This window comes from Phyllopteryx taeniolatus, chromosome 12 (assembly GCF_024500385.1).
Source record: "Phyllopteryx taeniolatus isolate TA_2022b chromosome 12, UOR_Ptae_1.2, whole genome shotgun sequence".
NCBI lineage: Eukaryota > Metazoa > Chordata > Actinopteri > Syngnathiformes > Syngnathidae > Phyllopteryx > Phyllopteryx taeniolatus.
Genome location: NC_084513.1, coordinates 4474763 through 4535710, shown reverse-complemented (window position 1 = coordinate 4535710; position 60948 = coordinate 4474763). Strand labels below are relative to the sequence as shown.

Below are 60948 nucleotides of genomic sequence, written 5' to 3'. Positions count from 1 at the left end.
CGTAACGGTCGCCGATGCCAAGTAGAGCACAACAGCTGATGAGACAGATGAGAGGACAAAAACAAAAACAGATGACGGTTCATGTTATTTTTTTTTAAATGTTTTGCAGGTGATGTCAGTAGCGCAGGATGAAGCAGATTAGAAGGGGCGACGACAGGAGGGAAGGGTCAGTGCTGTTTGGGCTACAATTGGTTACATTTCCATAGCAACGCGCTCATCCTCCTGGAGGAGAGGCTGACGTCTTGCCTGGGGTGGTAAACTAATTGTGACGGACTTGGGCAGCCTGTGGGAGCTGGCACCTGTAAAGTGACCTTTACGCTGACTCATGGACCAAAAAGAACAGTCTCGTCAGGAGCGGCGTTGTTGCAGCTATACATCTGCCTGTAGGGGCAGCATTTGGTTCTCTGCCTCTGACCTTGTAGAGACAACAAGGTTTAAGCCAAGTCTTCAAACTTTGCTGCCATGCTCGCGACTTCTTTAATCGTCCTGGTGTTGAGGTTGTTATCCCTGCACCAGGCAGGCTGTCAATGCTGCTGATCAGCCCTACAATGGTTGTATCATCCGCAAATTTGATGAGGGTGTTGGAACTGAGTTTCAATGTGGCTGAGATCGGTGTGGAGGGCGATGGAGATGGCATCATCTGTGGATCTGTTGATATGGTCTGAATGTCTAAAATTGAGTTATGGGTGGGCTTTGTAGGCTCCATAGATTTTAGCATAGACCTGGTCTAATGTTTTGCCCTTCCCAATTATTTTGATGTCCACTTTCTTGTAAAAATCACCAAAAAATGTTGTATTTGTTCTGATGCTGTCATGCAGCCTACTCATAGCTACATTAGCATTAGCTCGCAGGTGGACATACACAGCAACTACAAACACTTGAGTGATCTCCCTCGGCAGATAGAAAGGTGATGGCACCAATGTCTCTCAGTAATGGCAGTATCTATGCACCAGTTATTAACAGACACACACATCCCCTCTCCTCCTCTTACCAGGGTCTGACGTTCAATCCGCCCGGAAGATTGTGCGTCCTTTTAGCGCCACAACTAGGTTCTGGATATTTTTATGTAGCCAGGTCTCTGTTATTAATTTTTGTCCTGTTCACCTGTTAGGTCAAAGGATCTGTATCCCTTTTATGCCAGAACAATTTGACTGTGTCACAGTGGACTTTTTAAGTTGCCCCTGTGGTTTCTTAGTATTTTAGTGGATATTTATTGAGAATCAGAGTCGATCAGTCAAACAGAATAAGGTTTCTAAAGGGGAGTCACAAAAGAAGACAACAAAAGACAAAGCACTGTGAACAAGATGAGGAAAGTCAATCACTATATACCTAGAACAATGACACATTAGATATGAGTGTTGTATGTGGCAGTAGTGCTACATCCTGTGAGGGAAAGACAGGACAAGAGAGGACAGGACAAGGACAGGAGGGGAAGCATGCAGGACGAGGGTCGTGAGGCCGGTTGTACAACTGCCAGGCACTACTGCCTAACCAAGAACCCCCCACGCATCCCCCCCAAGAGATGGGTGTATGTGGTGCATTAAAAGGGCAGGGATGAGTTATGTGTAATGCATTAAAATCCTGGGGTGTCTCTGTTATTAATGTCCCAGTGGAATTGCTGGTTTAGGTGGAGTCGCGGCTAGCTTAGCTCTGATGCCGGCACCTTTGCCCTCTCGATCCGTTCTCGCCAGCGTATTCTCTCCGGGAACGAGTCGAACCCTTACGGGGTCCAGTCGGTCCAGTGTTGTTCCGGGCTGGGTCCTTCTCAATATGTGGCTTTTAACTAAAGGGCCGGGTGGCTGCGTCTACACACGTCGCCATCTCAAATCAAATGGCAGACTTCCTGTCTTCTCAGGAATGGTCATGATGGGTAATTAGGCATGCTTACCAAATTTCATATTGAAAAGTCAAACTGGCCTCGAGGGTTACATTTTCAAAAGACACAAAGGACACCTGGAAATGACCAAATTTCCTTTTCAATTGGCCAATAATGGCCAATTGAAACGGAAATGGCCAACTTCCTGTATTTTCAGGCATAGCTACTTGAGACTTTTTGTGGGTCTACTTGTGATAGACATCCCTACCAAATTTCATGTTGCTAAGTGAAACCAACTTCAGGGGCTGGATTTTTAAAAGATTCAGAGGACACCTGGAAATGACCAAAACAAGCATAAAATGACCACTTCAATGTAAAAAGCCAGTTGTGTGTTGTCTGTTTCTTTTCGGGCATGGCTGATTTAGACCCGTTCTGGTCCGCTTCTGCAAGATTATGAAAAAAAACCTCATTAATCCCACATCCAGAGTCCAGGTTTTCCTTCTGTTTACGTACCGCTTGCCCGCCTGTCGGTACCCACCTCAAAGGCAGACATGAAAATACATCAAATGTGGATTATGATGACCTCATTGTTCAACAAAACCCTCAGTAGTCACACTTGAGATCGACAGATAAAAACATTTAATGACTGAATTTATCTCCAGGGGTTACGTCGTGTGATTAAACCCCCACCAGTCCCACCCCCATCCCCTCCTCGTCATCATCACACCGAGCGTCCATGTTGCTACAGGCACAGTGTTAAAACAATACTGGACCGGAGGCATCATCCCTGGTCCGGTAATACTGCTTCAAGGCCGTGGGGGCTGCACGAGAGGACCTTCATCTTGTTGAAAGAAAAAAAGCGTGCACTTTAAATAAAGTCTTCAGTCCAATAAATTATCACACAAGACATAAGAAGGTCCTCAAAAAAGCTTGATTGGGGAAAAATGCTCAAGCCAAGCCTCCTCCTCCTCCTCCTCATCTGAGTCCTGGAGCGAGGATACATGAAGGTTAAGAGGCCATCATCTGACACGCAACCGTGACATCATCCACTCGAGCCCCTGACACAAGCTGGAGGAGAAAATAAACAAAAGACGTGTCTTCATTATTTCCATTCTAACATTAAATAGCCTGGAAATTGACAATTTGAGTCTATAATGGACGCGTTGAATCAAAACTATAAAACTTTAGTTCTTGAGATTCTTTTGTGGGTCAACTCATGATACACTTATACCACATTTTATGATGCTAAGTAAGACTGGCTTCAGGGCCTGATTTTACAAAACATTTACAAAGAAAAAAAACGCTAGAAATGTCCGAACCCTAAAATGACAATTTCAAAGCAAAATGGCAGACTTCCTGTGTCTTTTTAGGCATGACTTCTTCAAACTTTTTGTGGGTCTACTCCTGATACACATTGTCAACCATTGCTATGTGAAACTAGCTTCAGGGGCAGAATTTTCAAGATTGGTAGGACCTCGGGAAATGGCCTAAATGAGCTGAAAATGGTCACGCCAAATTAAAATGTCATGAATCAGCATGGCTTCTTGAGACTTTTCTGTAGGGCTACTCATGATCGACATGTCCACCAAATGTCATGCTGCTCAGTGAAACTGGCTTTAGGGGTTGAATGTAAAAAAAAAAATACATTTAAAAAAAAATAAAATAATGTTTGCTGAAAATGGCCAAAATGAAGGTAAAATTTTTGCTTCAAATTAAAATGGCAGATTCCCTTCCTATGTCTTTTTGGGACTTGGGTTCTTGAGGTTTTTTTGTGGTTGTCTACTCATAATAATTGTGCCTATCAAATTTCATGTTGCTGTGCAACACACTTAACCCACATGAATGAATGTGGTTTGATGGTTGTTGGTGGCCGGAGGTGCAGAATGGCAGCCAAGTTTCTGCCGGACTGCCCTGGGGCAGCTGTGGCTATACAAGTAGCTTACTAGGGTGTGAGTGTGGAGTGAATGAATAATTTGTGCAATTGTAAACCATCTTTAGCGTGCCTTGAAATGTGCTATTTAAGTGGTATGCAATATTATTATTATTATTGTAAGAGCAAACATGCTCGACTTGAATCACACGTGGCTTGTTAGCATGCTGTTAGCATGTCCCTCACCCTTCTCCGGTGAGGGCACAGCAGGCTTGGATGTGCCACTGGTGGTCTTTGATGGCGGTGAGCTGCAGGCTGTGCGAGATGTCGGCCATCGACATGCAGCCCTTCACGTCCTGCTTATTGGCGAACACCAGGAGCCCCGCCTTCCTCAGGTCCTATACCAAATAATTCCTAATTATAACACATCATACATGATATTGCAAAATATGTCTGTCTGCATGTGTTGTCTCTTACTTCATGCGCCAGCATCCTATAGAGCTCCTCTTTGGTCACCGAGATTCTTTCCCGGTCGGTGCTGTCCACCACCACGATCACAAACTGCAACACAAACATGAACCCTTAAGGATATTCAAATATTCAGATTTGGGTTATTTTTAAAGTTTTTATACACACACCATTATCCAGCAAAAATAGTGACAAACACAAATAGATAGATCGAAATAGTTCAGAAATGAGGCACCGTTGCAGAAAATAGTAAAAAGGGTGAAACGCTGCTGCAGGTTTTGAATGGGGGAAATATCACCCTCTGGTGGACAAATTTTAAAATAAGTACAGTGGAATCTTTGTTGACGAATTGAAACTGTTCCAACACTGTTCACGAAACAAAACATTATGGTTTCCCTTTTATTATTTTTTTCAATGTAATTAATCTGTTACAGCCCCAGAACAAAATGATATCTACTTTATTTTAATGGGTGAATGGTTAAAAATAAATTATGTTCAATATAGAAATACGTCTTTGGGAACTGCATTGCAATTTGGGATGTGGTGGCCATTCTGGACTAGCAGTATCCATGGTGAAAGTAAACAAGGCTGTGTAATTATGCAGAGTGGAAGAAGATGGCATGTTAACAATGCAAGAAAGGCAAAGGGGATTTATAGGGAAACATTAGTCCAGGAGGCCTCGCTAACAATATTGCCAGCGAGCGCTCGCATTGGGGTGGAACACAGGCAGGCTACTTTCACATCTCTCCGTGTGGTTCCTGGGACCGCTGCTTCCTTGAACCTGCTAGCAACCGTCGCTACTCCCGCAGAGAGAAGACGACTTCTTTGCTGCCCACGCTGCATCCGCCGAGGCTAAAGGTTTTGGTTTTTTCTTTATTCGTCTCTTTACATGTATGTAAAGTGTCTTTGGGTGGTGAGAAATTATTTATTTCTTTATTTACTGACTCATTCATTTTTACATGAACAATGCACAAATAAAATTGGACCAGAGTTAGCGAGAAGCTAATTTGCATCTGTTGGAAAAAAAAAAAAAAAAACACCACAACAATTACAGAATATAAAATAATCGCAGTGTATAAAATTCAATCATTGTGACACACTGAATAAAATCAGTACACTAAATGTAAGTAATAGCATAGCAGCATGATAAATAATGGTTTGAGAATTGCAATAAATACAAGGCAATCATTGGTGATGACAATTTTTGCGGTTAGTTTTAAACACTACAAAGCTCCCAGAGTCTCTGATATTTGCAGGTATAGAGTTCCACTTTCCCACAACTTTAACCGAGAAAGCAGACTGACCAAAGTAAGTTTTCCTGGACTGTAGTGCCCAGTCAACTCTAGTGGATGCTCTGGTCCTCCTGACACTGGCAGCATAGACCAAGCATCCTTTGAGACGTGTGTGTGCGTAATATAGTGTGTGTTTTGCTTACATTAAAAGTAATCAGCTAACCAGTGTGACACCTTGCTCACTGCAGCTGTCACCTTGGTTACAGCCTGTTCTTTAGTTTTTGCATGGGTTTAAATAACAGCATCATCAGCATACATTTGCACGTTAACATCTAGACATACTTGAGGAAGGTTAATACAAGTGGTGTCGTTTGTAGATAAGGGGAATCACGCACGTGACGTTACCACCAACTACGTAGCTGGATGGACTGTAATTATAAATCAAATAATTAAAATGTATACATGCACAAAACAATTACATGTAAACATTATTAAGCTTCCTGCAATTTGATCTGTATTTTGCTTAGTGTAAACATTCTATTAGCATAAATACTCCGGTTTCCTCCCACAATCCAAAAACATGCATAGCAGGTTAACTGAAGACTAAATTGCCCGTAGGTGTGACTGTGAGTGCGAATGGTTTGTTTATAGAGTGGGTAAATAGTGGGGCTTCACTTACAATATCCTTTCCGTTTTAACCTAACTACATATGACAATTGATTTTCCATGCGTACCGAACCAAAAACCGTGACCACAAAACCGAGATACGAACAGAACTGTGCATTTTGTGAACCGTTCCAACCCTAATATATTAAGATACAAGATTTGTTCATTCATTCATTTTCATTTGCTTGAAGGAGTTGTTCGTGGAACACAAATCTACTCAAGCCCCATGTATACCGCTGTCCAAAATGCTTGGTACACAAGACCGCACTGACACACTTCAACCGGGTGCGTTTTTAATCTTTTCAGTGCTCCTGCACACACCTGCGCACCACTTATGTGCATCCCTGCATAGTAGTGTTGCACCAAGTACCGATTCCACTACCGTATTGAGGTATTTTTACGTCAAAAATGGCATGGTACCATTTTTTTTGTACCAGTAGTTTTATAAAATAAAAAAAACTAAAAAAAAAATAAAAAAAATAAAAACTTCCACGACAGCACTCAATTCATACGGTGTCTGAAAGGCCAGTATCCCAAAAGCCGACAGTCAGCCAATGACTGCCTGTCTTCCAGCAAGTTGCGTACGTGCCACTGTGTGGGAGCCGGGAGAATGAAATGCCTTCAAACTGCTGACTAGCTCCTGCCTCCTGCCGACATGTTAGCACGCGTTAGCCACCGGAACGTAACCTCAGAGCTGCAAGCTCACGAGGCTCCATTATGTGAGCAAAGTCAGTTATATGCAGTGAATTCTCCTGTGCTCTTCCGGGAACTCTGCATTCGATGCACACGAAAGTCAGTGTTACCAGCAGGTAGTATGAGTATGTTAAGTATGAGTAAAGTACTTATAGGAATAGAAATAATTGATAACTGTATAGTCATGGATACAATTTTAGACCCCTTGTTTCTTGAGCTTCTTGTTCATTTTTTATGCCACCTGCAACTAAAGGTACGTTTGTTTGGACAAATATAATGATGACTATGAAATTATATGAGCTGATATCTAGCTCTAGCCATTTTCCATGGTTTTCTTGGCAAGACGATAAATTATATATAATAATACAATTAAGTTTTTGCATTCTTCGGGTAAAATGCCTTTTGTGGTATCAGGTATATTAAACAAGAAATTGAAGAAACAAGGGTGGTCTAATATTTTATCATGACTGTATATATCATACATATACTGTATTTTATATACATACAAACACACACATATTTGTCATATAAAATATATGATGATGCACGCATTGATCTATCCATCCATCCCTTTGCCGTAACGCTTAACGTTAGTAGGGTCGCGGGCATACCCCAGCTGATTCTGGGTGAGAGGCAGGGCACACCCTGAAATGGTTGCCAGCTAATCGCAGGGCACACACAAACAAACAACCATTCGCACATATTTGTTCTACATTGCAATGTGAGTGTTCATTGTTCTTAGAATTAGAGTTAACAGTTAATTGTTCTTAAAAAGGATGTATTGAATTAATCCATCCATCCACTTTCTGAGCCGCTTCTCCTCACTCGGGTCGCGGGCGTGCTGGAGCCTATCCCAGCTGATTCTGGGTGAGAGGCAGGGCACACCCTGAAATGGTTGCCAGCTAATCGCAGGGCACACATAAACAACCATTCACACATACGGACAATTTAGAGTCTTTAATTAATTAATTTAATTGATTTTTACCGTGGTATCTTTTCAGTACCGGTATTGAGGTACTTTATGCAGGTATAGTATCGAAGTCAGAATTTTGGTGTCATGACACCACTACTGCATATAATAGTGTGTACAATAGTATGTGTGTTTGGGGTATTTTAACCCTTTTTACATGCAAACAGTGATCAACCATCAATTAGGGCTGCATGATATTAGAAACAAATGACATTGAGATTTTTTGTAAACCTGCGATATACTGTATATTAACGTGAAATAATACAGGATCAGTGTTGAGAAAGTTTATTTTCTCCACGAACTAGTTCAAAGTTCAGTTCAAAGTTCAAAAGCTATTTGTTGTTCAAAGTTGGTCACTCCGCAAAAACGCTGCTCAAGCCAGACCTATGTGACAAGTGTATTGTTTCACCAAATTACTTAGTTCGAGGTTTTGCAACTGCTTGTAACGATAGCTTAGCAATTAGCTTTGACATTGTCCTCACCTATCCACTCCTCGTCCTCCCTTCAACACACTTTTGTAAGAAGCATAAAAATCTTTGAAATTTTTTTTTTAAAAATGTTGATGGCACAAAATGGAAGGATCTCTTACTGGCTCATGATGCTCCAATTCTACGTCATTTTGCTTTTTCAATGTTTAACTTTTTTATGCTATAAGAGAACACTTAGCTGAATTATGTATGCCTAAAATTCTCACTACATTAAGGTATGGAGGTGGTTTCTTGTTTATTCTGGCTTTTTACTGGCTAAAAAAAGCATGCGTTTCTACCTCTGTGTTAGTGTAGTAGGTGTTCCACGAGGACCTCAGTGACTCCTGGCCACCGATGTCCCACATGAGGAAGTGCGTGTTGTTAACCACAATCTCCTCCACGTTGCTGCCGATGGTGGGCGACGTATGCACCACCTCATTCATGGAGCTATGACAAAAACAATGAAAAACATTAATGTGATCGGTGAAACTTGTGTGCATGGCTGATTTTTTTGTACAAGCATGCCATTGGTTCACAATCTTCAAATCAAAATGGTTAACTTCCTGTTCAGATCCGGCCATGGGTCCTTGAGACTTTTTCGTGTGTCCTGATAAGCTAGACATGTCCACCAAATTTTGTGTCAATTGGCAAAATTTGTGTCATGGCTGTTTTTTATTGTTTTTTTATTTATTTTTTTAAACTAATTTTATAGCTGTGTACGAGCCAGGAATTCGACCTAAATTACCTCCTTCTAACCAAAAGGGGAGACTTTCTATTCCATACCGGCCATGGGTCCTTGAGAATTTTTCTTGCGTGTTGTTATGACAGACGTCTACCTAATTTTGTGTCGATTGGTGAAACTGGTGTGCCGGGGGCTGATTTTTTTTTTTCATTCTGATAAAGTACGAGCCCTGGAATTAAGACCAAAATGGCTTTTTCAAACCAAAATCGCCAACTTCCTGTTTAATTTTGGGCATGGGTCCAGGAGATTTTTTCCGTGTGTCCTGTTATGCTGGACTTGTCCACCCCATTTTGTGTTGACCGATGAAACTGGTGTCAGGGTCGTTTTTTTCTTTTTCGCACTAAATCCTAAAACGCCCCTAAAATCCATTCCTTTTCACAAGGATAGGCAAAAACTGGTGAAAGGGCAATTCATACTAGACAAACTCAAGGAAAAACTACTCACAACTGGTAAAGAATGGTGGTCTTGCCCGCGTTGTCCAAGCCGACAATGATGACTTTGTGCTCTGGAAGACAAAAGACAACACCGATTACAGCCTTCGCAGAGAATGTTACATCATGTTCCAATTAAACTTAGGCATTTGTTCTCCATTGTAGTATTTTGTGATTCTCACATATTACTTTTTCCTGGTAAAATTATTTTCTTTTGAATCACAAAAAAGTCTTATAATTTTATAACTTTATCCTCACACTACACCTTTTTTTTTCCTCATAAAATAATTTATAAAAAATTAAAGACATTAATAAAGACAACTATTTCCTTTGCGATACTGATGTTATTCTGATAAACTACTTTGTAAAAATCACAACGATCACTACTTTTTCCTCACGTTTTTGTTTTTCTTGAAATATTACGCCTTTTCAAAAATTACAAAATTACTATTTTTTTCTTGTAATATTGTGGCATTTTATTAACATCTTTTTTTCCTTAAACACAAAAATTACAAAAACGACCACCGTTTCCACGTTGTTTTGACATTATTCTCATAATACACCAACAATTTTCTCATTACATGGTTTTTAAAACACACACAAAATATACTTTTTCCTTATAATATTTTGACTTTATTCTCACAATATTGCTGACTAATGAATTATTATTTCCTATCCTATGAAATAATAAAATATAAAATTGGACATTCTGGAATTAATGGTCATTTTTCACAGGTTTACTAAAGACTTCTTGAATAATTCAATATCCCTCCTGTCAGTAATCGATAACCTACAAACTGGCCAATGACGGCCGATAGGAAAATTGTGATTTTGTGTGTGTGTCTGTGTGTTTTAGCTCGGGCCTGTTAGCATCACGTCGCTTCCGTCTTGAAACGCCGTAATTGTTCTTACCTTGATGGTTAAACAGTCTCCATAACTTAGTGAAAAGTATTCCCATGGCTGGAAAAGCAGCTGCGGCGCCTCGCAAAACTTGGAAGTTCCCTAGCGAGCTCGCTAGCCGGCTAGCCTAAATGCTAATTAGCTGTCAACGCGTCTAAACGCAAGCGCCATGCCCGATTTAACGCCATAAAGCGTGTTCATAAGCTCCCTACCGTCTGTGTCGGACACGTAGGAGGGGGGTTTTAAGGGTAAAAATGTATTATTTGGTGAAAAGGGAGCGGCGGTGCGGTGCTAGCGCGGTGGCTAACTTAGCAAGGTGTCAGCTGGTTAGCTGTCAGTTTTGCGCATGCGCAATGGGAAGCGTCCGCTGCATTGTGCACGCAAAAATGAGATGTCAATCATTTGAGTGCACACCAAAGGTGTCAAACACAAGGTCCAGGGGGGCCACGTACGGCCCATCATATTGTTTATGTGGCCCACTCAAGCAAATAGTGTCTACTTCGTGTTTATTGCTTAATGGATTTCTTCTTTCAATTTTGGCAAAAAAAAATCTGAAAATTGTAAACTGTTTTCACAAGCATCCCCCCCTCCCACTATATCCCTTGTGAGCATAAATTGAACAATAGTTGTATACTTAAACATTTTCTTTCCACTATATTCCTTCATTTTCTAACTTCAATTTATTGTTAAGAATATACATTTTTTTTTTTAAAAACAAATGTAGGGCCAATGGTTTATATGTAATATGGTGAGGTGACGACATTTTCTCAGTTGATATAAGCTCCCTGAGGAAAACTATAACTATGATGTGGCCTGCAAGTTTTTAAAATTACACCAAAAAAATCGCAAGATAAACAAACTAAAGTTAATCTAATAAAGATTAATTTCATTTAAAAAAAAAAACATAATGAGGGTAAAATCTGATTTTCTGTGTGAAATACATTTTAGAAAATCTCAATTTCAATTGTATTCATGCGTTTTCTCATAAAATACAAATATTACAAAACAATATTTCCCATGAAATATTTGCACTTTGATCTTGAAGTAGTGTAGTCCCACTTATAAAATATTTTTTAAACCACTTTTTTTAATTCCCAAGTGTTAAGACTTTATGCTCGCATTATTGACTTTTACGTCGTAAAATATTACATACTTATGACTTTTTCCTTTTAATATTTGCACTTAAATCTCTCAGTATTCCAATTTAAAGATTTTTTAATCACAAAAATGACTACTTTTTCCTGTAATATTTACAGTAGACTTTATTCTTGCAATACTGACTTTTTTAATTAACACAAAAATGACAAAATTACTTTTTTTCTTGTAATATTTGTACTCTGTTCTGACAGTAATAGCATTTATAAAAATAAAGAAATTACATCATATAGAAAAATCTTTTTTTCCTACAATACTTAGACTTTATTCTTGCAATATTGTGACTTTTTCTTGGTAAAATATTTTAAAAAATAATACTTTTTCCTTTAAATATTTGTACTTAAATCTCGAAGTATTGCAACTATAAACTGCCTTTTTTAAATCACAAAAAAATAAAAATAATTTCCCATAATAATTACACTTTAACCTTGCAATATTGTGTGTTTCTTTTGTTTAGTTTTTTACAAAATGACTTGTTTTTCCTTCTATTTTCACTTTGACCTTGCAATATTCCAGTTTATGAAATTTTTTTCAGGTCACAACAAAAGAAAATTTTCCATTATATTTATACTTTATTCTTCCACTATATTGCAATATTTTATTTTTACAAAAAAAAAAAAATCACAAAATGGCTACTTGGTTTCTCCTCATATTTTGACATTCCTTGCAATAGTCTAACCTTTTTTTTAAAATGACAGAAAATTACAACTTTTTCCTCATTCTTTTTAGTTTACTCTTATAATTTTATTTTGTCCCTCGTATTTTAACTTTATTCAGGCAATATTGTGAGAAAAATTACAAAAAGACTACCTTTTCTTAGCTAAATTTGTACTTTAATTTCACAATATTCCAACTTCTAAAATATTTTTCTAAATCAGAAAAAATTACCAACTTTTCCCATTACAATTAGACTTAATTCTTGCAATAATGTAATATTTTTTCCTCAGAAAATATTTTTTTAAATCACAAAATGACTACTTTATTTCCTCACAATATTTTGATGTTATTATGTCAACATTAAAACCAGTTTCTTGTAAAAAATTCTCATTATATTACAGTTTTATTAGCATAATTCTAGTGCAGTATTTCTGTTCAGTGTGACATTTTAACCATCCTTGGTGCAGCTACTCAGTGAATACACAGTACATGAATACAGTGGCACCTCAACTTAGGAGTTTTCAATACACGAGTCATTGCTCAACGACTTTTTGTCTTGAGTTGCGAGCGAAAATTTGAGTTAAGCGCACTAGGTATGGTGTCAGCGAAATTCACAAAGCAGTTTGGCAGATAGTAAACAATTGTTCAAAAGAGCTTTCAAGCTGTTTCTTGCCTTTCCCAGTTGATTAAAACAAAGAGAATTACACATGCATTTAACCAAACTTCATAACTTTGTCTTCGCTTAATGCTAACACACAATACAAAACGCCATTGATGGGCTAACAAAACTACCAACGATGTTGCTGTAGTTATAACCTTTTTTTTCTTGTAATTTTTTTTGATATGTCTTGTAGTATTCTGATCATTCTTAATTTTTTTTAATCATTCCTGTAAGCCTTGGGGTTTTCTTTTTCCTATTATATCACAACTGGCATATAATGTGTTGTTTTTTCTTTTAACATTATGACTGTATCATTTGATGTTTTTCACATAAAATTTGGACTTCATACTTGGAAAATTCTTTGGAAAGTCTTTTGTTTTATTGTAAACTTTGGAACACAACCTCTTTCATTATTGATAACTATTTAGGCCTACTAGGCACCTGTATTTTAATGTTGCTCATTTTAGTGCGACTTGGAACGGCAATTACTTTTTTGGGTGCTACTTGGTGTAAAAAAATTTAGAAGCACTGCTGTAGAGCGTTATTTTTCTTAGTTAAAAAAAATTCATTTTTTGGAGAGTTTTTTGTGTATGTGTGGGGGGGGGGGGGGGGGGGGGGGCTGGAACGGATTAATGGGATTTCCATTCATTTCAATGGGGAAAATTGATTTGATATACACATGATTTGAGTTACGAGCGTGGAAGGGATTAAACTTGTAAATCAAGGTGCCACTGTAGACGAATATTAATGCCTACAACTTGGTAATTGTCCAAATGAGTCAACAGTAAGCGTATTTCTATATAAAAACACTCCAATGATGTCACTTTGCTGTGCTTATTTATATACTGTATGTATATTTATATATATAAAAAAAAACATGCTCTGCGTTATATTGCTAAGAAAATAAATAGTATCTATATAACAACATACTTTATTACTGTATCAAGACTATCATTCCACAGGCTATCATTATCTTGTACAAGGGGCTTTCATTCAAAGCCTGCGGCCTGGCTTGCGATGAGGGTGATAAGAGTCCTGGTAGGGGTCTTGGAGGTACGGCTCCTCCTTCACCAGAGGAGACTGGTCGCAGCTGGGCTGGGAACCCGACGAGATCCGGTGGAGACCAGTCCTAACCCTCTCATTCTGCACGTTTTGGTCAGCTGGCATCAGGCTGCTGCGACGCTCCACTGGCGACATCGTGTTGGGTGTCGGGAGGTTACATTTGCGTAATTGGGCCTGTTTGGATGCAAAGAACAAGTTTTTTGGAGCGTCTGCGCATGCTCGGTCTTAATATAAATGCATGGTGACATCATTGTTTACGCACTTGAAAATATGGGGGCGTCCTACCAGAGCTGGTCTGCGACAGATGTTTTTAACTACTTGTAACTTGTTTTTAATCAAGCAGTTGCTTTTATAAAAGTGTAAAAAATATTGAAACTACTGTGCTAAATAGATGACTGACCTCCATCTTGGTCAATGACGTGAAGTTTACATCGATCTGCGCATGTCACACGTCTGTAAAACGGCTGTTCTGATTAAATCTAGTGACCCACGGAAATACCAGATCAGAATAGATCACGTGTCATGTAAACAGTTGACCAGAGAGCTTCAATCGGAGTGATTTCAATCAGATTGACAAAAAAGTCTGCACACAAACCTGGCTTATAATTAATTAATGTAATATTACAATTTTATCTTTTAACATATTACGACTTTAGTCTCATAAAATGACAACAACTTTTGCCTGGCTTTTCTGACTTAATTCTCTTATAATCATGATTTTGTTTCTGGTAAAATGACGATTTGGTTGAGTTTGACCTGAAAGACGGCTGCAGGATACGGCAAGAGGGCGCCGGCACTCAGGTTGCGTGCTGGCATGCTGTTGAGTGCTGGGGCGTGCGTGGCTCGCCAATACGCCTCCAAGTAGTCAGCTAGGTGCTCACAGGCGTCCTCCAGCTGGTTCTCGTCCAGGATGATGTCAAACATCTCCTGTCGCACGGGACGGGACGAGTGAAAATGACGGTGAAAAACGACGCCAAAAAAGGACGGAGAGAAACCGTGGCCACTCACCGAAGGACACTGGGAAAGTTTTTCGGCCGCCACCAGCTGCACGTTCAGGTGTTTGCTTTGAGATTTTCCCCGAGACTTGATCAAACGCTGGAGGACCTAAAAGGTGTGCAAACAACAATCAGCATCCGGAGCCACTTTGTGCAGACTTTCCTTTAAACTCACCTTGGGCGAGGACACTTTGACGTGAACCAGGATGGGTGCCAACGAGGTCTTGATGAGCTGCGCTGGGTGATTGACCGTGTCGGCGTCCAGCACGACCAACTGCAGCAATCGCGCCAGCTCGAAAATGCGCTCGATCTCGCTCTGCACCTCAGCTATGCAAGCACCAAAGACATATCAAAGACACCTCATAAACAATCCAAGACAAGTCAGACATATGAAAGATACATCAGGGACATCTCAGACTCGTCCAAGACACATCAAAGAGACCCCAAAACACATTAAAGAATGAAAAAATAAAAAGGTAAATAAGACACATCAAAGACTAATTTCAAAACACATCAAAGACACAGTCAAGACAGACGCAAGATACGCAAAACCTATCAAGACACCTCTAAGACAACCAAATACATATCATATCAAAGACAATTTAAACACACCTAAGACAACAGAGACACACCCCTAAGACACAAACAAGATGCTTTAAAAACACCGAAGACACATCCAAGCCAGAATTAAAGACACCCAAGATACATCAAAGACACTTCTAAGATACCAGGCATCCAAGAAACATTTAGGCCATCACAAAGACACGCAAGGCATATCAAAGGCACATTCAAGCTACAACAAACACACGTCTAAAAGACATCCAAGACAACTCCAAGATTCAGCAAATAAAACATCCCAGTCATTTTTAAGACACCTCTCAAGTAAGATGTCTCAAAGACACCTCAAAACACAGCTAAGATATCTCCATGACATAGATAAAAGGCAATTCCAAGACACCGCTATCTAAGACATCTCAAAGGCAGATCGAAGCCAGATCCAAATCAAATTAAACAACAATGAAGCTACACCCAAGACAAATCCACGATATGTCAAGACACATCAAAGAGACAAATCCCTCCTGAACATTAACTGCATTTTAAAGACACTTCCAAGTTATCTCAGACACTTCAAAGAAACACCAAAGACATCAGACATCTTAAGATTTCTCCAAGACACATCAGACCCCACAAACAAACATCAAGACACACCAAAGACACTCTGAGACACACGCACATCATTGAGTGACGGTGTTACCGATGCTGGCGTTGCGGGTGTTGGACCGGTCAATGATGGCGCGCTTACTGGGATTGTTTAGCACTGATCTCTTGGCTAGCGATATGTCGGCCGTGACCCTGGTGATGGAGATCCTGCCAACGCAAGACAAACTGCGCCGGTCATGTGATGGCTCCATCACATCACCTCAAAGACAAGTGCACGGGAGGGGTTTACCTGCCGTCGAACCTGTGCTTCAGGAAGTCGAATAGCGCCTTCTGCATCATGTCGGTCACCTGCAGACAGGGAAGGCGCATGTGTGTGTGTGTGTGTGTGTGTGTGTGTGTGTGTGTGTGTGTGTGCAAGTTTCATTTTCATATAATTTGATCAGTAACGGCATAGACACACCCCACTGAATTTTATTTTGAAAATCGATTAATTTTACTGATATGAGTATTTGTATTATTTGCAGTTGTAATCAGTCAAAAGGTAATAATGGTTTCTAAAAATAAAAAAATAAATAAAATAAAAATAAGTTCTGTACACATTCATTGCCAAAATTTCTTTTCTGTATGTATCCCTCATAAAATGTTTTCTGAAGATGCTAACTCCATTTTTGGATATATAGGATTTTCCCCCTATTAATTAACATGAGTTTTCCATGAAAAGTAATGCAAATGCATCTTATTGTGTTGAGTTCCTTTGCTTCTTTTTTTTCAAATGTCACTCAAGCTTTCTTTACCATTAATGCCACTGGTGGGAGCCTCATTACGTTGTTGCAATACACGAGAGGGATCAATGATCTGAAGTGCCAGCATGCGGCAGTCATTTTGCATTCACACAATAGCAGACAGCAAAATAGATGGTGTTATTTCTGAGGTATGTATGAATTTGTGGCGATATCAGAACTATTGCATGTCTTTACCGTTATCACGAATGTATAAAGACAAGAGTGTAATGGGTTTAATGAGTACTTAGGATCATCATGAAGGGCAACACATAAATTGTGCGACTGCTATGAAGCTGTTTATGTCTTTACCAGTATACAAGAAGTGAATTTCAGTGGACCACCACCAATTGTTCTGTCAACAAAGCTGTGGCAAAACTGGACTTGCTTATCATTGTTTATGATTTTCCCATTCAAGTTGAAGAAATCTTGTTCAGATTCCATTTGCACTGGACTGCCTTGAAATGTGTGTATTTATTTCTTGGTTGTCTTAACCATTATGGCCTCAAATTTGAAATCATCAATAACTTTTTGAAAACAGGACTTCAAGCATGGCTGTTTCAGACATTGAAACATATGAAACCAGTTCAGGGTGTACCCCGCCTACCGCTCGAAGATAGCTGGGATAGGCTCCAGCAGCCCGCGACCCTAGTGAGGATGAGCGGTGAAGAAAATGGATGGATGATGATGATGATGATGATGATGATGCGGTCCTACCTCATAGCCTTTAAGCGACGGGCCCACCAGGACCACCGGCCTCATGGACGGGACCACGTCATACGGGGGGGCGTGCTCAGCCTAAACAGGAGACATGTTATACTATATTTGACCACAAATGTGCAATATATGTGCACAAAAATCCCATAGTGCCACAAAAGATGTATTTTGGCTCAGAAAAAAATTAATACTATGGCACCCGAACACAAAATATTCTCACAGAAATGCTGCATTTGGACATAAATATGCAATATTTTTGTGCAAAAATGTAATATTACCACCCGAAAATACAATATTCAGGCACAAAATGGAATGGGTGCTCATCAAGTTTTTTTTTCGCACAAAAAAATGCTATACTTTTTACCAAAACATGATATATTGTCAAGAAAATGGTCCATTTAATGACAAAACTGCAAAATTGTTCACATAAAATGCAATATTTGTGCACAAAAAGTGAAGGGTGTTCACCAAAATACTGTACTTTGCTCCCAAAAAGCATATATTGTAGTAACAATTACATATTTGGCCAGAGAAGTGCAATGTTTGTGCACAAAAATACAAACCCCAATTCCAATGAAGTAAAACATAAATAGAAACAGAATACAATAATTTTCAAAGCCTTTTCAACCTATATTCAATCGAATACACTACAAAGACAAGTTATTTAATGTTCAAACTGATGAACGTTGTTTTTTTGCAAATATTCTCTCATTTTGAATTTGATGCCTGCAACGGTCTCCAAAAAATAAACAGGGACAAAAATCTTCAATTATTACAGTAGAGTAGTAAAATAAAGTTCAGAATGTAAAAATAATAACAATAAGACCAATACAAATGAAATATTCCAAACATTAAAAAAACAGATTTAAAAACATTTCAAAATAAAAATCAAAGTTACACTCACCACTTTTTGTTTCTGCTTCCCTGTTGATGACAAGAAAATCTGAATGAGGAAGGATCACAAAAAATAACAACAAACTGTGCCCCCACCACTTGAGAACAGACCAGATCCTGTAGGACCAGAGCAGATAAAACCAGCTAAGACTGGATCAGACCAGTTAACAACACCAGATCAGACTGGTTCAAACCAGTCTGGACTGACCTGCACTGTTTGGTGTACTCTTGAAGGTTCCTGACATGATGTCTCCTAAACTGGACGACGAGTTCCCGCTGGACTTGTTGTGACTGCTGGACCATAAGTCACAAAAAAAATAAACAAATAGAAGCCTTGTTTTATTGTAATAAAGTTATTGTAAAGGAAGAACAAGGGAGTGACCCCTGGAAGCGTCCTTTCTTGCTGTCGTGTTGCAGGCGAATGTTTTCCAGCTTGAGAGGACTCGGAATGAAGCCGACGTCGCACCCTTCCTTCACCAGCCGACCGAGCCACCACTCATTGCTGTACTTCTGCACAATCAAACACAAAAATAGGCCACTTTGGTTTTTTTCTCAACATTATCGTTTTCTTTTTTTACAAATTTAAACTTTGGTTTAGAATTATTTTGTTTTTGTTGAAAACCTATAAATTGTTGTAATGAAAAAATTTTTTTCTTGCACATATATATATATATATATATATATATATATATATACTGTATATATTATTTTATTCTTGAAAATGTAAATTCTTTCTAAAATATACAACTTTTTTCTTTTGTTTCATCTTGAAATGGACATTTTTTTACTTTATAGATAACTGACTTTTTTCCCATAAAAAAATAAAACATTTGTCTCCAAAATATCTGACTTTTCTTGAAGTACAAGCTTTGCTTCGAAATTATACTTTTTTTTTTTTTTTTTTTAGACTAAAAGTGCCTTTTTCCCTTCAAAATACAGAAATGCGTTTGAATTTCAGAAGTAGCGTGTAAGACCGCCGCTCCCAAAATGCCCGATTAATTGATCATACATGCAAAAGTGTTCCTCAACTTACATGGCTTGTTTGTTCTATTTTGATCAGCTCTGGTGCTCCTTCGTGTCCGCACCATAACGCTAAAGGCACGCCCCCAGTAGGTATATAGCGCCGGTCAAGCCAGCCTCCACCCGTAAAGTAGCAATCAAGCCAGCCGCCCCTAATTTTGTTCATACTAGGCATTACGGTAATAAATTGCCAACTCGCGGCGAAAGCCACCTTCAAAATAAAAGCTTCCCAATAATACGGACGTCAATGTTCTTCGGTTAAGGAATGCAACCAGCAAGGTTAATTTGAATCTTGAGATGCATTAACAAATGTAGTTTATTAGTTTTCGGAGACTTTTATTTTGAAATACAATATCAGATCTTCATCAAACCTCTTTTAGTGGAGTCCTTGGTGGTCTGGCAGCGCCTCGCATGGCAGCAGTCGCCCATTGGTTTATGAATGTGTGTGTGAATGTGAGATAAATGTATGTAGATAAAGTGCTATATAAGTGCAGTCCATTTAACATTTATTTTTCCTAAGATATCAAATAAACTACATTTTTTAATGTATCTCAAGATTCAAATGAAATTTGCTGGTTGCATTCCTTAACCGAAGAGCACTGACGTCCGTATTATTGGGAAGCTTTTATGTTTGCGACCTATTTCCGTAATGCCTAGTATGAACAAAATTAGGGGCAGCTGGCTTGACTGCTACTTTACGAGGAACTGAATGAGGCGAGGAGAGAAATGGAACATTGGGTATCCGAGAGACCTTGCGGAGCTGTGAATTGCAAACAAAGGCTTTTGTAGAAAGTATTCAATAAATACCAGTTGGCGTGTTCAATACTTTTTCCCTGTGTCATTTCATTTCATACAACTTAATTTCTGAGCTAATTTGTTCTACTTTCTGTGTATGTATGGGTTACTAACATCTGGTGCAAAATTCATGTCAATAGCACCTTTGGAAATACATTTAGTGAGAAAAATGGAGATATGTTAAATACTTATTTCAGCCGCGCACGCACACACACACGCACACACACACGTGCGCACACATATAGGGTGTACCCCACCTCTCGCCCAAAGTTAACTGGGATAGGCTCCAGCACGCCCACGACCCTAGTGAGGATAAGCAGTCAGGAAAATTCTAATTCAAATTCTTTACATTCTATTTAATTATGTTACTGATCTATGTTTTTATACAGTACAACACTGAAGAGTATAGTTTCTCTTCTTAAAAATCACCCCAAAATGGCATTTCCATTAGTTTCATTGGAGAAAGATGATTTGAGAAGCAAGTTTCTTGAGTTACGAGCATGGAACGAGTTAAACTCATAAGGCACCGCGGTATTAGTACAGTATAATATTCTAATTATTTAATATTATATGAAAATATAAGACTTTTCTTCTGGAAAGTAAGCTACTTTTTAATCTGTCAATGTATTAGTCCACCCACACACAGGCAAACAAAGAGGTGGCGGCGCACCTCTTTAATGTGGAGAAAATCGTTGGCATCAAAGGAGACGGCCGTGCCTTCCACAGGGACGTCCTGGTCCAGAGCGCCGCAGTAACTGACGTTTGTCCTCACGGCAAACGCCACCGCTTTGCTCTGCCACACATCACAGCATACCAAAGAAACTCACACGACAAGATAAGATAAGGTGAGATAAGATAAGGAAGCGCCACCGGTGTAGCTCAAGTTTGGACCTTGGCCCTCTCCAGCTGGAGCTGGGCCTGCTGCTCACGCTCCTGCTTGCCGCCCTCCTTGTCCTCCTCCAGGGAAACGTCCGAGTCGGACGGTCGGCTCGTGTGGGAATCGCTAGAACCCTGCAAAACCACAGATGAAAAAGGAAAAGAAGAAGAGGAAGAACCAATGAGGAGGAAGAACCACAGAAGAACAAGACGAGCAGTGAGCTGATGTTTATTTCATGACGGGTGTACTTTCATGTGGCGAATCAAAGTGTGGACACACAAAAGCGGCCAGTACCGGCCCTATCGTCGACAACCTGCATTGCCATGACGACCGTCAGCCGCCATGTCAGGGAAGAATGTGCCCTTAAAAGTCTTCAGGACGCTGCAATATGAAACAGACGCTAATGTGCATCTGACAATGAGCAACTTTCATCCGGCAGCACAACTTTTAACCGGCACCACTTTCATCCATCCATCCATCCATTTTCTGAGCCGCTTCTCCTCACAAGGGTCACGGGCATGCTGGAGCCTATCCCAGCCATCCTGGGGCAGGAGGCGGGGTACACCCTGAACTGGTTGCCAGCCAATCGCAGGGCACACATAAACAAACAAGCATTCACACTCACATTCACACCTACGGGCAATTTAAAGTCCTCAATTAACATACCATCTGGCACAAATTTCCGCCTGTACAAACTTTATCAAGCACAATTTGCATCCGGCACCACTATTATCTGGTGCCTTTTCTATTCAACACAACCTCTATCCTCTAAAAACTTTTTATACCAAGTCCCACCTCCAAAAATACTTAACTCTCCTAGTACCATTATCATGACCAACATTAAAATACAGTAACGTAGTAGGTCCAAGTGTTTGTCAAAAATGATGCAGTTTTATTTGTGTGTATATTATTGTAAGCACACTCTTAACAGTATGCAGTTCAAACATTAACACTGCGCTTCAACATAGGAAGAGGAAAAACTACGACTTAATGTTTAAATGAAAACCTTCGAAATAAAACCCCAATTCCAATGAAGTTGGGACGTTGTGTTAAACAAATAAAAACAGAATACAATGATTTGCAAATCATGTTCGACCTGTATTTAATTGAATACACTAAAAAGATATTTAATGTTCAAACTGATAAACTTTATTATTTTTAGCAAATAATCATTAACTTAGAATTTTATGGCTGCAACATGTTCCAAAAAAGCTGGGACAGGGTCATGTTTACCACCGTGTTACATCACCTTTTCTTTTAACAACATTCAATAAACGTTTGGGAACTGAGGACATTAATCGTTGAAGCTTTGTAGGTGGAATTCTTTCTCATTCTTGCTTGATGTACAGCTTCAGCTGTTCAACAGTCCGGGGTCTCCGTTGTCGTATTTTACGCTTCATAATGCGCCACGTTTTCAATGGGAGACAGGTCTGGACTGCAGGCAGGCCAGTCTAGTACCCGCACTCTTTTACTACAAAGCCATGCTGTTGTAACAAGTGCAGAATGTGGTTTGGCATTGTCTTGCTGAAATAAGCAGTGGCGTCCGTGAAAAAGACGTTGCTTGGATGGCAGCGTATGTTTCTCCAAAACCTGTATGAACCTTTCAGCATTAATGGTGCCTTCACAGATAAGATGTAAGTTACCCATGCCATTGGCACTAACACAGCCCCATACCATCACAGATGCTGGCTTTTGAACTTTGCGTCCATAACAGTCCAGATGGTTCTTTTCCTCTTTGGCCTGGAGGACACGACGTCCACAATTTCCAAAAAACAATTTGAAATGTGGACTCGTCGGACCACAGAACACTTTTCCACTTTGCATCAGTCCATCTTAGATGAAACTCGGGCCCAGAGAAACTGGCGGCGTTTCTGGGTGTTGTTGATAAATGGCTTTTGCTTTGCATAGTAGAGTTTCAAGTTGCACTTACGGATGTAGCGCTGAACTGTATTTACTGACATTGGTTTTCTGAAGTGTTCCCGAGCCCATGTGGTGATATCCTTTACACATTGAAGTCTGTTTTTGATGCAGTGCTGCCTGAGGGATCGAAGGTCACGGACATTCAATGTTGGTTTTCGGCCTTGCCGCTTAAATGCAGTGATTTCTCCAGATTCTCTGAACCTTTTGATGATATTATGGACCGTAGATGATGAAATCCCTAAATTCCTTGCAATTGTACGTTGGGGAACATTGTCCTTAAACCGTGCGACTATTTTCTCACGCAGTTGTTCACAAAGAGGTGTAGCTCGCCCGATCTTTGCTTGTGAATGACTGAGCAATTCAGGGAAGCTCCTTTTATTCCCAATCATGGCACCCACCTGTTCCCAATTAGCCTGTTCACCTGTGGGATGTTCCAAACACGTGTTTGATGAGCATTCCTCAACTTTCTCAGTCTTTTTTGCCACCCGTCCCAGCTTTTTAGGAATGGGTTGCAGCCATAAAATTCTAAGTTAATGATTATTTGCTAAAAACAATAAAGTTAATCAGTTTGAACATTAAATATCTTGTCTTTGTAGTGTATTCAATTAAATATGGGTTGAACATGATTTGAAAATCATTGTATTCTGTTTTTATTTTTGTTTAACACAACATCCCAACTTCATTGGAATTGGGGTGTATAATAGTTAAATGAAAATGTTACTTAAATGTTTAAAAATGTCACTGATTGTGTAGTGGTACACTCCCCTGACTTTGGTCCGGGAAGCGTGGAACACCCCGAGACTAAAGTAATGTGGCCCTGATAGCGCTGTAGTGGTTCGTGTAGCGTGACACTTGAGGTTTATCTTCGCTTCTTTTTGTGTCTGAAGACTTATCACAGGGGGGTTCAAAGGTTAAAGCATTCTTGTTTGATAGTGTCTGCTAGCACGCGTTACTACACTAACCAGCGTTCTCTAAAAAGAACACGCATGCTTTGTTGTGATCTCATCAACAGTGACTACTTTTATTCTTTGTGAATTATTTCCTCCAATGAGTACAAGAACCACTTATTTCCTCATTGACACAACATTATTTTGCAGTACTACAGACTTTTTTTTGTTTTTTAGTAAACTTGCGACATTAACACTTAAAATGTTTGTCTCGCTTCTATAGAATCTGATATTTTGCATTACTCTTCAAAACATTCATGGGAAATTACTAATTCTTTTGCAGTAAACTTGAGAATTTTTTCATTAATTTTTTAACTCTCCTAAAATGATTTTTTTCCCTTGCAAATTGACCACTTTTGCATTATTTAAAAAAAACTGATCTTGTAAAAATGACATTTTTAAAGAGTAAATTGAATAATTTGTATTGCAAAGCAGTATTACAATTTTCTCTCATAAAATTACAACTTTGCTTTTGTAAAATTACTTTATTACTTCCTCTGGGACTGTTATTACTCATGAAAAGTATTTTTCTTAATCTTTGTAATACACCTTTTTATTGAATTAAAAAATAAGACTATTCTAGCTATATCCACCCCCCCAGGAAATAACAACCTTTTGGAAGTAAAATACAGTCTCTATGCTCAGAAGATTCAGACTTTTTTCTTTTAAAAATACAGCTTTATTCTGATACTATCACAACTTCATTCTCCTATGAAAAATGCTTTATTTTCACAATATTGTAACTTTTTCATGAGAAATAAAAAAAATTTTGTAGTAAAGTAACATTATTTACACAATATTATGACTTCTCCTCACATACAATTCTGACAAAATGGCCCTTATACTCCTTCATAAGAAAAAGTTTGGACGTGACTCTTCTTTCATACACAACTGTTTGTGTGTGACCATGTATTATTTCTAAATGAGTTTGTAGTTATGACATCAAGAAGACGTCAACATGCTTCAGACTCACCGCCTCCCAGTCATCAAATCCATGCAGGTGCAAGTTGGCAAACATCTACAAGGAAACTGTACTTCCTCCACACACGCACAACACAAGAAGAGGAGGAAGAAGAACAACAATGTATTTCCCTTGTTCTTGAGTGAAGGCAGTGTTGCCTCCCCGCCAGCGGACAATCTGACTATGCACTCGGCAGCATGGCGACATACTGTGTCCTCATTGACTGAGGAGGAGGAGGGACAAACGTGTAATTTTTGTGTGCATGTGTGTGCAAATGTGTGCGTGCGAGTGAGTGAGTGACAAAGCAAGAGCTCTGCTCATTCTGAGTGATGCTTCAGTTGTGGTCATTAACAAAGATACAAAAATCAAAATCTACAATAATATAAAATACAAGACCCCACAGCTATCACTGAAATCATTTGAAACTGACAAGCGATTGGTTGATTAATAGAATTGCATACTTTGATTTTCCTGAACACATTAATGGAGTTTTCATTGATTCTCAGTCAGTGGTTTCAGACATTATATACAAAGTACCACATAGTAAAATACTTGGCTCTCCAAGTACCACGATTATCACCAACATTAAAATACAGACGTGTACTAGGCCTATTTATTTGGATAATGTACTGTATTTTTGTTTAAAAAAAAAAAAAAAAAAAAGCTTAAGCCACTGCAACATTATGCACATTTAATTCAGTGATTCCTGCACGTAGTACGAGAGGGAGCCCATGTACTGTATCACTGGTGGTGAACTACTGGTCTAGGTGAACGGAATGATTTTCAAGAAAGTGAAGGGAAAGTTTACATATATATACCCTTTAAGCACTTTTTATTTTAGTCGACTAACTCTACTGCAGTTTTCATTGACTATAATCTTATGGCATTTCGTCAACTAAAAACTAGACTAAAAGTAATACAATTTAGATGACAAAATTTTGACTAAAACTAAATATTTTAGTCTCAAGACTGACTAAAACTAAATTGAGGCTTAAACATAAACATACTGTTACGCGGAGGCTAAAGAAAAATCGTAGAAAAAGTAGCATTCATTTTTCCAAAGTAGTAGTATTTGATTTACAGTTGACAGTTGAGCGTAGCATGGTTTCAGCACATTCAGCGTTTGCTGAGATGAGAGAATTGATTAGATGTGTCACTGTTTTAAAGACTCATTTTTTGATGCTTATACTATTTTTTTTTTTACTATTCAAATTTGACAGGGTTGTTAACAACAATCTTCTCTGTGGTGTGTCAGATTTAGAAGACATTTATTTTCACTTTATTGGGACTTTTCAAAAAAGGGGTTCCAACAATGTGTGCGTCTGTGTAGTGTATGCAAAGAAAAGAACATGGTACCTACCGTGAAACGACCAGCAGGCTCAGTTATGTTCTGAGGCATTCACCGATCACAGGAAATGCCACTAAGTCAATAAATATGTGTATATACTTGCATTCATACAATTGATGTAGAAAGTTCTATAGCAAGTTAATGTGTAGGATTTTGACAATGTAGTGTATATTGAAGTATTTAAATGAGGTATGGATCTTAAAGGTCCCTATTTCCCTAAAAAGCGGATTTTATATACTTTTTTCGCTCAAGAAAATGAAACTGGCAGTCATTTCCAATAACATCAATCCATTTTGGAGCGATTGGTAAATAATTAACTGCCTTTGGAACGCCCCCTTTTCATCTGCTGGGAGTAATCCCCTCACCTCCAAAACGACAACTTTTCAGGAAATTAAAAAAAAAAAAAAAAAAAAAAAGACAGTTTGCTTGAGTTTCCAATCACCACTGTGTTCAAGTTGGTATTATACCTTATATTGCTGTCATTTATTGTAGCACTCTGGCTGAAAATCAAGTATTTAATCAGAAAATGAGCCTAAATATATTACTGCAGACATCATTTGAAAGTACAGAACTTCTCTATGGGATAAATGCCATTATTCAGAAAATTAGATAGGCCCTTAAATGTACATGGTACCTGTCTGAGGATGAAGCTGGTGGACGTGGTGCTGCCATCCGATCGCTTCAGCCGACTCCTCCTGGAGTACGTACCGCCATTCACCTGAAGCGCAAGAAATGCAAAGGGGACACTTTCATACAGTAACAAACTGGGGGGTAAAATAAATAAATAAATACAATAATAATAATTTTAAAAACAATCATAAAGTGGAGAAAATGCCAAACAATTCAGAAACAGCTCAACTTTTAAGTTTAGTCACAAATGTCATGGATTCTATCTATTCTTTGCGACAACTGCAAGTTTGCATCTTACGATATTTCTGATCTATGTGAAGCAAAGGACCGAAAACATCAATCTGAAACAAATGTTTTAAAATGGGCAAACATATAAGTTACTCATCGTCATAGTTGCTAGTTAGAATCTTACAATGTTTCCAATCTATTTAACTATATCTATACAAAGGATCGAAAAAGTCATACAAAAAGTTGGACTTGGGGAAACTGCAAACTAAATCTGACAAATTTCACTTTTAATTTACTTATCGTGAAAGTTGCTAGTTAGCGTCTTACGATATTTACGATTGATGTAATGATACGTAAAGGATCAAAAAGGAAATATTTTTTGGGTTGTTGTAATTGGTGAAACCGCAAAGGGAATTAAAAACTGCAATCACATTTTTTGCCATCATGTGATAGTTGGTAGTTATATGTGATATTTACTACTATCTATTTAACAATACGCAAAGGGTACAGGAGAAGCAAGTTAAATTAAAATTGTAATTTAAATACAAACAAAAAAAATAAGTTTTTAGCATCACAAAAGATCATTTTGAGTTAGCACCTTCTAATATTTTTTCAAATTTAACAACGGACAAGTCATATTTTTTTTATAAATTATACTGTGCCTCATGATATTTTTGATTCATCTAGCTAATATGCACAGGATCGAAGTAACTCGAACTTTAACTAACAAATTGACTCTCGAAGTGAATTAGAAACAAACCAGCAGCAGTTTACGTTTTTTGTTGTTAGCGTGCTGTTTTTTCCTGTTTAATGACGTAAAATTGAGGGGAAACTATTGACTAAATTAGAACCGCTCCAATTTGAGTCCCATTTTTGCTATTGCTAAGAGTCATGACGGCATAACTCGTTATCATATCCAGTCTTTAATATGTTGATCAGGAGCTTTTGTGGTCTTTGCCAGTGAGCATCACTATCCAGTGATCTACTTTGAAGTGAGAGGGGGGTCTGCACCTGAGCTGGTGGGGTGACAGTAGGGAGGTTTGGAAGGGGCGGTGATTCATGGCCTCCCCTCTTCTTGCCCCAGAAAAAAAAGATGCTTTACTGTATGCAGCCAAAATTGCATCCCACTTCATTAGGTACACCTTCAAATAGAAATAGTGCCTTTGCAAGAGCTGTTCCTAATATTTTGACCACCTTATTCAGTATTGTACAAGTGCGCATTGAATTCTTACATCAGATCTCGTGACAGCGTTTACTGCACAAATTAACACACTCAAATACCAATATTAATAAAAACATAAAATTTGCATTTAAATATTGTGAATGCACCTGGAAGGCGGACTTCTGCGCACCGTCGGCTGGCCCGTGTCTGCCGTAGATGTGCCGGGACATGCCGGCCAGCTCGTCGGTCCAGGGTGGAGGCTGCCGCTCGGCGCCGCCCCACTCGGGCGCCGGTTGCCCGGCGAGAGAACCAGATGCCACCGCCGGCTCCAGTTTGGCTCCGCGAGGCGTCGGTTCCGCCCTGACAAAGCTGAGAGAGAGCGTCTCCGTTCGTGCGTTCGTCTGCTGCTGCTGCGCAGAAAGACGCTGAGGGGGGAAAGTGCCAGCAAGCCCAGCCCCACTGCTCGCGATGCGTTCACTGACCGCACGAAATATCACCAGTTTTAAAACACGAATCGAACACAGCGCAAAAATAACAATCGTCCCATCCATCCATATACTTCGTGATGCGTTCACTGACCACATAAAATGTCACTGCTTCAATTCAACACACGTGAAATCATCACAGCATACAAAGACCGAGTGGCGATGCATTCACTAAGCACAGGAACCATCACGAATTAACTTGGATATAATACCTCTCAGTTCAGTTTGGTTTTTTCAACCAATTCCAGTCTTGACACATTAACTTAGCACGGGAAATATCAACTGAATTAAATTCCTAAAAAAATTTTGGGTTGTTGTTTGTACAATTTCAGTCATGATGCGTGCGCCTATTACAGAAAATATCAGTACTTCTACTGAACATTATATACATTTTACAGTTTTTTTTACAATTCAAATTTTTGGAACATCACATATCACTAATTCCACTATTTTCTTAAAATAATAATTTATATTTGGTGTTCGCTTACCATGGGAAATGTCACTACTTAACGTATACAGAAAGTTTTTTTTTTTTTTTTTAAACAAATTCAGTCGTTATGCGTTCACTTACATCAGAAAATACCGCTGCACTTATTGAACGTAATACATTTGAAAAAACCAAAACCTTTTTAAAAAAATAAATAAATAAATTTCATCATCATGCGTTCACTTACCACAATGCAAATTCGAAAAAAAAAATCACCATGTATGAACTATTTTTAAAGGGATAGTACAGTGTACAGGGTTTTTTTAGGAAAGAAAAAAACCTTTCAAATGAAACAATTGGATAACTAAAAACATTTTTACAAGAATTTTTGTAAAAAAAAAAAAAAAATTTCACCAATTGGCAAAAAAAAGAAAAGAAAAAAATGGATACAAAAAATTATGTATTGCACACTTCCAGTTCCACCCAGTAAATCTAATCATAATCTGCAACCACCATAATTGAGTCACACCTAAAACATTTTCCAATCAATTAGTTGTAATATTCCTGCTTCAGATCAACTCTCATATTGAATGTACTGTTTCGCGAGGTATCTGAAGGCAACACCAATTCTCACTTCTTCCCATTTGAAGCCTTTTAAAAAAATGTCCCACTCACAAAAGGCAGCAGCTGCGACACAGGTGGCAAACGATCTTACGGAAGAACCCCGTCGTGCGTGGTCGTGAAGGAAAGAGCTAAGGACGATGACACAATCTATAAAAAGGTCACGACACAAATAAATGATGACCGGCTAGCGAACAGCCATCTTAGACGTGCACCTGTACTAACGAAACAGTCACACTACAGTTTATTTTTTATTACCTGAAAGAACATATTTAAAGTTACAAAAGGATAAAAGAGTACTTTGATGGAATATATACATTTATTATTATTAATGATACACAAGCAGTAGCAGCACACCTGTGTGAGGCTTGTATCGATACGCAGGTGAACAAGGCATCCAGTGGTAAATACACGTGTACAAAGCTAAGGTGCGACTGTACATGGAAAATATACATAAGAATCAAGTCACTGTACAGCAGGGGGTACAAAATGGGTAGCAGTTGATTTTTATCCGGGTTGACAATTGCTTTCGACACAAAATGGAGGGCGAAGAGGAGAGTGTCAGGTTTTGAAGCCTCTTTCAATTTCCTGGAAACACTGCTTGAAAGGGGCTTCGAAAGCTGGATGATTTGCAAGTCGCCTTCAACACTGCCCACAGTTTCATGTCGGTACACAAAGCTGTGAAAAAGTTCGTTCTGTGCCAGTAGCTTACATAATTGCGTCGGGGTGGAGAAAAAGAAAGTCTGTAAAGTTTAAAAGTCTGTAAAAAAAGACAGTTTTGATGGCAATGTGAAAGGGGCTTCAGATAACTTGAAAATATGCGGGTCAACTTCAACACAACCGTTCTGTGTTGGCACCTTACACGTACTTCAACGACACAGTTTTGTGTTGATACTGTGACACAGGGGACTCCGCCCTGCTTTGAAAGGGAGTGTGAAAGGGGCTTCTAAAACTTCTGTTGGAAGCCAGAAAAATTGTGTCAACATCAAAGCCCCCATCCTTTCCTGTTGGTACCTTATACACAGAACTTGGCCCCGTGGGTGGGGTCTTGGATTCAGATGGGGGGGACCGCCGGCTATGAAGAGCAGCGTGAAAGGGGCTTCTGAAACCAACTTACGTCTGAAGCCATAAAATTCATCATCCAATTTTAACCCCACCATTTTGTGTCAGTCTCTTCACACACGATGACATGGGGTGGAAAAGCCGTGAAAAACCTGGTACACCCACTCCCCAATTCGGCATTGCTACCTCACACATATTAAAAGGGACAAGGAAAAAGTTCCTTCCCAGCGTGAAAGGGGCTTCACAGCCTACAAACCCATGAAGTGGTGCTTGAAGAACAGAGAAGTTGACGTACCAGGAAATGGATGACACAACATCAGAAGCTAAAAATGTATGGGTCCACTTCAACTGTTCTGTATTGGTACCAATTTACGTAAGAAGCTGGAACATTCGCAGGTCCACTTTAACAACCTGCGCCCAGGGCAGGAAGTGGGGAAAATGGGCATGTCCATCCTTGCTATGGGGGCCATTTTAAACAAAAGTAGTCATCAGGACACACAAGGCAGGCGCACGCACGCGCACACACACACACGCATGTACAACAGCACAACCTACTGTTGTGTTTAGAGGAGAGGCTGCTGGAAGTATGTCCCTTGTGCCTGGTGTTGTTGTTGTTGTTGTTGTGGGGCAAGCGCGGGAGGAGGAGCAGCAGGGTAGGACACAGGCGGCACGGCACTGCTATGATAGGCCGACATGTCGACGGGCATCTGGGGGTAGGCGGTGCCACCGGCTGCATGGTTTATGTAGTGATGATGAGGATGGGAGCTGACGCCACTGCTGTCAACATAACAGACTATATCATTGACATGTTTTTGTTATATGTAATTGGGATGACGTGTTTTAAGCACCGGTCATCGTTCTTGGAAAACAACACTTTCTCTTTATATTGTATGCCTTTAATACTCAAATAAACCCCCAACAACTTAATTCTTGGACTTTCTGTCTCGAAACAAATGTGACAATTCTCATATGATACTTTTTCTCCATTAATATGTATTAAAAAACGTATTATGATGATCTGTAGCTGGTTCTAAATAGTTACCCCCTTCCTGGTGGTGTAAAATCAGATGGCGATTCCCTTCTTACCTCATGTAGGTTGGTGGCGCAGCTTGGATGTTGTTGGGCAGAGAATGCAACGCCCCCGACTGGTCGCTGGGCAAACTGTAGGCTTGTGGCATCACCGCCGGTAGGTAGGGGCCGGCAGTGGTGGTAGTGGTGGCTTGGCCCACGTAACCCTGAATACAACCATAACAAGTTACCATTAGAAAGAGAGGCAGCTTATAAAGTTGTACTTTTTTTATATAAAAGGACATAATCAAATGAAAGTTGTATTTGATCAAGATAAAGTTGTAAATAACGAGAATTGGTATTCTTTCAGAGACAAAGTTGTAATTGAAGAAGAATAAAGTTGCAGTCATCATGTTACATGAATAAATTGGTATTTTTTGGGGAGAAAAAAAGTCACTATCACACAAGCATAGTCATACTTCTTTTTAGAAAAAAGTAATTTTACTAAATTTAAATAGACAGCACGGTGGACAACTGCTTCACAGTTCTGAGGACCCGGGTTCAAATCCAGCCTCACCTGTGTGGAGTACTCCGGTTTTCTCCCACATACCAAAAACATGCATGATAGGTTAATTGAAACTCTAAATTGCCCATAGGTGTGAATGTGAGTGCGAATGGTTGTTCGTTTACATGTGCCTCGCGATTGGCTGGTGACCAGCACGTCCGCGACCCTAGTGAGGAGAAGCGGTATGGAAAATGAATGAAGGAATGAATACAATTTGTATATTTTTAGAGATCAAAAGTTGATATGTCACAAGAATAAAGTTCTATTTTTAGAGATAAAAAGATGTAATACTACAAAAATAAAGTCATATTTGTTGAGAAAGGTGTCATTTTATAAATTGCATTTTTTAGAGCTAAATGTTTTTTTTAGGAGAAATAAAGTTACAATTGTACGATAATTAAGTAATGTTTCTTTGAGAAAAAAATAGGAGAATAAGTTGAAATTTGTTTTAGATAAAAAGTTGAAATATTACAAGAATAAAGTCAATCGACAATAAGCTGTATTTTTTTTCAAGAAAAATGTATCTAATCGCTCTTAATGATTTTTTGGGAGAAATCAATCTTATATAATATTACAAGATTAAAGTTAAATAACTTAGATAAAATAACTATTTTCTTTTTTTTTTTTTTACTCCATTTTTGTGGGATTACAACTTCATTCTCGTAATGTTAGGCCTTTTTATAAACAGTTTTATTGTTGTAATATTTTACAGCTGCGACTTGATTCCTACTATTTTTACTCATTTGGATGTTACATTTAGAGAAGCAGGAATGAGGGCACGTCTGCTACCCGTTAAAGGGGACATTCCTGAACCCCCAGGAAGGAACACCAACATCTATCATTGCAGAGAAAAGAGGCCAAGAAGGGAAAAAGACAGGCGGCAGGCGGCTCTCCAGGGAGTGGAAGAAAAAATAAAAACGGCTGCCTTATTTACTCCATGAATATTAAAAGACATCAGCATGTGAGAGTGTAAACAACACATTGAAATATAGTCAAGATGCCATAAAATGAAGAATTTTGCTCTACATTTGCGTCTACAATTGACCTGTCAGTCAACCGTGACAATGTCTTTGCACAACTTCACTCGCCAGTGTTTTATTGACTCGTCACGCTTAATGAGGCAAGAGATGAGGCTCAGCAGGGCGTGCCGTGGGTTTATTTGACTGGGGATTATTTCTATTACGCAAGATGCCAGTTATTGTTAATAAATTGCAAGGAACAATCCTATTACAGTATGACACGTCTATGTAGCACATTCTCGTGTCCATGGTTGCAGATGACTTTTTGGACTGCGGATTTATATTTTTAGGCTTTTTGCTTATTTCTATTGTGCAAGGTGGTGGTTGTCACTCATGACTGGCAAAGAACTATCACTGTACAGTAAATGTATGAGACGTTTCAGGGCTTTGTGATTGTGTTAATCGATAAATCGATTTTTGGGGGGTACAGTTATTTATTTATTTATTTATTTTAAATCGGGGGGGGAAAAATTCTTCCCCTTCGCGGCTACCCTAGCGGGCTTTTTGCCAAAAAAATTTAAATTAAAACTAGGCAACCTACCTGGCATGTACCAGGAGTGTTATATACTCTATGCAGGATTTTGTTTACAATTTCACAGACGAAGGTGAATTTTGCTTGGAAGCAGCACCATTTATTCATGAAATGTTCAATGACAGTTTTATTACATTTTATTGCCAGAGGGAATATTTTAGTTATTGATGTAAAACTGTCAAACATTTGTTTTATTAAAATGTATTAAGAGTTGTGTTTAAAGAGCCACTTTTCCCACACATTCTCCAAGTTTTGAATAATGTTATTGTCATTTGCGTTTGCTTTTTATGAAAGGGGGAACAAAAAATTATCAAATTCAGAAATCGGGTTTTTGGGTTTAAAATTAAAAAAAAATAATAATAATAAAGTGAGCAGCACGGTGGACGACTGGTTAGAGCGTCTGCCTCACAGTTCTGAGGACTGGGGTTCAATCCCCGTCGGCGCCTGTGTGGAGTTTGCATGTTCTCCCCGTGCCTGTGTGGGTTTTCTCCGGGCACTCCGGTTTCCTCCCACATCCCAAAAAACATCCATGGTAGGTTAATTGACGACTCTAAATTGCCCGTAGGTGTGAATCTGAGTGCGAATGGTTGTTTGTTTGTATGTGCCCTGCGATTGGCTGGCAACCAGTTCAGGGTGTACCCCGCCTCCTGCCCAATGATAGCTTGGATAGGTTTCAGCACGCCCGCGACCTAAGTGAGGAGAAGCGGCTCAGAAAAGGGATGGATGGATAATAAAGTGAATTTTATTGCAAGGCCATATTGCGCAGCCCTAGTCTCAAGTTACACATGCTCATGTGCCTGTGGACTTTCGTTCGACTGCCTTATTTCTAGTCAAAGCCTGTAATTTATAGGGGTCTTTCCACTTATAGGAGTGTGTTATTCTGACCTGCAATGCGACTGGTGGTGGCACGGATCCAAACTGAGCCATCTTTGAGTAGGCCTGGTAAAGCGGCGCCTCGTTCATGAGCTTGTTGTACAGCTCGAGAGCTTCCAGAACCTTCACGTTTAGCTCCGACAACTCAGAGTGCTTCCTGTTTTAAGAAATGCAAGGAGACCGAAGACATGATTTAAACGGCCGGTACCGGTCCAGTTCGCATCTGAAATCGCCGTAAGACGTAAATTCCACTTACCTGTCAATCTCCTGCAGCTTCTCGTCAATCATGGGGTTCATCTGCTCGCAAGCGCCTGTTCAATCACACACACAGTTGGAAGGAGTATATTAAAGGAGCTTATGTGTGTTTACACTAGTGTGAGGCTTTATACCCTCCAGCTGGATCAGCTCAGAGGAGTCTGGAGTAGGATCTGCCGGATCAGCATTCTGCAGCAGCGCCAAAGTTCTGTCCATCTTCCCCTGCGACCACAAAGACGAAGTGGATTACTGCAAGTCGTTGATTAGTATTGTTCAAGGTGGGGGTTATCGTGAATAACTGGTGAGAGGAGCCATCGCATTAATCAGGAAATGTACATTGCGCATGAGCGTGATCAAGCATTCCGTCAACTTTTTTTCTGACTGGATTATTTCTAGTTTTTCTGTTTATTTTATTTTATTTTTAGGTGATTGTTATCAAGAATAATTACAATCTAATAATCAGGACATGTACATTGCACGTGTGCAAGACTAAGCATTCCTTGGATTTTCTTCAAGCGCGTTGGGTGAAACCAAGGTGGTGGTTATAATGAATAACTTGTCTGGAATGATCGCATTACAGTATGATAAGTACATTGCATGCATATGTGCCCGTGGATGACACAGTGTGGATTCTTAATTTTTGTGTAGATTATTTCTGGTTGTTATCTTTAATTCCATTTTGCAAAGTGTCTTATCATTAATAGGAATGTGTGAAAGGATCACGTTACAGTATGACACATACACTGCATGTTTGCTTATGCGTGCTGTAAAACTTTATTATTTTTTTTTTAAACTCTGTGGATGATTCCTAGTCCTCATGTTTATTTGTATTGTGTAAGGGTGGTTGTTACCATGAAGAACTTGCAAGGAACAATCACATTGCTCTCAGACACATTCATCAACCTTGTGCATGTGCCCCTGCGCAACCAAGCACGCCAGGGACTTTTTTTGTTGACTGTGTGGATTTTTCCTAGTTCTTCTGTTGATTTCTATGGTACATGGTCGTAGTTATAACAATCATTGCACATGTGCGTGACCAAGCGTGCCAAAGACATCTTGTTGATAATGTGGATTAATTCTAGTCCTTCTGTTGATTTCTACTGTGCACAGTGGCCGGTATCGTGAAGTACTGGTGGGATAATTGATTGTATAATTGAAGACACGTCCAGTACATTACACATTTGCATGACTGAGTGTGCCATGGACATGTTGACTATGGACTATTTCTAGTTTTATAGTTTTTTTCTATTGTGCAAGATGGCGGTTGCCATGAAAACTAGTGACATTACAGTCATTGTATGACACATACAACACTTGTATGATATATCTCCTAAATGTATGACATATCTAGTAAAATATCTTTTGGGGAGGCGATTTTGTTTGCATGGTGTCAACATAACCCTTGCACTGACATCTATGAAAGTATAAATAGAAAATCATTTAAAAAAATGAAGAGTTGTAGGTACAGACCTCATCAATGAAGATGGGCTCAGGCTCAATTTTGGGTTCGACGATACACTCCTCTGCACTGACCACTTTCTCCACAGCAGACACTTGGGAAGAAAATTAAACAAGCTGACAGCACAGCATCAAAAATCAACAACATCCAGCACTGCAAGGCCACCAACAGGGGGCGCTATTAACCTGTTTCCAGTTCACTGTTTAGGTTGGTGGTGACAAAATTGGATGGGAACAGACCCAGGCCCCAGTGGTTCTCCCCTTTCCACCAGTTTGGATCACTACCAGGACGAAATAAAACAGAAATAAAAATATCCGTCATAAATTGAATTCTTAGAGATGACGTCATCATACCATTGTATGACAGGAATGTTAAAATGCTCAAATTTGAACTTGAAAGTCAACCAGATGCTCTTGGAATGTCAACAGTACCTGTCATCCAAGACCAGGATGAGCTCTCCGGCTTTGAAGGTGAGTTCGTTGTCCTCAGCCGCCTCAAAGTCATACAGCGCTCGAACTTTACGAGCTTCCTGCGCCGGACCACCGCCTTCGCTGTTGGCGTAGTTGGGGGGATCGGCGGGAAGGACGGGGGGGCGCACCTCCGTCTGTTGCTTCTGCTCCTGCAAGGACAGCTCAATGGCTGCCATTGTGAGGAAAATGAGGAGGAAGGAGTCATTTGAAACACAAAATGGTAGGTGGAGTGCATCCAGAAAGTAGTCACAGCGCTTCAAAATGGCTATGCACCGACACTCCCCATCCAACCTTATGGTGCTGCAAAGAGGAATGGGCCAAACTGACCAAAGGTAGATGTGCTAAGCTTGTGGGTTCACATTAAAAAAAGACTTGAGGCTGTAATTGCTGCCAAAGGTTTATCGACTAAGTATTACCCAAAGCCTGTGAATTCTCATATAAATAAGATTTCTTAGCTTTTTATTTTTAATCAATTTGCACAAATATCCATCCATTTTCTTTACCGCTTATCCACACTAGGGTCACGGGCTGCTGGAGCCTATCCAAGCTATCTTCGGGCGGGAGGCAGGGTACACCCTGAACTGGTCGCCAGCCAATCGCAGAATTTGCACAAATATAAACAAAAAAATAAATAATGTCATTATGTGCTTGTGTGTGTAGAATTTTGAGGACAAAAAATAATTTATTCAAAAGGAAGCGCTGTGAATACGTTCTATATGCATCATACGTTTGAATCTACCTTTGGCCAGATCACCGTCGTCATCCACCGCTTTGCTCGCGGCAGGAGTGTTGCTGACCTTCACGCCGGACCCCTGTGGTGTACACCGAGGGAGAGGGTTAACGAAAAGATGAGTGAGGTTGGCATCAAAAGTGCGCCCCACCTTTCAAAGCGTTTCATCTGCTGTGAAAATGTCAAACTCTCCTCTAGGGTTGCACATTGTGGCCAAAATGATAATCCTGATTATTTTGATCCATATTATTATCATGATTAATCGCAATTATTACTAATGTTAGGGAAAACATCTATATTTTTATTCCGCGACTTTTCAACAAATATGTAAACAGTTTTCAGAGCAAAATGAATCTTTAAGAATAAATGACAGATTAAAAAAAAAAAGAATAATAAATGTACCCAAGAATTTCAACTTCACCAAGGGCTAACTGAATAAATATGTTATTGCAGAGTGCAATCATGAGGTACAACTCTATGGAAGCAAATACAGTTTATGCATAAATGGCAACATTATGCTGCAAGCACCAACTTTTCATTTTAAAATACTCGTCAATCTAGTGAATTGTCAAGGATGGGAACGTCTCCATTGTTTTGGTTGACAATATGTCAGTAATGTTCGCAAACAGCAAACAACTTGACAGTTGTGATTTCCTTCTTTATTTACTCCCGGCATGTTTCACTGCAGTCAGGCCAGCCGAAAAGTCAAAAAGACGAAGTCAAGCCAGTTCCCCAATGATTGTTCATACCATGCAATACAGTAAAAAGCCGCCAACATGCTGCGAGGGCCAACTTAAAAATAAAAAAATAAAGCCTCACATATTAATACATTGAACAATGTATTTTTTTTTCTTTTTAAGTTTCTATTTCGAAATTGGCCGCGCAGCGTGTTGGAGACGTGTATAAATGCATAGTATGAACAATCATTGTGGTGGCTGGCTCGACTAATGCTGCTTTCACACCCGACGCAAACAGGACCACTCACGCGATGTGATTAGATATAAAAAAGTCAATGCATTTCGCGTAGATAGGCACAAAATCGCGTTGTGACAGCCAATCTACGTGGACTCCAGAATACTGAGCAAAGGGCAAGCCTGGGGGCCGGGATGTGGCCATGCAAAGCGCTTCGGTTGGGAAAAGGGAGAAATTTAAGGAAGAGCGAAAACAAAAACAAAAAAATTGAAAGGAACCAGCCGGGGTGACTTGTCATGCTGGTCATGGCGCGCACAGTGTCTCATCGTCGGCCCCAGGGAGTAATTTAAAAAAAGAGAGAAATTTAAAAAAGGAACCAGGCAGGGTGACGTGTTGTGCTGGCTGTGGCTGCTCACAGCACACCGTCTTTGGATGCAAGCGTGCCGACAATCCACTTAAGAGGACTGAGGTGGGAGGAGCATTAAATGTGGCACAAATAATGCAAATGTGTGTTCAATGTATGAAATACTCCCATGATCAAACTCGTGCAAGACACACAAGGCGAAAGTTCATTTCGCAGCCGGTGTGAATGTAGCATTGGGCTTTTTTGACATACAGTGTATTTAATGTCTCGTGTCTATCAGAAATTAAATCTTGGTTCACTTTCAATTTCTTGAAACACAATAGCAACAAACCTGAAATCCTTTTCACCTGAACCAAAACAACCCTCTCAAGTTGACAGATTCACCCTCAATACTGACAATCCCTGAGTCTTCGCTTCTATCCAGGTCAAGAGTCTGAATGTCATTCTTGACAGCGCACTTTCGTTTAACTCTCACATAATAACATTACCCAATCATCATACTTTCACCTCCCCAACATCAACTTGCTCCGTCCCTCCCTCAACCCCAACACTACCATCCACTTCACACAAGGCGCTTTTCCATTACAAGTTAAATATCTAGATTGTCTATTGTTCTGTACCCCTATTCCCCTTGTCTGTTCTGTATTTTCAATGAACACTACAATTAAAAAATTAAAAAAATAAGAAGAGGGAGTATTTCAAACACCCCTGTCGCACTGCAAGACTGTTCTAGCACAAAAAGTATCCAGATCCACCATTCTTCATGGCCATGCAGCTGAATAAGACAGGTTAAAATAATAATAATAATAATAATAAAAACAGGCACCCATCAAAAGTGGGAGGGATTGGAGCGGGATCAAGAAGAAGGTGACACGTTAATTTTTTGTCACACCTTCCATCTCTCGCTGTATTTCATCTTCTGCCAATATGGACAAAAATGCATCTCAGTCGACCACGGAACAAAAGTTGCTTTAAGCCTGCTGCATAGTGCGTGAAGTGGTTAAACCTGACTGGACCGGGCCATTGCATAGAGTTGCCGACGCAGCTCCGCACATTGAGCGATTGCACAAGTGTCGTATCCTCTGGGCCAAAGAGGAAAAGAACCATCCGGATTGTTATGGACGCTAAGTTCAAAAGCCAGCATCTGTGATGGTATGCAGCTGTGTTAGTGCCAATGGCATGGGTAACTTACACATCTGTGAAGGCACCATTAATGCTGAGAGGTTCATACAGGTTTTGGAGAAACATATGTTGCCATCCAAGCAACGTCTTTTTCATGGACGCCCCTGCTTATTTCAGCAAGACAATGCCAAATCACATTCTGTACGTGTTACAACAGCGTGGCTTCGTAGTAAAAGAGTATGGGTACCAGACTAGCCTGCCTGCAGTCCAGACCTGTCTCCCATTGAAGATGTGTGGCACATTATGAAGCGTAAAATACGACAACGGAGACCCCGGACTGTTGAACAGCTGAAGCTGTACATCAAGCAAGAATTCCACCGACAAAGCTTCAACAATTAGTGTCCTCAGTTCCCAAACCTTTATTGAAAGTTGTTAAAAGAAAAGGTGATGTAACACAGTGGTAAACATGACCCTGTCCCAGCTTTTTTGGAACGTGTTGCAGCCATAAAATTCTAAGTTAATGATTATTTGCTAAAAACAAAGTTGATCAGTTTGAACATTAAATATCTTGTCTTTGTCGTGTATTCAATTAAATATAGGTTGAACATGATTTGCAAATCATTGTATTCTGTTTTTATTTATGTTTAACACAACGTCCCAATTTCATTGGAATTGGGGGTCGTACAACTTGAATAGAGTCCACCTGTTGGAAATCCAGTTGATTGAACATCATTTGGAATGACACACACTTGTCTATATAAGGTCTCATAGTTGGCAGTAAATGGACTGCAGTTATATAGCGCTTTATTTACACCATCACAGTGCCCAAAGTGCTTCACAAAGCCTCACATTTACCCACTCACATTCATACACCAATGGGCAGCTGCTGCCATGCAAGGCGTTGCCAGGCCCACTAGGAGCAAATTAGGGTTCAGTGTCTTGCCCAAGGACACTTCAACATGCGGACAGTCGGAACCGGCATTTGAACTAGGGACCCTTCGGTCACTGGACGACCCGCTCTACCTACTGATCCACAGCCGCCCAATTAAGTCTAAGGAATTGTCTGCAGACCTCCGAGACCGGATTGTGTCAAGGCACAAATCTGGGGAAGGATACAAAATAATTTCAGCAGCATTGAAGGTCCCGAAAAGCACTGTGGTCTCAAATTATTCAGAAATGGAAGAAGTTTGGAACCACCAGGACCCTTCCTAGATCTGGCCGTCCGACCAAGTTGAGTAACCGAGGAAGAAGGGCCTTGGTCAGAGAAGTGAACAAGAACCCTGTGGTCACAAGCTGGCGCTCCAGTGTTCCGTTGCAGAGATAGGAGAACCAAGGCACGCCACCAATCAGGCCTATATAGTAAAGTGGCCAGACAGAAGCCACTTCTCACTAAAAGGCACATGGCAGCCTCCCTGGAGTTTGCCAAATGGCACCTTAAGGATTCTCAGACCTGCAGAAAAAAAAATTCTCTGGTCTGATGAAACCAAAATATAACTTTTTGGCCTGTATTGCAAGAGTCATATCTGGAGAAGAAGAGGCACTGCTCATCACCTGGCTAACACCATCCCTACTGTGAAGCATGGTGGCAGCATCATACTGTGGGGCTGTTTTTCTGCTGCAGGAACTGGGCGACTAGTCCGCATACAGGGTAAGATGACAGCTGCCAAATATAGAGAAATTCTTCAAGAGAACTTGCTCCAGAGTGCTCTGGACGTCAGACTCAGGTGTCAATTCACCTTCCAACACAACAATGACCCAAAGCACACAGTCAAGATAACAAAGGAGTGGCTTCAGGAGCAGTCTGTGAATGTCCTCGAGTGGCCCAGCCAGAGCCCGGACTTGAATCCAAACAGAGGCTGCCCATCCAACCTGACTGACTGATCTGCAGAGAAGACTGGGAGAAAATGTCCCAAAACTGGTGTGCCAAGCTCGTAGAGACATGCCCAAGTAGACTTGAGGCTGTGATTGCTGCCAAAGGTGCTGCAACAAAATATTAAGCCAAGCCAATACTTATTTACCAATTATGTTTAAATCTTTGCATTTTCAGTAAATTTGGACAACTGTCTGAAAACATGTTTTTTACTCTATCATTATGGGATATTTTATGCAGATTCTTTTAAAAACTATACTCAAATCAGCTTAGAACAAGTCTGCAACATAGCAAAATGTGGAAAAAGTGAAGGGATGTGAATACTTTCTGGTGGCACTGTACATATTGAATATTAATGAAAAAGGACATCAACCTTGATGAATGAATATAAATACTGGTAGGTGTGTCAAAAGGAAACATGCATTTTTGTTCACAATTTAAAGAAGTTCCAAGGTATCTTAATGGTCTGTGGCATGCTTTTCTCAAAAATACTCTCAGGATCAAGAATTATGGAAACCTTTTTACAGCATATTTCTTACTATGGTAAAATTGGCTCATTTTAGGGGTGGATATGTCTCATGCAGTTGTAAGTAATACCTTTTAAAATAATGTCAGCTGAAAATTGAGCTTGAAATTGTATTCCTATAATTGCAAAATTGGCACTAATTTGTTTGCGTATGTATTAGCCTGAGGGAGACGGAACACTTTGGATGGAATTTTGTTGATGATCCCCACGATAAACAGAGCTTCACTGTACTGCACTGAAAACAAAAAATGCCAGGAGCAAAGTTCACTTAAATCCTTAACGTGACACAGTTACATAAGACAAAAGGGCACTGGGTGGGAATGAGAGCCTACTTGCTGGCGTTACACATATCGCAGGGGGCCGCAAACTACACGAGACTTACCTGCGAGGTCACCGATGGGAAGCTGACGCCTTCTTCTTTCAGCGATTTGATGGTGGCACCGATCAGGCTGAGCTGAGGTTCCTTCTGGAAGTCGTCAGCCCACTCCACCATCTGCGCCTTCAGCTTCTCGCACACCTTTGGGTGCGACTGCCAACACAGACACCCACATGCCTTCATCACCCAAACAATTTTTTGGTGCAGGGTATATTTTAGACTGCGGACGGCCACTTTGTCTCCTTCAATAAATATGATAACCAGGAGTCGGTGACACAGGCTCAATATCATATTAAAATTATAAAACTATAAACATTATGTAACCCTAATATGAACTCTGATATTTTCGATACGTGCACCTACCCTGCTCAGTACGCTGCGGACTTCACCCGCAAACTCCCGGGAGCAGATCTCCAAGTGGAAGATTTTGCCGCAGTTGGACACACAGGCACCAAGCAACTGAAAGACGAGAAGTTGTGGAGAAAATGCTGACATATCTTATATCTATCTTTTTGGGTCTTTAATGGTTACAGAGTGGTGGTGGTACTGTTCTCTTTGGAAGTACAGGTGACTAACAATTTTTCATTTTAAACAACGTTTGGTTGTGGGACCCCTACTTGACAGGTCACCTCATCATGGTGCAGGGGTTTGTGTGTCCCAATGATCCTAGGAGCTAAGTTGTCTGGAGCTTTATGCCCCTGGCAGGGTCACCCATTGCAAACAGGTCCTAGGTGAGGGACCAGACAAAGCACAGCTCCAAAAAAAACCTATGATGACAAAAAATTCACGAAGACGTTTGCCCTAGCCCGGACGCGGGTCACCGGGGCCCCCCTCTGGAGCCAGGCCTGGAGGTGGGGCTCGAAGGCGAGCACCTGGTGGCCGGGCTAGAAGCTGGCTCTATGGAAAGTGGAATGTCACCTCTCTGGCAGGGGAGGAGCCCGAGCTGGTGTGTGAGGTCGAGAAGTTCCGACTAGATATAGTCGGGCTCGTTTCCACACACGGCTTGGGCTCTGGTACCAGTCCTCTCGAGAGGGGTTGGACTCTCTTCCACTCTGGAGTTGCCCACGGTGAGAGGCGCCTGTACGTTGGGGTTCACCCTGCTGGACGAGAGGGTAGCCTCCCTCCGCCTTCGGGTGGGGGGACGGGTCCTGACTGTTGTTTGTGCCTAAGCACCAAACAGCAATTCAGAGTACCCACCCATTTTGGAGTCCTTGGAAGGGGTGCTGGAGAGCGCTCCCGCTGGGAACTCCATCGTTCTGCTGGGGGACTTCAATGCTCACGTGGGCAATGACAGTGAGACCCGGAAGAGCGTGATTGGGAGGATCGCTCGCCCCGGTCAGAACCCGAGCGGTGTTCTGTTATTGGACTTCTGTGCTCATCACGGATTGTCCATAACGAACACCATGTTCAAGCATAAGGGTGTCCACACGTACACTTGGCACCAGGACACCCTAGGTCGCAGTTCGATGATCGACTTTGTGGTCGTGTTATTGGACTTGCGGCCGCATGTCTTGGACACTCGGGTGAAGAAAGGGGCGGAGCTGTCAACTTATCCCCACCTGGTGGTGAGTTGGCTCCGATGGTGGGGGATGATGCCGGTCCGACTTAGCAGGCCCAAACGTATTGTGAGGGTCTGCTGGGAATGTCTGGCAGAATCCCCTGTCAGAAGAAGTTTCAACTCCCACCTCCGGCAGAACTTCACCCACGTCTTGGGGGAGGCGGGGTACATTGAGTCCGAGTGGACCATTTGAGTTGAGAAGATAAAGCCCAATGATCGTAAAAAACGGGATGCGGTGGTATCGGACAGTGCAATCATGAAAGAGCAAATTTGTCTTGTAGTCTGATCCGGGCATTCCGTGTTGTCTGTCTCAGACATCTTGTCTGTTCCACACCGTCGATGTTTTTTTTTTTTTTTTAATATATAACACTATTGGCCGTCAGATATTTACAATACTACGTCAAAAGACACGTGACAAGGCTAAAAATAAACGAGCTTTTGGATTCAAATATGCAGTGCACGATGGCAACGCGGAGCAAATGTATTTTGCGGAGCTGCTCAATGACATCATTGATCGGATCGGAAAATTATTAAATTAAAGCCGATCAGCATAAAAACCTAAATATCGTCCGATACCGATCAGCTCGATAAAATCGGTGTAAAGTCTAGTAATAATTGGCATAATCATTTCTTTCAGCTGTCCACCTTAGGTTTCTCATTTTCTGTTTTGGTCAAGAACTTTCATTTAGCAGGGTTTCAGAAGATCAAGTTTTTCATTTCGGTGCATCACTCATCTTGAGATCAATATATTTTGAAATACCTGCGGGGAAAAGTAATGTATTTCTTTGTGATGTTTATAATTGTTAAGGATACCCTCTGGTTCATAATGTAAATCAATTTGGGCTGGTCCAGTTTTATACATTTATAAATTTTCATACAATAAACAGTCATATCAAATCCTGACATTAGGGGGAAAAATTGTGATATCGAATTTAGGCCATATCGCCCAGCACTAGACGTGATGTTGTGATATGCCAGTTCTGCTTTGTAGTAGACACATTCCATTATCATTAACCTTTGGGTTTGGCAACATACTAACGCGCTATATCATATTGCGTCTTTCATGGTCACAAGGTGGTAGTGATGTTCTCTTTGAAAGTACATGAGGCCACTAACATTCTAGTTTACCCATAATAACTGTTTGGCTGTGGGCAAAAAAATTATGGTGCTGTTCTCTTTGAGTAATTGTTTTATACAGATGATGAACCTAATGTTTGGTTGTGGTCAAAATGCTAACATGCTATTGTATCTTTGATGGTCACAGAGTGGCAGGACTTGTTCTCTTTGCAAGTGAAGGTGACAAGTAAAAATTGTATTTTACACAAAATAAACCTACAATTTAGCTGTGGGTAAAATGCTGACATTTTATTGTATTGTGTCTTTGATGGTCATAAAATGGTGGTGCCTTGCCAGTAGAGACGACAGATAATTTCATCCATTCATTCATTTATCTTCCGTTCCGCTTATCCTCACTAGGATTTTACACATAAATCTAAGGTTTAGTGTGGGCAAAATCACATGATGTCATAATGTGTCTTTGATGGTCACAGAGGGCAGGGCAGTGCAGGTAACAAACTCACATTCAGGGCCTGCATGGCCACATGAGGCACTTTGTGGTTGACTCTCCTCATGATGGACCTTAGGCTGTCCTTGGCTCTGGATTAAAGAAATTAGCAAAGAAATCACAGAACTCCCAAAACATATACAAAAGCCAGTGTTCATTCTCCGTACCCATTGGGTGTAGTTCCAATCCTATCACAAATGTCCATAATGAGCCCCCAGTCGTCTGTCGTGTTGGTTTCATTTGTCGCCTTCTCTGCAAATAAACATCATAAATGTCAATACACAGTGTGGGCCTAAAAATAGTCACACAATTAACTTTAAAGTGCGTGTCGCAGTGTTCTGAAAAGGCTTGAGGAATGTTGCAATGTTGAAAGAGGACATTTCAGACATTTATGAAATTAAACTGTTTAATAAATGCAATTGTAATAAGTTAGTGTAAATGTAATAAAACACTGAATTGTATAGTTACTTTTGACCCACCCTATATGCCAATTATGTTTTCACCAATATGTTACTAGCACATAAAAATTCCATGTTACAAATAGCTAAAAGCTTTGAATGTCCATCCATTTTAGGTGACCTAGATTCCCATCAGGTGATCATGACACACCGAGCAGGTCACAGAGGGAGAGGGTGTTCGTATTGATTTTTTTTTTTGTCCTTTTCGCCTGTAAAACAATTACTTAAGAAGAATTTCATCGATTAGTCTCCCTTTTCAAACACAGATGTTACACTTCGAAGTAATATTGTTAGCTGTCAGTGGTCAAGAAACACACTGGCTAGGCAACAGCGACGTAACTCTAGCTAAACTAATGTTAGCAACAAGTGTACTTCCTCAGACCAAAACAGAGGCAGTGATTCACTTACCCACATCTTGGTCAAATGGGTTTTGGGCAAACAAAGGCATAATGAAGAGTTTAAAAAAGTATCCAAGTTGGGAAAGTGTGGTTGTCGGGCTAGGAAAAAGAAGCTGAATAAATATCGTTTCCTTGTGCACTTAAAGTCGTACTGGTTGGGTTGCACTTCCGGGAACATTGTCGTCCCCGGCAATGCCTGACCGTTTCTTTTCTTTTCTTTTTCTTTCTTTTTCTTTTCTTCTTCTTCTTGTAAACAAATTACAAAATTCCCTCTGTGGAAAATTTCTTTCGAAGGACATTTTTGTGTAGAGCCATGCCCATTGGTGTGTTTTATGTATGTACTAGTTTTATATACTTTAACTATGTGTTTACGTCAGTTTGCTTCCCATCCGTTGTCACAACAAGCTGAAAGGTGTTTAAGCACGTCATTAAAATAAGACAAAAATCAACCTAAACATATTGCAACATAAATGCCAGCCCACGAATTTTTATAGGGCTAATACATGAGTTGTATTTTATTTATTTATTTGTTTGTTTGTTTGTTTGTTTGATTGATTGTTTGTTGCAATTGATCCTGTTTAATTAAACAAAACAATACAAGAATAATCATATTCAAATTTTAACATCTTCGCGTTTACAATAATTTGGATCGATCTTGAATCATAATTGATTTTTCATGTCATTCAAGTTGACAAACCATTAACATATTTCTGTGTGTACAACAAAGAATGAAAAACACCCAAAAAATACAAAAGCAATCAGACATTCCAGTTCAATTACATCATCATAAACAAAAACTTTATATCAAGATTTAAGTCAACTACTATACATTGACAGACTTAAAAAAATAACATATGTCAAAAATCTTTTTACTCTTCTTATTGTTTACCAATTTGAGACTCAATGTATAATAGATATTCCTTTTAGATTGAATGGGGAAGTGACGAAAGTGTTATCTAACGTCACTTGCAGCTTCCTGTTGTACACCCCGAAAAAAATCTAAATCATATTACAACCAAAAAAAGCTTTACTCTCAGGAAAATTTACATCTTGAAGAATACTAACATTTGTAATAATAAATAATATTCGAGAATGCGGAAGTGTCAAGACGCAACTTCTGATGTCACTTCCGGGTCTTGCCTCCTGTAGTTTTTCTGCTGTAGTTTTCCTGCTGTGACAGCTTGGTGACAGCGGCCACCTTCCAGGGCCAAAGATTGTCTCGTGGGCTCGCTTGGTTGCAGTCATGTCGGCAGCTGCTTCGGGGGCCAGCAAGGCGGCTCACAGCAATGGAGCCCCAGCGAAAAAGAAGGGACCCGGCGCCTTGGCGACCGCTTATTTGGTCATCTACAACGTTGTTATGACAGCAGGGTAAGTTAGCATGTTACTCATGCTAATGTATGTGGAGTACTGCAGTCATTAACAATCATTATCTTAATTGTCTAAATGTGAGTTTGTACTTTTACTATAGTCATCGGTGATAATGGAAACTATTGTGATTTTGAATGAACTTAGAAATTGCCTCGCAGTGATTTAACGCGGATAAACCTTGCAAGACGTTATCGCGCATGCGCGGTAGTACATTTAATTTTTATTTAACCATTATCATTTCCTTTCGTCAAACTTTTGGCTACTTTATTTTATCGACTTCAAATCAATATATCATAAGTGTCTGATAAACATTTTATTTTTGACTTCATATTTTTCCATGATAAAATAAGGATAATTTTGTATTTAGAGCGGATTTATATCGAGACATGTTTGTTGCAAGTTCCAAAACTCATGTAGACTTCCTGTTTTGTGAATTTGTCAATGATATATAATAAAGACAAGCATTAAAGTCTCCAACTACATTAATTTAGATGTTAGGTTACAAGAAAATTATGACTATAGAGTAGTACGTCAAAGTTTTTTTAAAAGTTGAATGTGTGAATAATTCCACATTTCTCACTGTGCCGACCAGTTGGGCCACATTGTGAGCTTTGCAATACTCTCTTTGCATATGCACGCGCACACACACACACACACACACACACACGCCTATAATTTTCCAGCATTGATTTTCTTCAGGTCACATTTCGTATAAAACATTAATCACATTTCGTATAAAACATTAATTTCGGGCTCTATGGTTATAAAAAACAAGGCAAATAAAAAGCAAAGGAGTCAGATATTGTTGTGATTGTGTGTTGCAGATGGCTGGTGATCGCCGTGGGTCTGGTGCGAGCGTACCTGGCCAGAGGAAGCTACCATGGCCTCTACTACTCCATCGAGAAGCCCCTCAAGTTCTTTCAGACCGGTGCCGTCCTGGAGGTCTGTTCATTCGGCTGGCAAAAAATAAATAAACAAATCAAAAATACTTTACTTGATTTTTGTTTCTTTCTCCACTCAGATTGTGCACTGCGCTGTCGGTGAGTTGAGCCTCCATCTTCTCCTTCTTTGTTGTAACACATAACATTGCCATACACTGTCACTATTTTGTGGTCTAGCATAGCCTTTTTGTGAGCAAAAATAATGTATTGAAAAAAAAAATTGCCTTCATGTGGAAAACTACCACTCTGCTGTCCAAATATTATAAATATAATTTTTGTGTTTTGGGGTCAAAATATAGCATTTTTATGAACAATATTGTGTTTCTGATGCCTAACTTTTGTTTATTATTGGAAAAATGTTACATTTATTTGGGAAGTTATCTGGTTTGCATCAACATTAATGGCAAAATGTAATCCTTTAACACAAATATTATTCTTTGTCCTAATATTACTATCCCTCAATAAATAGGGTGTTTTGGTGTAAAAACATAACATGTTTGGATCCTAATATTACCCTTTTAAGAGTAAATAGTGTTTCAACAGCAAAATATTGCATTTACGTGGGTAACTAGTCTCTTTGGGTCATATTAATGGAAAAATGTAATGATTATGTGGCCTACTATAGCTGTTTTTCTGACCAATAGTCTATTCATAGCAAAGCATGACATTTTCATAGCCTAATAAAGCCTTTTAGAGCAAAATAATGTTTTTTGTGGCCAGGTATAAAGGTTTTTGGGACCTGTTTTAATGGCAAAATATTGTATTGACGGAGAGAGCGACCGCCTTCCTCGCCAAATATATCCATCCATCCATTTTCTGAGCCGCTTATCCTCACAAGGGTCGCGGGAGTGCTGGAGCCTATCCCAGCTATCATCGGGCAGGAGGCGGGGTACACCCTGAACTGGTTGCCAGCCAATCGCAGGGCACATATAAACAAACAATCATTCGCACTCACATTCACACCTAGGGGCAATTTAAAGACTTCAATTAACCTACCATGCAGGTTTTTTTGGGGATGTGGGAGGAGAAATCCCACGCAGGCACGGGGAGAAGATGCAAACTCCACATAGGCGGGGCCGGGGATTGAACCCCGGTCCTCAGAACTGTGAGGCAGACGCTCTAACCAGTCGACCACTGTGCCGCAGCCAAATATATCATTTTAGTGAAATATATATATCCACCCATCCATTTTCCCTACCATTTGTCCTCACTAGGGTTGCAGGCGTCCCGGTGCCTTACCTATCTTACGGGCGAGAGGCGGGGTATACCCTGGACCGGTCAGCAGCCAATCACAGGGCACTTATAAACAAACAACCATTCGCACTCACATTCATACATACGGAGAATTTAGAGTCTGAAATTAAGCTACCATGCATGTTTTTGGCATGTGGGGATTTGTGATATCACTGATGAAAAATACAACTTTTTGTGGTCAAATACTGCATTTTTGTTCGCAAATATTGTACTCATGTGACTAAATTTAAAACAGTTTGTGGCAAGGAATAGCAATTTAGGTACATGATGTTTTATGGGTTAATTTAAAAAAGGGATTTCTTTTCTTTTTCTTCCTGCTTTGGCCACTAAGGGGTGCGAGGAGCCCTCCTCACCACCACAACTGCTTTATCAACACAGGCAGGACACTTCATTAGGTACACGAGAAGGTTACGAGAAGCCATACACTTTACTATTATTAAGTGTACAGCGTCATCCTGGCAGCCGTTTCTAATATTTCGGTTATCTTATCCGCCATATGCGGAACGTCACGTGACCAACTCTGAAAATAGGATAGCTGACTTCCTGTGTCTGCTACTCTAATGAAGATTGATGACATAATTGTTTGAAGCCAAACTTGCTCCAATTTTCTTTTCTTTACGGCTGGTGTCTTCGGACAAAAGTCAAATAGACGTATATCGTTCATTTATACAAAAATTATATGTAAACAAACCCAAACATAGCCTAAACATCGGCTGTTGTCATTGTCAGTGGCTCTGTGGTGACATCTTGTGTTTAGAAAAATACATTATAGATGTTCCCAAGTGTGCTCTATCACTGTCCCTTTCGCCATTCACCCGAGTGAGGAGGAAGGCATTTTACCCATTTGGCTGAATGCCGAAGTAGGTTCGATATACCAAATTGAGCTACATGAGTGGATCAAAATATTAGAAACAGAATGAAACAATTGATTTGGTGGCTTTATTCCAGGGATTGTGCCATCCTCCGTCGTCCTGACTGGCTTCCAGGTCATGTCCCGGGTTTTCCTCACATGGGCCGTCACACACAGCGTCAGAGAGGTGAGACCACGCACGCACACAAATAATCACAGTGCGATATAAACGCTGCCACTTGATGAATACTTTTGATACGCTGTAGGTGGTGTCAGAGTCGTGAGCACGTAAGTCAGTGACGTTGCCTTGCAGAAATGAACGCACTCAATGCAGATGCTGTTGATTTGCTGTGTGGATTGACGGGTTGATGGATGGATTGCTTGAGCTCCTTCTTTTGTTGTGACTGTGTCGAAGCAGGAATGGACATTAGGAATTTTTGCAATCAATTGGAAGACCAATTTTTCAGGAAAACATCATGTCCAGAGAATTTTCCCAATAAATTTCTATCTGGATGAATTTTTCAAGACTTTTCCCCTCATACATATAATTTGTCCTATAATTTAGCCCATTTGCATTTTTTTTCCTGTCTGGAGACTATTTCCATTCAGAGAAATGTTCCTATAATTATTTTTAGCTGTCTAAATATTTATTTTTCATCTGTATATTGTTTCTCCAATATTTCTTCATCTGGATAACCCAATCAATTCTGTCTGCAAAATTTTTCAGCTCATTATTTATTTTTTTTTTCCAGTCAGGAGAATTTTACAAAGGAAATTTCTTTCCAAGGCGATTAAAAAAAATCATAAATGTCTGAAGATTTATTTTTCCCCAGACTTAACTGCCTTAACAGAATTTCATAAAAAAATGTTTTTTTTCTTGTCTGAATTTTTTTTCCTCCAAAAAATGGAGAATTTCTCTATAATCCTTTCCTCTGTAGATAATTTTTTTTTTTTTTATAGCAAGTAAATTTTCTCATGAAATTCTCTGCCTGAAGAAGTTTTTTTTTCTTGCCTGAAGAATTTCTAAAAGAAAAATAATCCCTCCATAGAATTTCATAAAATATTATTTTCCTGTCCAGAATTATTCCATCAGGATAATTCCCCCCACTCTCAAATTTATGTCTGGATAATTTTTCTAAAAAACTTTTCTGTCTTGAGAATCTTTGAAAAGTAAAATCAAAAACCTTTAGGGGGTTTATTTTTTGTCCCATAATTTGAGTATATATTCCTGTTTGAAGAGGTTTTCCCATCCAATGCAATTTACTTATAAATTTTCCTGTCTTTATTTTTTTCACCATATTTTCTTCTCTGGTGGCATGGTGGTTGACTGGTTAGCACATCTGCCTCAAAGTTCTGAGTACCCGGGTTCAAATCCGGCCTCGTCTGGGTGGAGTTTGCATGTTCTCCCTGTACTTGCGTGGGTTTTCTTCGAGTACTCCGGTTTCCTCCCACATCCCAAAAACATGCATGGTAGGTTAACTGAAGACTCTAAATTGCCCGTAGGTGTGAATGTGAGTGTGACTGGTTGTTTGTTTATACGTGCCCTGCGATTGGCTAGTGATCTGTTCAGGGTATACCCCGCCTCTCGCCCAGAGTCAGCTGGGATACGCTTCCGCACCCCCGCAACCCTAGTGAGGATAAGCGGTATAGAAAATGGGCGGATGGATGGATTTTCTTCTCCCGAAAGAATTGCCCTCCTCCAATTCTTCCATCTGTCAAATTAAATGAATAATTCTACATTGATAAGCGTGTTCGCTCTTTGTCCATCCCTTGTCCAAATGTCGATTATTCATACTTTCTGTTTGTAACCTAATATTTGAAGTGGGATCCGATTTGTGAGTAAAACCCGCATGGTTCTTTGTGGAGGACGTCCGAGTTGAGACAAAATGTCTTCTCACCTCCTTTGCTGGGTCCTTCTGATTGGTGTGCAGGTGCAGAGCGAGAACAGCGTGCTGCTCTTTGTTAGCGCTTGGACTGTCACCGAGATCATCCGCTACTCCTTCTACACATTCAGCTTGCTCAACCACCTGCCTTACCTCATCAAGTGGGCCCGGTAAGACAGACAGATAGATGGACAACTTTGTAGTCCTACTTTCTGTTTATAGGCAAAACACAATATTTCCATAGTGTTTTAATGGAAAAATATTGAATTCCTGTAGGAAGCTACCACTTTCCTGGCCAAATATATCTTTGCAACTGAATATAGTGTTTTGAGTTTCAGAGTATACATTTTTGTGTCAAAATACAACTTTTTGTGATCAGCCGTTGTATTTGTGTGCAAAAAAAGAGTTTTGTGCCCAAATATAGTGTTTCAATTACAACATATCACGATTGCATGTAGAACTAGCAGGTTTGTGTAAGTTGGTCATATTAATGGCACAAATGTAATGTTTATGTGGCCTTGTATAGTAACGAATATAGTAGCTCCCCTCCTGTAGCCGTCACCTTATCGTGGTGGAGGGGTTTGTGTCTCCCGATGATCCTAGGATTTGTATGGGGCTTTATGCCGATGGAGCCGTCACCCATGGCAAACAGGTCCTACGTGAGGGGACAGACAAAGTACGGCTCATAGACCCCTGATGACAATAAAAACTATTTAACCACGTTTTGCCTTGCCCGGACGCGGGTCACCGGGCCCCCCTTCTGGAACTATGACTGGAGGTGGGGCTCGATGGCGAGTGCCTGGTGACCATGGGGCCTGGCCGGGCACAGCCCGAAAAGGCAATATGGGTTCCCCTTCCCATAGGCTCATCACCTGTGGGAGGAGCCAAGGAGGTCAGGTGCTGTGTGATCTGGGCGGCGGCCAAAGGCCAAAGGCCTTGGCGATCCGATTCCCTGCTACAGAAGTTGGCTTTAGGGATTTGGAATGTCGCCTTTCTGTCAGGGAAAGAGCCTGAGCTGGTGTGCAAGGTTGAGAAATTCCGACTGGACATAGTTGGGCTGACCTCAACACACAGCTTGGGCTCCAGTACCAGTCTTCTCGAGAGGTGTTAGACTCTCTTCCACTCTGGAATTTCCCACGGTGAGAGACGCCGAGCAGGTGTGAGCATACTGATTCCCCACGCCTCGGGCCTGTACGTTGGGGTTCTCTCCAGTAGACGAAAGGGTAGCCTCACTCTGCCTTCAGGTGGAGGGACAGGTCCTGAATGTTGTTTGTGCTTAGGCACCAAACAGCAGCTCAGAGTACCCACACTTTTTTAAGTCCTTGGATGGGGTGGAGAGTGTTTATGCTGAGGACTCCCTCTTTCTGCTGGGGGACCTCAACGATGGGTAATGACAATGAGACCTGGAGGGCGTGATTGGGAAGAATCCCCCTGATCAGAACCCAAGCAGTGTTCTGTTATTGGACTTCTGTGCTCGTCACGGACTATCCATAATGAACACCATCTTCAGACATAAGGCTATCTACATGTGGACTTTGCACCAGGACACCATCGGCCGCAGTCCAATGATCGACTTTGTGGTCGTGTCATTAGACTTGTGGCCGCATGTCTTGGACACTCTGGTAAAGAGAGGGGCGCAGCTGTCAACTGATCGCAACCTGGTGTTGAGTTTGCCGGTCTGACCTGGCAGACCTAAACGTATTGTGAGGGTCTGCTGGTAACGTCTGGCAGTCCCCTGTCAGAAGGAGTTTCAACTCCCACCGCAGGCAGAACTTCACCCACGTCCCAGGGAAGGAGGGTGACATTGAGTCTGAGTGGACCATGTTCCGCGCCTCCATTGTTGAGGTGGTTGACTGGAGCTGTGGCCGTAAGGTGGTTGGTGCCTGTCGTGGCACCAATCCCCGAACCCGTTGGTGGACACCAGGGATGCCGTCAAGCTGAAGAAGTAGTTCTATCGGGTCTTCTTGGCCTGTGGGACTCTGGTGGAAGCTGATGGGTACCGGCTCACCAAGCGGAACGCAGCTTTGGTGGTCACTGAAACGAAAACCCTGGCGTGGGGGAAGTTTGGCAAGACTTCCAGACGGCTTGGATGCAATTCTGGTCCACCATCTGACGTCTCAGGAGGGGAAAGCAGTGCACCATCAACACTTGGTATAGTTCTGATGGGGCGCTGCTGACCATAACTCAGGACGTTGTGATTCGGTGGGCCGAATACTTGGAAGACCTCCTCAATTCTATCGACACGCCTTCCCAGGAGGAAGTAGAGTCTTGGGACTCTGAGGCCGGTTGAAGTCACCGAGGTGGTTAAAAAGCTCCTCGGTTTGCAAGGCCCCGGGGGTGGATGAGATGAGCCCGGAGTTCATGAAGGCTCTGAATGTTGTAGGGCTGTCCTGGTTGACACACCTCTGCAACATCGCGTGGACTTCGGGGACAGTGCCTCTGGATTGGCAGACCGGGGTGGTTCCGGGGACCGGAGGTTGCGTTCCAACTATAGGGGGATCACGCTCCTCAGCCTACCTGGTAAAATCTATTAAGGGGTTCTGGAGAGGAAGGTCCATCAGGCAGTCAAATCTCAACTTCAGGAGGAGCAGTGTGGTTTTCGTCCTATTCCCTGTATGACTGGTCTTAGAGTTTGGTCTGCATTGCCGGCAGCAAGTCAAATACGTTTCCAGTGAGTGTTTGACTCCGCCGAGGCTGACCTTTGTGACCGATTCTGTGGACAGAATTTCTAGGCATAGCCAAGTCATTGAGGAGGTCTGTTTTGGCGATGTCAGTATTGCGTCTCTGCTTTTTGCAGATGATGTGGTTCTGATGGCTCTGTCAAGCCGCGATCTTCAGCTCTCACTGGAGCGGTTCGCAGCCGTGTCTGAAGTGGATGGGATGAAAATCAGCACCTCCAAATCTGAGACCATGGTTCTCAGTCGGAAAAAGTTGGTGCCCTCTCTGGGTCGAGGAAGAGTTCCTGCCCCAAGTAGAGAAGTTCAAGTATCGCAGCGTCTTGTTCACGAGTGAGGAAAGAATGGAGCGGGAGATAGACAGGCGGATCAGTGCAGCGTCTGCAGTGATACGGACTCAGTATTGGTCTCTGTAAAGAAGGAGCTGAGCCGAAAGGTAAAGTGGTCAATTTACCAGTCGATCTACGTTCCTAGCCTCAGCTATGGTCACGAGCTGTGGGTCATGACCGAAAGAACAAGACTGTGGATACAAGCGGCCGAAAGGAGTTTCCTCCGCAGGGTGTCCGGGCTCTTCCTTAGAGATAGGGTGCTCGATCATCTGGGAGGGGCTCAGAGCTGCTGCCAGATGAGGTTGCTCGGGCATCTGGTTAGGATGCCTCCTGGACTGGAATTTCACATGAGCAGGAAATCCCACCTTCTTGGCCAAATATATAATTCTTCTGCCAAAATACACCTTTTTATTGTTAAATATTACGTTGTTGTACTCCAATATTGCACTTTTGCGACAGGTACACCCTCTTCATCGTGCTGTACCCAATGGGTGTGAGCGGTGAGCTTCTGACCATCTACGCAGCACTGCCCCACGTGCAGAAGATGGGCCTGTACTCGGTCACGCTGCCCAACAAATACAACTTCTCCTTTGACTACCACACCTTCCTTATCCTCGTCATGATTTCCTACATTCCACGTAAGTCCACCAAAGTACTAAACATCAGCGAAGGCCCAAATCCCTTGCAATTTAGCATCGCCCATCTATCTAGTATACTAGGTTTAAATTTGGTAGCAATCAGACAAACGTTCTCAGACAAGTTCGCCATTGAAGGAAAAAGCAAAATGCTTTTCATCTAGACACTTTTTGTGGGTATAATCATGACAGACGTGAATGCCAAATGTCATGTTGCCAAATAAAACTGGCTTTGAGGGCTGAATATTTAAAATAACTTGAAGGACCATTGGAAATGTCCAAAATGAGCCTAAACTGGCTCATGTGAACCAAAATGGCAGTCTTCTGGTCTTGTCAGGCATGGCTTCCTGAGACTTTTGTAGGTCTACGCATGATTGACAGGTCAACTAAATTGCACGTTGCTAAGTAAAACTGACTTCGGGGGCTGAATTTTCAAAGAAATTGGAGGACCCCTGTAAACAGCTCAAATGACCCTAAAATTGCCGTTTCAAGCCAAAATGGCAGATTTCATGTGTCTTTGTCGACTTGCATTCTTGAGGATTTTTCCGTGATCTACTCACAATCAACATGCATACAAAATTTTATGTTCTAAAGTGGAACGAGTTGGTCTGAATATTCAAAAAATTTGAAGGATCCCTAGAAATGGCTTAAATGGCTGTACCAAACCAAAATAGCTGCCTTTCTGTGTCTTTTTGGACATGGCTTCTTGAGTCTTTTATGTGCATCTACTAGGGATGTCACAATATTCATCCATCCATCCATTTTCTGAGCCGCTTCTCCCCACTAGGGTCGCGGGCGTGCTGGAGCCCATCCCAGCTGTCATCGGGCAGGAGGCGGGGTACACCCTGAACTGGTTGCCAGCCAATCGCAGGGCACATAGAAACAAACAACCATTCGCACTCACAGTCATGCCTACGGGTAATTTAGAGTCTCCAATTAATGCATGTTTTTGGGATGTGGGAGGAAACCGGAGTGCCCAGAGAAAACCCACGCAGGCACAGGGAGAACATGCAAACTCCACACAGGTGGGGCCGGGGATTGAACCCAGCAAACGCAGACCCACAGGCCGGGATCTGCTGCCGTGGGCCTCCGCTTCACGAAGTCAGTCTCCTGGCTCGCGGCGGCTGCCACTGGGACGTCCCGTCAGTGGACATTCGTGTGCCGCCACCCCCGCCGCCTCCCCCTCTTAGAAGAGAGGTTCCACCTAACTATTTAAACATATTGTAATAGTATGGCTCTTTAGTGGTGTTCTAGTGACTGTTTAATCTCAACTCAAAAGTCGTGGGTGAAACATCACACGGACAGGGAATAACGAATTCGACTCCCGTGAGAACATATCCCTGCGCCAAACATTCCATTAGTCCCTGACATACTTCCCTCTCTTCAAATGAAATGTCCACATTTCAAGTGAAAACATTACAGCAGCTGCTCAGAAAAGTAAATCATTTTACAATATCACAAAGCGGAGGAAAAGAAACTAAGTAGGAGTCCAATTATTATTTTATTTGTTGTTACTTGGCTGGTTCTAAACCTGCATAGCCTTTCAGTGTTCCTGCGTTTCTGACTTGACTAATTTTGTTTTTTTTACTCAAAGAAAGCACTGTTAGTAGGCAGTATCCAATTTCTAATGTTTTAAATAAAATACGACAATAAATACTGTTAAATTAGTGAACAGACAACTTCTCAATAGTCAGTGTTGTTATTGTGAGCGTGGCATGATTATTGCTGCAGCAATCATACCGTTTTGGAGGTACCGTATATGAATGTAAACATTGTATGGACGGGATAGAACTGCACAGTAATATATGATTTGAAGATGTCTTTGTCACAAAAATCTGTGGGAAAATGCACAGAAATTACTAAAGCTTGTTGAGAAGGATTTGGCCAGCAAGAGAAAAGAGAAGTTTTTCGGTCTCCTGCTTTCACCTCTTCCCCCACCTGTACAGCGAACTCTTCTGCAATACCGTGAGCTTTCCCGTGATATCACAATAGTTATCGTACCGTGAGATTAATATCGTGATAAAACCGAACCGTGAGATATATGACATCACAAGCGTCTACTCAGGATAGACATGGATACCCAATTTCATGTTAAATCGCACTGGCTTCTGGGGCTGAATTTTCCAAATATATTAAGGTCCCTTGAAAATGGCCAAAATGAGCCTAAAATGGCTGTTTCAAACCAAAATGGCAGATTTCCTGTCAATTTTTTTTTACTTGGCTTCTTGTTGATCTACGTATGATAGATATGCCTACCAAATTTTATGTTGGTGAGTAAAAATTGCTTTGGGGGCTCAATTTTCTAAAAAAAATAAAATAAAAAAAATTCAAGGACCCCAGATAACTGCTTAACTAGCTGCTTCAAACTAAAATGGTTGACTTCCTGTGTCTTTTTGGACATGGCTTTTTTTAAATCCTTTTTTGTGGGGCTACTCCTGATAGACATGCCTACCAGTATCTAAATGAAACCAGTTTCGAGTTCTGAATTTTTTTAAAAAACGTTCCGGGGAGAACCTCTGAGCTTTTTCACCTGGGAATGGCCAGAATGACCCACAAATGGCCACTTTAGACCAAAATGGCAGAATTCCTGTGTCTTTTTGGGCATGTCTTCTTGTAACTTTTTTTGTGGATCTATTATTGACTGACATGCCTACCAAATGTCTTGTTGTTAAATAAAACAGGCTTCGGGAGGCTGAGTTTTGCCACCAATACCTCTTTATGAAGCTCTGTAATGACACACGAGACAACAAAGTGTTCTCTGATGTTCTTTGGTTGTTTCTCCCTTCCGGCAGTGTTCCCTCAGCTCTACTTCCACATGATCCGACAGAGGAAGAAGGTTCTGGGCCACGGCGACGCCAACAGCAAAGTGGAGTGAGAGAAAGAATAGGACCCTTTCCATCCAAACAAAAACGGACCTCGCACGCTCCATTCCAGTTTTTCCAGAACTACTACTGCTGCCTTTATTATTTTCCCCGATTTTATTTATGAACAAACTGCCCGAGTGATGCCGTCTATCTGGTCCGGCGCGCTCAAAGATGCACTGAAGGAATCCACCGCTTAAATAACATAGTGACCAACCTCCTAATACCCCCCCCCCCCACACACACCTGCAAATCATGTTTGTTTCTTGGGTTTGTGACAATAAACTTGTTTGAATCTCTGTTGGCATTGCTTATATATGTTGTACTTCTGCATAATACATCTTGAACATTGTGTTTTAGTGTTGACATTTGTTGATTTTTGTGATAATGTTAAACTACAGTTGTTTTTGCTTCACTTAAATTGCTGTGAATGTGTTTTTGTTTACTAAAAGAGATGACTTGTACTGTTTATCCAGACTGATTTTTGCCTTTTGACTTTCACAACCAGCTGGCACGGTGACCGACTGGTTAGCACATCTGCCTCACAGTTCTGGGGACCGGGTTTCAAATCCTGGCCCCGCCTATGTGGAGTTTGCATGTTCTCCCCGTGCCTGGGTGGGTTTTCTCCGGGCACTCTGGTTTCCTCCCACAACCCAAAAACATGCGTGGTAGGTTGATTGAAGACTCTAAATTGCCCGTAGATGTGAATGTGAGTGTGCATGATTGTTTGTTTGTTGCTATGTGCCCTGTGATTGGCTGACGACCGGTTCAGGGTGTACCCCGCCTCCCACCCGAAGATAGCTGGGATAGGCTCCAGTAGCCTGCACTCCTAGTGAGAATAAGCGGTAAAGAAAATGGATTGGTGGATGGACTTTCACCACTATAAGCTTTAAGTTAGCATTTTTAGCTTCATGAGGCCATTTTAGGTAGTTTATGTTCAGGCATAAAGTTAATGTTCTGTACTATGAAAGCGTATTGCATCCATTTAAAAATATATATATTTTTTAATAGTTTCTGAATTTCAGATATTTTCTTCTGTTTTTTTGGAATGTTTGTTTTTTCCTCCTGAATATTTTTTTGCCCTGAGATTAGAAAGCATTTGAAACAATATACCCATTAATTTCATTATTGCGAAATTGACCGGCTTTATTCTTTTTTTTTAATTACTGATTAATTTAATCAATGGGAGTCTGCAGGGAGTCACTTGCAGGTTGGAAGTTTTTGCATGAGTCCAAAGTGTCTTGATAATTCAGAAAAGAAAACTAATCAGAAAA

The 60948-nt window shown here is 40.7% G+C and overlaps 4 protein-coding genes across 9 annotated transcripts; 1 reads left to right on the top strand and 3 right to left on the bottom strand.

Annotated features, from left to right (window-relative positions):
* Window positions 1-2432: 2432 nt before the first annotated feature.
* On the bottom strand, window positions 2433-10629 carry arl5a (ADP-ribosylation factor-like 5A). The gene is made up of 6 exons (XM_061792971.1): window positions 10268-10629; window positions 9369-9429; window positions 8482-8629; window positions 4164-4247; window positions 3933-4084; window positions 2433-2884 (listed from the first exon to the last, which is right to left on the bottom strand). The coding sequence occupies exons 1-6, from the start codon at window positions 10311-10313 to the stop codon at window positions 2836-2838; spliced, it is 540 nt and encodes a 179-aa protein (XP_061648955.1). The 5' UTR covers window positions 10314-10629; the 3' UTR covers window positions 2433-2835.
* A 1822-nt stretch (window positions 10630-12451) lies between these two features.
* Window positions 12452-28790, bottom strand: cacnb4a (calcium channel, voltage-dependent, beta 4a subunit). Of its 4 annotated transcripts, none has more exons than XM_061792678.1 (14): window positions 28392-28790; window positions 26839-26922; window positions 21043-21162; window positions 20822-20944; window positions 18719-18846; window positions 18545-18630; window positions 18347-18366; window positions 17443-17523; window positions 16236-16294; window positions 16041-16153; window positions 14961-15112; window positions 14799-14894; window positions 14547-14717; window positions 12452-13964 (listed from the first exon to the last, which is right to left on the bottom strand). In XM_061792678.1, exons 1-14 carry the CDS (start codon window positions 28773-28775, stop codon window positions 13722-13724), a joined length of 1860 nt encoding a protein of 619 aa, XP_061648662.1. In that variant the 5' UTR covers window positions 28776-28790; the 3' UTR covers window positions 12452-13721. The 4 variants fall into 4 exon arrangements, with proteins under 4 accessions (XP_061648662.1, XP_061648665.1, XP_061648664.1 ...); XM_061792681.1 differs by having other exon boundaries at window positions 16089-16153; XM_061792680.1 differs by having other exon boundaries at window positions 18545-18627.
* A 1205-nt stretch (window positions 28791-29995) lies between these two features.
* stam2 (signal transducing adaptor molecule (SH3 domain and ITAM motif) 2) lies at window positions 29996-47076 on the bottom strand. 3 transcript variants are annotated; one of them, XM_061792604.1, is made up of 14 exons: window positions 46889-47076; window positions 46190-46274; window positions 46039-46114; window positions 43264-43359; window positions 42907-43053; window positions 37740-37812; window positions 36962-37169; window positions 36716-36810; window positions 36542-36624; window positions 35206-35293; window positions 35073-35127; window positions 34829-34973; window positions 31906-32054; window positions 29996-31593 (listed from the first exon to the last, which is right to left on the bottom strand). In XM_061792604.1, the coding sequence occupies exons 1-14, from the start codon at window positions 46926-46928 to the stop codon at window positions 31383-31385; spliced, it is 1551 nt and encodes a 516-aa protein (XP_061648588.1). In that variant the 5' UTR covers window positions 46929-47076; the 3' UTR covers window positions 29996-31382. The 3 variants fall into 3 exon arrangements, with proteins under 3 accessions (XP_061648588.1, XP_061648587.1, XP_061648589.1); XM_061792603.1 differs by having other exon boundaries at window positions 29996-31596; window positions 46889-47075; XM_061792605.1 differs by lacking the exon at window positions 43264-43359 and having other exon boundaries at window positions 29996-31596; window positions 46889-47075.
* A 945-nt stretch (window positions 47077-48021) lies between these two features.
* hacd2 (3-hydroxyacyl-CoA dehydratase 2) lies at window positions 48022-60143 on the top strand. Its single transcript, XM_061792816.1, has 7 exons — window positions 48022-48246; window positions 49071-49188; window positions 49268-49286; window positions 51390-51478; window positions 53223-53344; window positions 56638-56816; window positions 59606-60143. The coding sequence occupies exons 1-7, from the start codon at window positions 48122-48124 to the stop codon at window positions 59686-59688; spliced, it is 735 nt and encodes a 244-aa protein (XP_061648800.1). The 5' UTR covers window positions 48022-48121; the 3' UTR covers window positions 59689-60143.
* Window positions 60144-60948: the final 805 nt, after the last annotated feature.

Coding starts and splice junctions, on each gene's coding strand:
- arl5a (XM_061792971.1), bottom strand. CDS start 10,313: ATGGGAATACTTTTCACTAAGTTATGGAGACTGTTTAACCATCAAG. Junction 9,430..10,267: donor GAGACTGTTTAACCATCAAG/GTAAGAACAATT, acceptor TTTGTCTTCCAG/AGCACAAAGTCATCATTGTC. Junction 4,085..4,163: donor ATAGGATGCTGGCGCATGAA/GTAAGAGACAAC, acceptor TATTTGGTATAG/GACCTGAGGAAGGCGGGGCT.
- stam2 (XM_061792603.1), bottom strand. CDS start 46,928: ATGCCTTTGTTTGCCCAAAACCCATTTGACCAAGATGTGG. Junction 43,360..46,038: donor TGGCCATGCAGGCCCTGAAT/GTGAGTTTGTTA, acceptor CTCGTCTTTCAG/TTGCTTGGTGCCTGTGTGTC. Junction 37,170..37,739: donor CGACGGTGATCTGGCCAAAG/GTAGATTCAAAC, acceptor TCACAATGGCAG/CCATTGAGCTGTCCTTGCAG.
- hacd2 (XM_061792816.1), top strand. CDS start 48,122: ATGTCGGCAGCTGCTTCGGGGGCCAGCAAGGCGGCTCACAGCAATGGA. Junction 51,479..53,222: donor TCACACACAGCGTCAGAGAG/GTGAGACCACGC, acceptor ATTGGTGTGCAG/GTGCAGAGCGAGAACAGCGT. Junction 56,817..59,605: donor CATGATTTCCTACATTCCAC/GTAAGTCCACCA, acceptor CCCTTCCGGCAG/TGTTCCCTCAGCTCTACTTC.
- cacnb4a (XM_061792678.1), bottom strand. CDS start 28,775: ATGGATGGGACGATTGTTATTTTTGCGCTGTGTTCGATTCGTGTTTTA. Junction 21,163..26,838: donor CCAGCTTCATCCTCAGACAG/GTACCATGTACA, acceptor GTGGTTTTGCAG/GGTTCTAGCGATTCCCACAC. Junction 16,295..17,442: donor CGTCGCTTAAAGGCTATGAG/GTAGGACCGCAT, acceptor CCCTGTCTGCAG/GTGACCGACATGATGCAGAA.